This window comes from Dermacentor variabilis, chromosome 8 (genome assembly GCF_050947875.1).
Source record: "Dermacentor variabilis isolate Ectoservices chromosome 8, ASM5094787v1, whole genome shotgun sequence".
Lineage (NCBI taxonomy): Eukaryota > Metazoa > Arthropoda > Arachnida > Ixodida > Ixodidae > Dermacentor > Dermacentor variabilis.
Window position 1 is genome coordinate 85478546 of NC_134575.1, and position 72089 is coordinate 85550634.

The following is a 72089-nucleotide window of genomic DNA, read 5'->3' on the forward strand; positions in this document are numbered from 1 at the left end:
ACAAAACTTGCAATGGCCACAACTGATTAGAAGTTACTAAAAATGCTTAGTAATGATGAGTAATGATTAATAGAACTACTAATGACTTGCAATGAGTACTAATGACTCCGAAATGGCCAATATGTCTAAGGACAGCTTGTAATGACCACAATTGATTAGAAATCACTAGGAATGTATAGAAATGAGTAGTAATGACTAAAGCTATTATTAAAAACTTGTAATGACTACTAAGGCCTACGAAATGTCAAATATGTCTAACGACGGCTTGTAATGACTGCAACTGATTACAAATGGTTAAATATGCTTAGTAATGACGAGTTATTACTAATAATCGCTGAAATGATTTGTAATTGCTATAATGACTACGGAATGACCAATATGTCTAACAACGAATTGTAAAGACTACGCTTGATTGGAAATAACTAAACATGCTTAGTAATGACCAGTAATAACTTTTAATGACTACTAATGACTACGATATGACCGAAATGTCCGACGACGGCTTCTAATGAACAAAATTGGTTACAAATGACGAAAAATGCCTAATAGTTAGCAGTAGTGACTAATAATGACTCAAATAATTTTAGTGATTATTAATGACTACGAAATGACTAAGAATGCTTAGTAATGACCAGTAATGACTAATAATGACTGAAATAATTTGCAATGGTTGCTAAGACTATGATAGTACCAACATGCCTAACGACGCATTGTAATGACCGCGATGGTTTACAAATGAATAAGCTTCTTAGTAGTGAGCAGTAATGACCAAAAAAAACAAGAGAAAGAGAAGAGCTAAAGATAAAGAGTTGAATAATAACAGGACCAAAAGTAGCCTTTCGCCGTTCACCTCTTAAGAGATCATAAGGGACCGAGTAATATTTTTTTATAAACTCATTCAGGAGACATACACGGAAAAGACTGCAGTAATCAGCACCACACGCGTAATACGAAGACGGGATTGTTCCCCGCCTGCAGCGAGTTGTTTTTTTCATCCTCCTTCATTGTCCTTAATTTATTAATTTTGTATTCAAATATTAGGTACTAGTAATATTCCCTATGCTGTATTTGGTGTCTTCGTTTTTTGGCTTCTCGTGATATATATATGATTTCAATTCTTGTTGCCAGGAACTCAAAAAGAAACTCCTCAACCGTAAATATCCAGAAAAGATGATCGATGACGCGATACACCGAGTGGCGGGATATGACCGGATGGGCTTTCTTAAAGGCACAAACAAGCCCAGTGGCTCCCAGTCGGCTAATTTGATACTGACACATTCCGCATCTAACCCTAAGGTCTCAGGCATACTCCGCAAACACTGCAACATTCTCACCCAAAGCGACAGGTTAAAAGCCGTTTTTCCTGAGCCACCTCGTTTCGTGTATACACGTTCGAAAAATATAGGTGACATACTAAAGTCTTCAAAAATCGCCACTTCTAACCTGACCGGTTGCAGCCGCTGCAATAAACCACGTTGCAAAGTCTGCGATCATATAGCACTTACATTGACTGCCACCAGCACAGCCAGCTAATTTATGTTCACAATTAAAGGCAGTTTCAACTGCGATGCACATAACGTAGTGTACTTGCTCGAGTGTGGCACTTGCCACATGCAATACATAGGCCAGACTGAAACACCTTTCAGGATTCGTTTTAACAACCACAGGTCGCATTCCAAGTACCAACCAAATCTACCACTCTCGAAACATGTTAACGTGCCGGGCCACTCATTTAACAATCTCAAAGTAACAATACTCGAATCTGGATTCCGCACCAGCCATGACAGCGAGCTTCGCGAATCTTACCTGATTCATAAATATAACACTGTCTCGTCCAGAATAAATGAAAACAAAGGAAAATTACCCTGTTTACCTTTAGATTGAGCAGAAATATACGCTTCCCACACAGTGTACGTGCTTTTTTTACATATGGCCTTTTTGACGTATGTGGCTGTGGCTTGATGCTGTACGCTTAACACCTCAATTGTTAGATAATTCGAGGTTGCACTTAGAGATTCCATGGGCTAAACATCACGCCTTTGTTTCTCCATGTGTACGTCATTTTGTTTTCACTACACATAATCATGGTAACTGCTGGCACTTACCTGGGAGTCATGTTTGTATATATTGTATCCTGAACACATCTGCATTTCATTTTTTGTATTCTAAAATGCGTGTCATTGATAATCATTAATAAGCGCAAGGATAATGATTTATGATGCGCATGGCATGGTCTAGTCAGTGCAGATAGTGCGCCCTCTTCTCTTGACAGGGTGCCTTTAAAGCTGTGTGTGCGTTGTTCATGCATTAAAGCCGAAAACGTTCAGTAAATAAGTCTTCCTAAAAGTACGTCGTCTCTTTCCTGCGTGTATATATATATATATATATATATATATATATATTTCATTGCGAAGTTCATGCGTTCGCAACCCATTCATATACTGAAAGGCGGCTAAGCTATCACATTGTACCCGTGTAAGCACCAAAATAGACCAAAGAACAAAGGCGCATTGCGAATTGCAGAAAGAGCCTACGTAAGGAAAACTGCGTCATGCTTCTAGCCGTTATGACGTAGTGTATGTGTTTCTTTTTCTGATCTGGCCACATGCAAACCCGCTAGCGTCTATGTCTATTGAACAAATCATAAAAGGCAATGGACAAGTGTGTCAAACTTATGCCAGAACAATTTAAAAAGCAGACTCGGGCATGTAAAATGAATCTCTTCCCAGTTTTTATATAATGTACAAAGGTTTCTGCAACAGAACAGCCCGTCAAGAAAAAGAAAGATCCACAGTATTAGATGTGTGTGTGTGCGTTTTTTTTAGTTTTAACTCGAAAAGGCAGCTCGTGCATTCACTTTCGTGTGCCTAATATTGTAGGCCGCGTTCCTCTCGACTTCAGTTTACCGACACTGCAGGTAAGAACCGTAACTAAAAGTAACACGATCTATTCCAGATAGCAAAAAGGAAAACATCGATTTATTCCTATTTATGTAACTATACACATTGTCACGGATGATTATATTGCTTTATTGCATGCGTATATTGTCACGTGGTAGTGACTGTGAAGAAAGCAGCCAAACTGAGAAAGACGAAACTAGCGTTTTATTGGGCGAAGTTGTGCCCTCAAAAACTGGCTACACTCAAAGACCGGTGACAGCGGTGAACACAGTCGGCGATCGTCGGAAGTCTGATCAACGGGTCAAGCGCGTCGGCTTTTATACATCAATCGGCTAATGTTCCAGACTAATCGCTGGGACCCGCACGCCTTCCACAAAGTTCTACATTATTCGCGCCACGCACACATGCAGTCAGATTACACAAGGTTTGGTCACAGATAGTGGATGGAACCATCGATAACATTCCAGAAATTTCCCACACATGCAAGCGCGTCCTGCGCTGTGCGATAACATTTGTTAGGCGGTGAAACGTGTCGGCCGATGAAGACAAGTACACGTGTCAATATTATACAATATTTAGGAGCTGTGAAATGTTTTGTCGTATTTCTCCCACCGGAAGCCGAGCAGAAGTCTTATAAAAACCACAGGTAATCAAATGCTTGTAGTGGTCATTCTTAATAATATCTTTACCTTCCAGAACAGCTTTTCGCATGCTTGTAAAGAAGGAATGTAAAGTACCATTTCGTAGAATATGGCAAGACTGGTACGTATGATATAGAATATTGAAGCGTTTTTAAATGACTAAGCGGTCCACGTAAGTTCTAGGTATATATAAAACGTAATACATCCATATTTCAAATTGAGTACATATGTTTCTAAAGATATGAGATCAGGCCAATGAGACTGTGCTTGCTGCCTGCAAATTTTCACAGCCACCTGGAATCTTTCAGGACGTCTCGTTATTACTGCGATAATGCTTATAAAGATGCTCGTAACATTTAATCGCTCTTAGCGCCAAGAACGTCATGCTCTCATTATGTCAGCACGTATGCGCGGTCTTCATGTTGACTGTGAGGAGGTCTCTGGAGACGTGGAATATTGATGCCAACTGGATGCGCCGTCACGATCAGTCACCTCTGCTGTGGCCAGGGCAAGGTTCGATGGCGTGAGCGTTTGTGAGCGGTTATTGTGAGCCGCTATGCGCGTACCGTTATCTGGCACAGAACAGCATAGGCGAAACAGTAATTGCGAAGCTAAATCTATCAACTGCTTTCTTCGAGCGGTCACAAGTTGCGTGTAGCCCATGCGCAATGCCTTCAACACGGCTGCCGACGCTTTCCATCATGCCACGTTTCTAAGGCCCTTTATCGAAACGCTAGGACATGATCTCACTTTCAATGCTTTAGGTTCCGGCGATGCTGCGAATTCGTTTGCTCGATTGTACCTCATTTGAAGTTGCGCTAAAATTTGCCGAACGCCAACCCTACTTCTCCCATTCCCACAGAAGAAAATTGATTACGCGAAAATACCGCTAATGTGAACCTCAACTGAAAAAATAATTGTAACCATAATTACTCCTATAGTTCTTTTCAATGATAGCTCTTAGCAATCTCGCTTCAGAACAGGGAACCTTAAGTCTAGATAGTTTTCTTTTATGAAGCCATGTTGGGCAATGCGAAGAACAACTGCATACGTCAAAGTAGCCGATTGCTTACTATGTAAAATATTCAAATAGTTCGAACTGTTAAAGAAAACCAGTCAATCAGTTATCCCTGGATACCTGAATTTGAAGCTGTGAATGCGTGTTCTTCAGGGTTTGAATTCCGAATGTTTAGAAAATATCGCGCGGGCTTTGTTTCTAGTATCTTTCAACCTACCATGTACATGGTACCTTGAATGCACGGTATCTTTTCGGTGCCAAAGTGTAAAATGGTCCATGGGGCGAAAAGGCCGGTTTCTGTCATCTGTGGCATCTAAAGGGCACATAAACTCCCACCGCAATTGGCTGCCACGTCACGTCACGAACCTGTACCTCGATGGAGCAGTGCGATAACGCGGCAGGTGTTGCGTGAGAGGAGAGGACGTCGCCGGCAACGCATGTCAGCCTCGCTCTCGCTCTCGCCACGAGAGCTCCTCAGACAGAGCAGTCGACGGCTCCTAGATAGCGGGTCGGTGCACTCCGCTTTCTGACATCGCGCTACTTGGACCAAAATTTTCAATGTTAAGCCCGGCATTACGAAAGCGGCCACGTCAAAATCACCGCGGCCTACTCGGCAGGATCTCCATTAGGTTCTACGCCAGTCGGGCAAAGTAGCATGGCAACATGGATTGAAATGCACGGGCGTTGTGCTATCAAGGGGCGTTGGTAGAGCGGGCGAAAGGGAACATCTACTGTCGCCTTAGCGCGCCAGGTGTACTGTGAGGAGGGAAGGCATCCAGGCGACGCGTCGCCCAAAGGGGAACGCCGCGTCGGTGGCTTGTGGCGTTTGTACCGCAGGCTTATGATTCTTGTTGGTTCGAGCAGCACATCTATGGTACATTACTCCAGGCGCAAAACTCGAAGGACCGCTAGGGGTCGTTCAATAGCACAATATTTTTTTCCCAATCATAAGTCATACGAACTGCCTAGATTTTCTGGGACTTTTATACAAGTATGCACGTGTATAAAAAATAGGTGGACGTGTACATACGTATATACGTGCGTATATAATACGTGTAATACGTGTATGTAGGCGTATTATAGGCAAGCGGCTACGAGCTGGACCCTTATAGGGCCCATGCCAAGACAAGTAGCAAATTTTGGTTATAGACGGTAAGTTGTTACAAGAGCATTCTACCGCAGGATTTTTTCAGATACGTTCTTCAATAGCCGAGATAGGAATGATTTAGTGTAGCAAACCTATGATTTCAGGAAACGATCTTCACCGCCAAGAAGGACACTTGCGCCACTTGCCCCTTCTAACCTCCGCAAGCAAATTTCCTTCCTTGCGTTCGCCCATACTGGTACTGGAGGATCGCATGACGTATATGTCACGGGGCCCGGCTTATTTCACAGCGAAGCTGTATATGCCTAGGCTAAACGCTCGTGGTTGGACCACAGAAGCCCTCCTGCGGGGTTATGAGCCATTGCATTCGTCTTACGTGACGGACTGATAAGTTTCTCGTTCGGCAGGCATAGAAATGCATACGCATTTAAAGCATATACTTTTACCGACGTATTATTGCAGGAAAGGAACACTAAGGGAAACGGGATTAAGACAATATTGTGATGACATAATTAAAGAAATACTTTTGCAGCGAAGCTGTAGACGCCTAGGTAAAACGCTCCTGGTCTGACCACAGAAACTCTCCAGTGGCACGTGCGGCTACGCACCTTTAGTGACGTCGTTTCTCTCTCGCGGCAGAGCGCACGCGCAGAAGCCTCTCTCCAAGTTCGCATTAGGACGGCCACGCGACGTCCGTTCTCCCGAGGAGCGGCTGGCCTATGACAACAGCGCCGAGACCAGGAGCCGGATAAACATCGTCGACGGCACGCCAATGCAATGGCAGAAGACCGGGCCAGCGATGTGGAGCGCAAGCGGCAATGTCCGGCGGCTCGTGTGGCTGAGCTCATTCGCGAAGCGGCGCTAAAACGGCAACGTTACGCTGCCGACGCTAGGGCAGAGCGAGATCGCCTGAACGGAAGATCTGGGGATCAATAATGTGGCCCTCTCTTTACACGAAATGTGCGGCCCCGGTGTGCCCCTCGGTAACTGCCGTGCATAACCGAGTCATAAATACCATGACACACGCATTACGAAACACAAATGTATAACACTATTCAGAAAGTATTTGATGAAGCGCTCATTGCACCCCTCCGTGATGGTGTTTATGCAAAGCCCATGGTGTGACATTTAAAATAAACGCTATGATAAACCCGACCCAAACATGTGCGTAACCTCATTAAGAAACAGACAGACGTAAACAATATTTGCAAAAGAGTTTAATGACAAGTCAAAAAAACACTGATAAACACCGGGTCCGCACATTTCAGCTTCGCTGATTTACCATCCTTAAGGTGCGCATGGATGGCATTTCTATCCTAGATTTTTTTCCTGAGCCTTTTTCTGTTGATGTTCGCGCGCGCGAGCTGTTGCATTTTTGTCGTTTCGCGCCGCGCACGATTTTTCCCGCCGTGCACCAAAAGACCCGATTTGCGGTTAAGTGAGTGCTACACGAGCACTTAGGCAGACGCAAGCGGATCAGAGCATGTCTGCGTGCTGGAACAGGGTAGAAAATGACGTTGCTTCTCCCTCAGCGCGCCCGTCTGCATGACGTGGGAACAGCCATACGAAATGGAAGTGCATCTGCATTGCTCCAATGCGAAGCAAAACAATAACATGTAGACATTCTCTTTTTCCGTTTTATTATTTCAGTCGACTTCGTGTTTTGAAGCAAGAGATTACACAAATAAAACGTGTTGCTTCGAATAATTCTTGAAGCGTCACTGGTCACTATGTGCGACGTCACAACAAATACAAGTACGTAGGCGCGCTTGCTCATGTACGTCATCATCCTGTCTTGGAGCGCGGCGCCCGCGAGGAGAATGGGAAACGGCGTTTCGTTTGAATTTTCCGCTCTTTCCGCGGCACGTAGCCATGTAATTCCTAGCAGACAAGATCGTGACACGCATTGTATGCACTGCGCTTGTCAGCTAAAAATGAGCAGCCTTGGTCGGGACACCTTTAGGCGACTTTGCATGTGTGCGCAATCATTCCTAAGGCCGATAGAGCAGCGATCACATGATGAAATCATTTTGTATAGTATTTCCTTGGCGCATGTTACCCGCAGGGACGGGCGTGCTTCTTGTGACACGGTGTTGCCGTTTTGCTGTCTTCATTGACAATACTGCAAAGCCTCGATAGGTGAGTGGGAGCGCTGAGCAGAACCTCTCTCTACAGCCTTTCTGAATGTGTGGAAATGCTTATGAAGTTACGGAACCAGAGTGATACATTGGTTAGTCACTTGACGCTGCTGTTTCCTTGTACCTCTGTTTTCTTGTGTGGAAGTGAAAGCAACGATTCAGCGAACTCACTAAAAGCTCCGCCCGGAAACCTCCCTCTCCTGTTTTTACAGTTGAAAGTTGAAGGTAACTTCTGCTTTGTAAAGGAAGAGCCTTCAAAGTGCCACATTCAGAGCTTTTACTGACCTTTTTTTCCAAGGTTTGAATGGACAGGCGTAAACGATAAAAGGCTTTTTTGCAACTGGGAAGAAAAGCGCCAACGAAGCTTGGTGTCAGATATAGGTTATTTGATGGCTAAAATTTTTCAGTTTAAGATTTTCAGGTATTTCTGATAGCAGTTTTAGTCCTACTAGCGGCGCGCAAAAAATATTAAAGCTAGGCAACGAAGTAATGCACGTCATTTTGGTGAGTCCTCAAAAACAACTCAATAATCTGAACAGCAATAACCCACGGTCACTGGCAAGCCAGCAAGTAAATGTTTCAGGTTTCTGCTCTATCTTGCGAAATAAATGTAGTTGAGTACCGATGGAAGAAGGGCCGATCCTTTGTATGTACTTTTGCACTTGATGCACACGTACTCTAGTACGAAATAAATTTTATATGCGTGTAAAAAGAAAACATCGTGAAGACGTGTTTCACGTTGACCACGTCTCGCGGATATAAACAAGGCCTTACAGCCCATGAGACACGCCGTGGCCTAGGCCGACAGCTAGATGACCGTCGAGAGTAGAAACCAAGAAATAACATTTTTTATTCTCCCGAGTACGCGCCCCGAGATGTCTGAGAACTGTTGGAATTTCACTGACATATGTTTGGATATAGATATCCTGGTTTGTCAACCCTTCAGACTACAAGGTGGTGAATACTATAAATACTAGGTAGTGGTTACTTTGAGCACCCTACATGCAGGCATTTGGAAACACTTCAGGCTTCTTAATCCGGCAATGGTCTTCGAAGCAATAACACAAAGACTTCAATTGAAAGTCACTAAACAGTGTCCCACCCAATTCAAAAGCGCTCTTTACTCGCCCCAATTCCGTGTTCGTTGATCAGCTTGTTCAATGAGAGTCTTGGTTCTGTCCAACCTTCAAGAGCAACCGCAATCTCGACAATGCCGAGGGAAATTGGAACTTTCAGTTCCTTTCGAAGAATGGCAGTGTTGCCATACGCATTTACCGGTCTGTCCGGTGTACCTTGCGCTACATATTGTGCCAGTGTCGCACACAACAGCACTCTTCCAGGTCATATCCATTAGTAGTTTTCCTTCGCCTTTTTTCTAGCCATGAATCTGCCCTAACTTGCCCGGTTCGCCATCTTGCTGGTTTGAATTGATTTCCAGAGTTTTACGCGCCAAAACGATTTGATTATGAAGCACGCCGTAGCGGGGGTATTCGGGTTAATCTTGACCATCAGAGGATCTTTAACGTGCCTCCGTTGCACGGGACACGGGCGTTTCTGCATTTAGCCCCCGTGAAAATGGGGCTGCTACGGCCTGGATTTGATCCCGCGGCCTCATGTGTAGTTGCGCAACGCCACAGCCGCTAAGCCACCGCGGCGGCTATTTTGCTGATGTATTGCAGCGTATTTCGCATAGAAGTACCTGTGTCGCCTATAGTTACAAAGCATGCGCAAGTATTTAGAAAGTTATATGACTTAAAAACCATTGTCGCTGATAACTGTCCGAGTACTCATTTTCTTTTTTTCGCAGCCACTGCAAACCACCGAAAAGACCTAAATATGATATTTCGTTCAGTCCTGCTGGTAATATTTACAGCACATTTCATAGCGGAAACATCTGGAAAGAGTCGTATCTGGCCAATGACCATTGTAAACAGTATGTACCGTTTTCTTTATACTCTTTACACTCACAAAATGTTTTTTTGAATGATATAGTAGCACTTGATGCGATATCTGCAGCTAGAGTAGTGGTCCGCAACACACAACGCTTCTGGAACAACTTGTTCCCAGGAGGTTACCGACTGTTTCCAAGTAGTGAACTTCCAGGCAGACATGAGCTACAGGACAGTAACATCCATTGCGTGCTCTAAGTACAGCACTGCGTGATTTGTTTCACTTTCCATAGAACAAGCTGAGGAGCAGCAGACTTATGCGGTCTTGCAAAATTACCACTTCAATGTGCGGCGAACAGGCTTTTCAATAAAGGTGGTTATTCGTCCAGCGGCCACTTTGCATATGAGGGTTCTAACTGCAGGGAAGCGCTCCTCTTGCTGTGTAACTGTTCTCACTGCCCGGGAAAATAATAGCTGTTAGGACTGGAACATGCGCAAAGCAATGCACAACCACTTAGGATACTTCTGTTACTATATTGTTGTGTGGATAATATTTGTACTACCCCAATATAACAAATATTGTTCGGTTCTTCGTACTTTGAACCACAAACATGACAATCAACCTCTCAAATTACAATAAATGATGGCGGACTTGCAGACATCCCATCTCCCTGCCAACATTGAGAGATATACCGTAGTTCTATTACTGACTTCAACCAAACGGGCTCTCGCACACCTACGAGCTACTACATATCATATGATCGCTAATAAAGACAAAGACCGCAGAAAAAACCACAAGACGACGACATGGGCGTTCATCGTTTTGTGTTCTTTTCCCATGTCTTCTTTATTGGCGGTCAGTATGACAAGTAGTATACACCAGCGAGGCCGAACTCAACTTCAACGATATAGGTTGCCGTGTACTATTAGTAATATATTTGCCGCTTTTGAACTGTAGCTTGTATTTACATTGAGCCTGCACAACCCATTTCGTGAGAATTGCTGCAGAAAAGATCAAATGATTCCGTTATGTTTTTGTCTGCAACATTTGTCATTGTAACGACCGCACTGATGAAGCCTCCACCGACGATATTTTAGTTCTCTGGCTTGTAACAAACTATCTTCTCGCAAAGATGACGTGTTTAGTGAGTCAGTATCCTACTGATCACCACGGGCCTTCAGTGGGCATAGTCATCAATATTCTAAAACAGCTTACGCACCGAATTGAGGGCACGGAAGAGACAGTAGAAATTACCGAAAGACAGGCGGAATGATTAGACGGAGCAGGTACTTACATCAACACTGTCGCGAACTTTGTCGCGTGTCACTTATCTCCGGGGCGTGCGGATGTTAGGAGAGATGGAGTCGGGAGACGCAGATCAGCACAGCAAACCGATTTTCATTAAGCCAAACTGAAAGTAAAACTCATGCAAACCAAAACACAATGAAGTACTAGCACTTAGGCTACCGACTTAATAGTCACTGAACACGTCCCAATTGCCTGCTACATCAGTCCTTAGCGCCTCCTACGCGAAAGTACGGCAACCCCAGCCTATGGCTGCACACTTACAGAAAGGATCGTTCTTACAGACTTTTCACGTCATAGGTAACCTCCGAGTTCGGTGCGTGTAAGATCTTCGTGATCGCCGACGCCGTAGAAATTGCTGCCTTGATGTGGGTCAGTCGGTCTTTTGATGCCGTGTCCCGAATTCCTTCGCTGACGTGTCACTCCGGCCTCACTGGCTAGGCCTAACGCCGGGTTCCGCCGCTGCTGCTTCGAGTGCCGACGAGACGCCTCGGAGTAGTCCCCTGGGCATCTGGAGTGCCCGGCACTACCGTCAGAGGCTGCATCAGGTCCAAGGAGCCTCGCTCGAACGTCGCCGAGTTCGACAGCCACACCCTGGATCGCTGGCGTCACGGGCTTGACCGAAGCTCCGTGGCTCCCGTCGCCAGTACGATGCTGACGCTCGAACCTTCTTGGCCCAGAGCGACGTCGATAATCCCAGCTCAGCGCCGCTTATCTCCCAATCATAGCTCGAGTCACGCGCCTCGAGGGCTCGCGCCGTTCGGACCGATCCGTGCACATAGTCCTATTCCTGTCTTTTTGCGCCACATTCCTCTTACAGATGACAATCACGATAGCCACTGAGAAAGCTTCTAAGCAATAATTTCTTAAAAATACAATGTTTGCCGATCCACATTGCGTAAAGTCGGATTTTCGCTCAGGAACTGTCTCTCCCTGATGGCTCTCCTGTCATCACCCTGTTTACATGTCTTCAGTGCTGCGAAAAGTATTTTAGCAGTAAACCAAAGAAATCATGTTTGGCTGCTTCAGAGCTTTAATGCTTGGCTTGTAATCCACTGTCGATAGCCTGGTTTTGCATGCGGGAACTTAGCGCTTGCATGGAAACAAAACGATAATGTGAGAACATCACTTACGCCGCGTATATGAGCCGCACAGAAAGGTGTCCTTCACACAATCGGTTATTACCCGTCTCCCTAAAATCGTGACGCAGAAATCTAGGAAATGCAATTTCAGGAGTGGAGCTTGTAAGCGATGATGATGGTGCGTCGAAGCAGCGTGGCACTTACCCGTTCATGTTAATTTGCCGTTCCCTATTTACTTCATCAATAAAAACGAATATAGCCGACCGTATCCAGGCTGGTGAAGATAAAATTTGTCTTTTTTTTCTACTGGGACTACGATATTAAAACATGCTGCTTCTTTGCAGACACATGTAAATTTGGCAAATATTCTATACCACACAAGGTATGCCTTGACTTATCCACGCCTTGTTTAAGTTTGTGCTGCCGAGCAAGAAAATCTATGCTTCAAGTTATTGGGTAAGTTCACATACGGAACTATTCTTTTTTTCGTTTTTTCCCCAACTGGTGCCTGCAAAGGGTATGCGTCCAGCAACCGAAAAAGATAACTGTGAGCAATGATACTCCAATTTCTGAAGTGCGCACTGGGAGTGTGATATCATTGCGATTAGATAAAGCAACGTATTTTTACGAGCACGTAGAAGCGGGACATCGTGGTAGTTGGCGGTGCAGTGCTATTCTGGTCCTCTTTTTTTTTGGCCCTGTTTCTGTTCTATTCTTCTCACTCATCACGGACAATTTATTAGTCTTTGAAGGTGTGACCTCATTAAGCTTGCAAGTTAATTAGTCTCCGAATTTGTGCGGTAAGAACCCAAAAGGCAAGTGCTGATTTACATGTTAAACGTAAGGTATCTAGGTGGGTTCAAAGAGAACTTTGTTACACGAAAGCTGCGCTAACATATAGAGTAAACTCTGTTTCTTAAGCAGCCCTGCACGGCCGCCAGTCCATAACTCAAGTAACGGCACATGCATAAAAGCTGTAGGTTTAAATGAGGAATGTAGACTGCTTTACGTTATTATATTGAAGTAAAAATCATGAATTTCGCATTGTTGCACATCATCATCTTTATAAATCTGGAGATAAGCAGTGTTTGTCGAACTACAGGCCAATTTCATTGACGTCAAAGTCATGCAAAATGCTGGAACACATCATTCATAAGCACATCACGCTCTTTCTGGAATCAAATAATTTACTGTCCAACATGCAACATGGGTTTAGGCGCGGTTTTAGCACGTTAACGCAGCTAGTTGAGTTCACGCATGACATTTCATTTAACCTTGATGTGTGCAACGAGGTTGATGCCATTTTTATAGATTTCTCGAAGGCATATGCCACCGTTTTACATTCTAAACTTATTGCTAAACTTAATGCTGTACTGAATAATCCTCATTTGGTTAACTGGATTTTAAGCTTTCTCTCATTTCGCTCCCAGTTCGTCTCTTACAGTTCGACTGACTCTGCTACTGTTGATGTGACATTAGGTGTGCCCCAAGGCTCCGTCCTTGGGCCGCTTCTTTCTTTATTGTATATAAACGACTTGCCACTTCACTGCTCTTCTAACATCCGTCTCTATGCTGATGACTGCGTTCGATATGAAGTGATTAACTCTTCTAATGATCATTATGGCCTTCAAGAATCGTTTTCTAGGTTTTGAGATTGGTTTAACACTTGGCAAATGAACATTAGTTTCCATAAAACCGTTCTGATGTCTTTCTGCAACAAATCTTCCGCCTCCCTTTTCAGTTACTCGTTCAATGACCGTGCTGTAGATAAGGTTTCTGAGTGTAAGTATCTTGGTGTCATTTTTACGCGTAACATGTCATGGTCCAAACACATTGATTACATATGCAGTAAAGCACTAAAAAAATTTGGTTACTTGAGGCGAACGCTAACCCGATCTCCTAAAGACACAAAGCTACTAATGTATAAATCTCTAATCTGCCCTGTTCTTGATTATGCATCTGTAGTTTGGAGCCCGCATACGCAGTTAAAGATTAATAGACTAGAAACAATGCAGAAAAAATCTGTGCGATTTACGTGTCATCGTTACGATCGCAACTTTTCGCCCTCTTCAACACTTTCTTACTTGAACCAAAACAGGCTCTCTTCTCGTCGCCGTGTCGAATCATTAAAATTCTTGCATTGCATTGTCAATTCTTCGGTTAGGCTCTCAAATGATAATTACATTAACTTCGCGCCGGGATCATCAACGAGAAGACATCATGACCTGAACTTGATATCCTACTATGCGCGTACTAACGTGTTCAAATTCAGCTTTTTCCTCGCTCAATCGAAGACTGGAATTCATTACCTGGGTCCATTCGCTCATGCTCATCCCAAATTTTTGCAACCGCCATCCTAGAGGCATAGTCAAACTCACCCATGCCCGGCAGCATTTGTATAACTTCTTGTGTATTTTCCTTTCATTGGTGCTCTTTTGTGAAAGTGTTCACTTGTGTTTACCGCTGTATATTGCATTGCATTTGCTGTACCTTTTCTGAACCCACTCCTGCTATAGCGCAAATTGCGCTGCAGTATGTGTAAATAAATAAATAAGTTCAGAAAAAATTCACAAAAGGTTTCTGAAGAGGGACCTACCTTCTGGATAATTTTATCAGCTTCAGTTTCCTGTTTAGTGAGATCATGCTTCTCTTTATCCAACTCTGTAATGTCCTGAAATTTACGAAAGCTCCGCCACGGGAGCCAGTGGGTTACCAGACGCAGTAAATCAACAGTTTCTATGGCAGAAGCATGCTCAGCCAAATGCTTGTACAGGTATTTCGACATGGCGAAGGTAAGAAATGGGCTAAGTCTATCGCAGACCAGAAACAGAGTTTGAGATTCTGCACCTCACAGCAGCTTAGTGAAGTAGTCGCATTTTTACACAATTTTAGTTCTACTACAAAGTACGAACTAGCCCTGTGCACTGAGGCTCAAAGCGAAATGCGCACAGTATACCGACAAGCAGCTTACTTCAGATAACTGCCATATATATATATATATATATATATATATATATATATATATATATATATATATATATATATATATATATATATATATATATATATATATATATATATATATATATATAATAAGAAACCAACAAACACTGACATCAAGGACAACATAGGGGAAATTACTTGTGCCGCATAAATGAAATAAAGAAACGATAAATTACTGGAAATTAAACTGGATGAAAAAACAACTTGCCGCAGGTGGGAAACGAACTCACAACCTTCGCATTTCGCCTGCGATGCGAAGGTTGTGGTTGCGATGCGAAGGTTTTCATCCACCTTAATTTCCATTAATTTATCGCTTCTTTATTTCATTTATTAAGCACAAGTAATTTCCCCCATGTTGTCCTTGGTGTCAGTGTTTGTTGGCTTCTTATGATATGACTAATAAAAATCGGGCTCCTCGGTTAACCCCCTTTCTTCGCGTTGCCATACATATATATATATATATATATATATATATATATATATATATATATATATATATGCAAGTGACAGCGCAGCGGCTGATATTGTCTTCATCCGTTGCGCAGGAGTTGTACAGGCGGACACAGTAGAGCTCGCAGTATAGCCTCTACGCCTTTACTTTACCAGCCGGCCAGCAAAACTCTATTTCATCGTATGCACACATACCTTAGGTAACACAGACCGTATACACGAAAAACAGGTGTCATTTCTTACAAGCTTGGTGCGTTTCACTCAGAAGAATGTGCCGGCACGAAATGAATGCACGCGCACAAAATGTGTCCACACGAAATTACGAAGCGCTTTTTTTCTAAGGTGGCGGGTACATACAGCACACGTGCTTATTATTAAATGTTAGTTTCACATTACGAAATCGTAACTTGTTTACCTTAGGCAGCTAACAGTTAAACTACAATGCCAGACGATTGTCGTTAGATGTATTGCTACATTTATAACCTCAAAGACCCCAGTATTTAATTCACACTTTTCCAAAAACCTTAACTAACGACCGACGTAGGGATACACTCTGAGAGCCAAAGCGCCTAGGTCACAATGAATATAACTTTTGACGCCATACCGGAAAATATTTCACAACATAGGGAGTACCTTGAACCATATGCGCATTCCACAAATTTGAACCTAAACGCCTTTGGTCCCTTGGAAATAAAGAAGAATTTAGATTAAAAGTATTCTGCTCTTTTGCATGGATACAAGCTTGTCAATCTCTTCTGTAGTACACTTCTCACGGCACTTCAGGAGTTCAGCATACGGCATATAAGAAAACAGGATTTCCACGTCTATAGGCATGGCGTCACAATCCCCCGGGTCGTGCTCTTTTAGAAAGTCAAATAACGACATTAAAACAAACAAGAGGAACATATCATCTACATTCATTTTGGTGGAATGCGACTGCAGGAAGGCAGAAGCAAAACGTCGCCAAGTGCCTTTCCGAGACTGTGGTTCAGGATGTCATTCCATTTTTCGGCATCTTAATAGGAAAAAAACATCAGTAGAACACCTAGGAAAAACGAGTTTATATTTATTATTAACTTATATTTATTATTATTATATTTAATTAAACGAGTTAATTAATTTATTATTACCCTCAGAGCCAAAGGCATCAAAAAGGGGAGTGCGTTACCACAACATGAAAAACAATACAAATATAAGCAGTTGGAACGTTTAAGTACAAAAGCTCCTGATTGTGCAGTTTTAGCTAGGGTTCACAAAGTCACGATAAATTGATAGCAGTGTAAGGTAGTGAAAGCGGTGAATACAAAGCACTTAGGTTAGAACCATACAGTAAAAAACAACAAATGCTTCGATTGCACAATGTTAGCTAGAGCTACTCGAAATCTTTGTTTATCGTAAATGGATACGACTTCACCAGAACGATGGCTTCACTCCGTGGATGACCGCAGAAAAAATGACTGCTAGACACGTTTTAGTGTGACATGATTCAAGACAAACTTTATAACTGGGGTTGATTCAAGGCGATACGTATTGTGGCTGAAAAATGAAATCGCTGCGGAGTGTTGAATTTATGAAATTTAGGAAATAATAGATGAAAAAGAACTAAACGTGCGATTTCACGATGAGAAGAAAATTGAGAAGTACAATGTTGGTTTTTATGACAGGCACACTTGCACACAGCACACTTGACTGGCAGCAGTGGCATTGCATGAGCCACATCTTAAAAAAGTTCATCGTTTACGCAGATACCCTGACCGGACACTTTTCACCCATCCCCCTCTGTCTCAAACGGCGATCTTCGTGGTGACACATCAACGTACTGCCCTACCGGGCGCTGAATCATCGCCACGTGGTGAAGCTGCAACTGCGTGGATTCATCGTCGCCTGCTGACATCATCAACAAGACTACCACTGGAGGTCGCTGCCCGGAGCACCTTCCCTTTAAATAGCACGCACCGACGCCCACCCTTCACTGGCAGCAGTGGCATTGCATGAGCCACATCTTTAAAAAAGTTCATCGTTTACGCAGATACCCTGACCGGACACTTTTCACCCATCCCCCTCTGTCTCAAACGGCGATCTTCGTGGTGACACATCAACGTACTGCCCTACCGGACGCTGAATCATCGCCACGTGGTGAAGCTGCAACTGCGTGGATTCATCGTCGCCTGCTGACATCATCAACAAGACTACCACTGGAGGTCGCTGCCCGGAGCACCTTCCCTTTAAATAGCACGCACCGACGCCCACCCTTCACTGGCAGCAGTGGCATTGCATGAGCCACATCTTTAAAAAAGTTCATCGTTTACGCAGGTATTATTACCAACTCTTTTCTTTTTCTTTTCTTTTTCCATACCACTGCCACTGCTGCCACCAACTGTGTTCTCCTCCTGCTTGTGTTCGAGTTTGTATTTTATTTTTATACCATGCCAACTAATGCTGAACTCTCAAAAAAAATCGAGGATCTAGAGGCTAAAATTAACAGTTTAGCTAAAGAAACCTCTGATAAGGTGTTCGGCAGATTCTTGCTAAAAATGAAAGATTCCGGCATTGATGTTGCGGAGTTAAAGAAGGAAGTTGAGTCTCTTCAATCAAGTGCACAACACTTGAATCAACTTGTCGAAGACTTACGTGGACAAAATGCCTCATTGGTAAACGAGAATAAAGAACTAAAATTTCAAAACTCTTCACTTACTCGCAAGGTAGAAGAACTTGAGCAATATTCACGCCTCAGCAATGTTGAGATCAAGGGCGTTCCCTGTTCCCAAGGAGAGGACTGTGTCGCAATCATGGAAATGCTAGGGGAGAAGGCTGGATGTTCCATATCGCCTCATGATCTAGACATTGTTCATCGCGTGCCCACACGGTCTACTGACAAAAAAAACATCATTGCTCGTTTCTGCTCTCGAACTAAAAAATCTGACTTCATCAGTAAAGCACGTAAGGCCAAGCTTTGTGTCAGTGATCTAGGCTTCTCTAGCATTTCTAACGCACCTATCTTCGTAAACGATCATCTGACCCCATGTAACAAGGCCCTGTTTTCCAAAGCTCTAACACTGAAGAAAGAAAAAAAGTGGATGTTTCTTTGGACTGACAACTGTCAAATCAAGGCTAGAAAGACTACTAACAGCAGAGTTCTGCGAATCCGTGATCATTCCGACTTGACTAGAATAGACTAATACTATAGCAACCTGTGTTAATTGTCTCACAGCTTATCATGGCCTCTTTCCTGGAACCTAATCAAGTTAACTCTTTCATAAGTGGATTTCATTCCGTCATTCATTTTAATGCTAGAAGCCTTCGCAAACACTTTGAGGAGATTAATCATTTCCTTTTTTCATCTTCTAGCTCATTCTCATTAATTGCCTTGACTGAAACTTGGTTGTCAGACGTTGACAAAAATCTTTATTGCTTCCTTAACTACAATTCAGAATATTGTAACAGATTAAATAGCAGTCATGGTGGTGCGGCAATATATATCTCTCATGATCTTACTTATCGCAGACGACATGATCTACATTTACCCATCTCTAATTGTGAATCTGTCTGGATTGAAATAGTTAATTGTTCTCCCTCTAATGATAACAGAGATTTCATATTTGGATGCATTTATCGTTCGCCTTCATCATCAGTCGACGACTTTTTTTATAATCTTGACCATACTTTACGTACCCTTTCACTAGAAAATAAAAATGTCATTATAATGGGTGATATCAACATTAACCTACTCAACGACACATCACCAACAGTTATTTCTTACACCAGCCTGCTACAAAGCTACGGATATGAATGCTTAATTGATGTTCCTACACGACAGGTTCCTAGTGGCACAGGGACGCTAATTGATCATGTCCTATCTAACTTAATAACTTCACCAGAGGCAAAAGTTCTTGATATAGACATAACAGATCATTACCCATTGCTTCTACGTTTTAAACATAACTCGAGTCCTTGCCCTCTTCCACACTTCAGATATGTTCTGGACAAAGAGAGCTTCATAACTGCCATTGCTAATATAGACTGGTCTGAAATTAAAACTTTTAATGATCCTCAGAAAGCATTTTCTAAATTTCTTACAGTAATTATATCACTTATTCATAAATTCACATGTAAAAGGAAATGTAAAAAAACCATTGCATTCTCTCACAATCCATGGATGTCTAAAAAGTTATTAGCAGCTTTGCGTAAACGCGACAACATGTACAAAAAAACTAAAAACCAGCCTTTTAATACCAAATTAATTGCCCGATATAAAAGGTTACGTAACTCTATAAACAACCAGTTAAAAGCGCCTAACGATTATATCTTGAACAAAAAATCTTACAAGCCGGCAATAACAGCAAATTGAAATGGAACATCATCAACTCTTTTATAAACAGCAATTCTAAACCAGAACAGCTATCAAAAATTATATACAATAACTCAGAGTATAACTCCCCTAACCAAATAGCCAACGCCTTCAGCTCCTATTTTTTTGATAATGACACACCCTCTCCTTCACAAGTAACTCAACTTAATCGTCTCCCTCACACATTTTTTATTTTCCCCACAACGCCAGAAGAAATATATAACGTTATATGTCACCTAAAACCCACCAGTGCTGGAATAGATGAAGTTCTACCTGCTACCATTAAAATGATTGCCCACCTAATTTCTGATATCTTGTCTCATATTACTAATTTGATATTCAAGACTGGTGTGTTTCCTAACGAGCTTAAGCGCGGTAAAGTAATTCCAGTTCTAAAAAAAGGTGACAGTACATTAATACATAACTACCGCCCCATTTGTATTTTGCCTTTTTTCGGCAAAGTTCTAGAGAAATTAATCGCATTGCGTCTAACCAAATATCTCACTAAATTTAATATTCTCTCTTCATGTCAATTTGGCTTTCGTAATGGATACTCCACAGATTTGGCACTTATACATCTAACTGACCAATTAAAAAAAATAATTGACGATGGTCTATTCGCAGGTTCAGTTTTCATTGATCTAACAAAAGCATTCGACTGCTTAAACCATATTATTCTTTTTGCTAAGCTTGAGGCTATTGGCGTTCGTGGTCCTGCGCTCTCATTATTCAAAAGTTACTTATCAAACAGGGTTCAAATAGTGTCTGTGTCTAACGTCTACTCCAGAGAACAAACCACTAACATTGGCGTCCCTCAAGGATCCATCTTAGGACCACTACTGTTTTTGATTTATATCAATGACCTACCTAACTGTTTGACATCTACTAAGTGCATTCTGTACGCTGACGATACTACCATATTTTCCTCTGATAAACACATGTCACTTCTTATTAACAAGCTAAACACTGATCTACAAAATGTTTTAAGTTGGTGTAATGCCAACCTGTTATCTATTAATGACACCAAGACTAAATTTGTTGTATTTTCCTCACATCAACAACATTCGGCATTCTCCCCTTTAACTTTCGGCTTACACTTCATCTCTCCCAGTCCATGCTCATCTTTTTTTGGTATTTCCCTTGACTGTAGCTTGAAATATAAAGATCACATTTCTCACATCAAAAAGAAAATAGCATACGGTATTCGCGTTCTAATTAAAACTCGTCCCTTCTTCACACATAACACATTAATCTCGCTATACCACTCATTCATTCACTCTCATATTAACTACGGCATACTATGCTGGGGTAACACTTATAACACTCATTTGGCATCTCTCCAGGTAATCCAGAACCAATCCATAAGAATAATCACAAGGAGTTCACGCTTTGCTAATGGAAAATCCCTTTTACATGAAAACAACATCCTAACCATTTCAGAACTCACCAAATATAATCTAGGAATTTTATTCTACAAATATATGACTAAGGAACTACCATAAATCTGCTTCTCACCTTGTGACCTAATAGCTCATAGTCACACTAGATTTGCACTCAATAATAATTTTCTTCTACCTAAAGTACGAACTAACTATGGTAAACAGACTGCGGAATTTTCCGCAATATCGCTTTGGAATACTCTACCACCTATCATCAAAAATGCAAAAAATTTATACCAATTTAAAAGAGAACTAAAATCATTCATAATAAATACTTACTGAAACTCTCCTTGTTTTTTTTTTCGTCTTGTTTTTGAGTTTTTTTTTTAATTTTTTAATTTTATTCCGTTTTTTTTTATACCGTCTTGCTGTTAACAAGTGTTCTTATTACTCATATGATATAAACATGTTTTGATATTACTCTTCGCTCTCATCTGTACTACTCTTGCTTTATACATTGTATAACATCATGAGTGTCTTTAGCAGGAGGTCCCGATACAGTCTTTGACTATGGGACCTCCTTATGTATACTACGCACATGCAATTATCTGTATTTTTACTAATAAATAAACAAATAAAAAAAATAAAAAATTACGTAAGATAAAACGATCTGAATTATTTTGCACGAGTTATAATGAATTTGTTTGTCAATGGTAGCATCCCCAACGGCGCATGTATATTCAAGTTTCGGACGTATAAGGGTAGTATGAAGAAGCATTTTTAGAGATGAAGGAGTCGTTGAGAAGTTACGCCATAGGTAGCCAAGCATGTGGTTAGCATTGCAGATTATGCAGTTAGTATGAACATGCCAAGAAAAATTAGCAGAGGCATGCACAACTACGTATTCATAACAGTGAGCTAATTCTAAGGGAACATTATTTAAGCAATAAGAATTCATGCTGTTAGTTATTTGGGATACACGCATCATTTTACATTTGCGAACGTTTAGTTCAATTAACCAATGTTTCCATCAGTTAGCTGCACTAATTAGATCATATTGCAGTGGTTTGCATGCTCTGCATTAGTTATTTCATCAAAGATAACTATATCATTCGAAAATAAGTTAATTTTAGATGATAGTGAGGTAGGGAGGTTGTTAATATAAATGATAAAGAAAACATGCCGGATTACTGAATCTTGAGGTTCAGCGTAAGTTACGCTTCGAAGTGGAGATATAGGGGCGCTTGCTGTTACAAATTACGCGTGATTAGATAGGAACCGTTCAATCCCCTTCAGGATGTTAGTCTCAAGTTTAAGCTGACTTAGTTTATAAAGTAAAAGTGTATGACAGACCTTATCAAATGCTTTAGCGAAGTCTTAAAAAATGCAATCTACAAATGAGAAATGATCGAAAATACGAAGCACTTTGTGCGTAAAGATTGCAAGCTGAGTGTCACATGAAAATGTGTTTGTCTAAATTAATGCTGAGCTGGTGTGAAAAATGCAGCGGATTCCAGGAAGTTAACAAGATGTTCGGAAATTATATGTTGGAGTTATATAGAGCAAATGCTTGAAAGTGAGTTGGGGCGATAATTAGCTGTTAAATTTTTGTTGCCTTATTTATGCAGTGGAACCACCTTCCCGATTTTCTATTATCTAGGTTGAGTAGTTGTATCCAGAGATTGCTGAAAATTTTAGCTATTACAACGGAACTAACGGCATTGGTATTTTAAAGAAATTTTGGGTAAACAGAATCCTAACCTGGCGATGAGTGTTGGCTCAGCAAATGAATTAGTTTCGCAATGCCAGCCGTATCCACGATCACGGGAGGCATAACTACATAGTCGTGCTGGCGACTATGTAGTCGTGCTGACGAGCTAGGCTGTCATAGCGAGGGACAGAAAATTTTGCACAAATGCATCATTACGGGCGGCAGCGCACTGTTCAATAGGTATAAGGATTCCCAATGGGTCTTCCAGAGTTAGGTGCTCATCATGCATTGGGTTGATTGCAGCCCAAACCTTTTTCACGTTAGTCTTTAACATTGATGGAAGTACGTTAGAGAGAAAGTTATATTTGGCGTTCTTTAGTGGTGTTACGTACGTGCCGAATGCGGACTTGTAAGCGGACTAGCGGGTCAGTTGAAGATTGCTTTGCACAGCGATATAGGCGTTTTTCGCTGTTACATAGGCCCTTAGGATAGGTATTGTACCAAGGAGCATCAGAATTCAATGTATTGATGTAGAACGAAATGTACTTTCAGTTATTTTCTGAAATTTTTCGGTGAACATGTCCCAATTGTGCTGAAGCAAGCGATTTTCAAAATTCGTTAGGAAAGAATCGAGAAATGCAGTTAATTTGTTATCTATGGTGGTAGAGTTAGCGTTTCAGTAAATAAGTATAGTTTTTCTGATGGTATTCGGTATCGGGGTTCAAGTGCTAATTGAAGGCGAAAGTAGGTACTGATCGCTTATAACGCGTAGGTGCGTAATCTCCGAGATTGTATCAGGGTGAGAGGTCAAAACTAGGTCAAAGGTACTTGCGGCATTAGAAGCTACACGTGTAGGCTGTGTTACTAGTTGTGACAACAAATCAACTGAGCACGAATCTACATAATCCATAGCTCCTGCCGAAAAGGAAGACAATGAAGAAAGTTGATCATTCCAAGTTATGTTTAGAAGATTAAAATCGCACTGGAGTAGGATAGGAGATGAAGGAAATCGCGTGCAAATAAGGATTATACTACAGTATCGGTCACAGAAAAACACACGTTGTGCAGAGCGTGAGTGATAGCACACGTCTATGATAAATTGTATAGCAAAGCTCTATACCTCTACCGAGAAAGGAAATGTTCGTGTCATTGGCGGGGTAAGCAAAAAACTCCCCAGATGTGGGCCGATCCCGGAGATAGTACAATGCCGAGCTGACCCGCAGCGGAGACGAAGCAGGCGTTAAGCACTCCCCACACGTGGGCCGATCCCGAAGATAGTGCAATACCGGCCTGACCCGCGGCTTAGGTAATGCAAGCGTTAAGCACTCCCCATAGGTGGGCCAATCCACACAAAGGGCAATGAGGAGTCGACCCGCGGCGGAAGTGAACAGGTGTTAAGCATTCCCTATACGTAGGCCGATTCCGAAGATTATGCAATGCCAGGCCGACCCCCGGCGGAGGGGAAGCAGGCGTTAAGCACTACGGGATCGGCCCCATAGGTGGGCCGATCCCAAGCATAGTGCAAAGCTGGGCCGGCCCGCGGCGGAGGCGAAGCAGGCGTTAAGCACTCCCCATACGTGGGCCGATGCCGAAGATAGTGCAATACCGGCCCCACCCGTGGTGGAGGTGAAGCAGACGCTAAGCACACCTCATACGTGAGCGGATCCCGACAATAGTGCAATGCCGGGCCGACCTGCGGCGGAGGTAAAGCAGGTGTTAAGCACTCCTCACACGTCGGCCGATGCCCAAAATAGTGCAATATCGGGCCGACGCGCCGCGGAGGGGAAGCAGGCGTTAAGCACTCCTCATAATTGGGCGCATCCCGAACATAGTGCAATACCTGCCCGACCCGCGTTGGAGGTGAAGCAGGCGTTAAGCACTTCGCATACGTGGGCCGGTCCACAAGAGAGTGGAAAGCAGGGCCGACTGGCGGCGGAGGTGCAGTTCACCATTTAGAGGCCCACATACACAGCTGTGCTGGACATCCTTCTTCACAGAGTGGAAGGGCACTGAGTTTTCTTGTGGCCGATACTTACGGAAACCCAGACAGCATCTATATCGTCGCTGGTACCCACAATAGAAAATGGAATGCAATTTGAAATTGCCACAAGGACGCCACCTCCTCTGCGCGCAGTCCGATCGCAGCGATAAACCCAAAATTGTACAGCACCGTGAAACACTTCTGTGTCACTGGCATGCGCAGGCAACCATGTTTCAATAAGCGAAATGATTTTTGTAGGACATGTGTCAATTGCACACGACAGAGAATCGTATTTGGTGGAGGTGCTTCGGACGTTAGACTATAAAACTGAAACTTGAGGGTAGAAAGAAATTGAGCCACTGCTCCTCGCGCTTTCCTACAACTGAGGACGAGGCAGAACAGGATATGCACGCGCTACATTATCACCACGTTGCTTGAGTTCAAATTGATCTGAATTGACGTTGTACACATATGATTTTCCGTTATGGATTAACTATCATATCGTAATTTGAAAGGTTCCGAAGAGTCTTGGCTCTTATCGAATGCTATCAGTTTTCTTGGCGCGGTTCGTGTAGCAACGGAAAAATGCTCACATATATTATGGTCTTATGCTTGAATTAGCTGCGCAGAGACAGTAGTTTCTCTGTAGTTTTGAAGTTTACGAAGTGCACAATAACAGGACGGGATTTCTTAACCGTATATGAGCCCAGGTGGTGCGCTTGTTCGATTGCGTCTGCAGCAAGTGGCTCGGTAATACTACCAATTTAGGTGGCTATATTCAATTCTGTTTGTTGCCATGCCTCATTATTATCAGGCAGACCATGGGAAATTACATTCTCACGACGCAACCCATCTTCTCATTCATTTAAACAAGATTGAAAAAGATTATTCCGAGTGCTAACTTGTTTCATTGTTTCCATATTGCTGGAAACTTTCAGGCCGACATCATCAACATTTTGCGACTTTTCCTCTAGTCCGCGTAGCCTTTTTCTAATAACAGAAACTTTTGATTCAATTGATTTTTTTCCACTTCTTATGGTCTTAACATCAGCAGTAATCTCGACATGGAACTTCGACGTTTGTAAAGAGTGCGTAAGCATTTCTTTCATGAGCTTGAAGATTATGCTCATCTACACAGAGGGGTCATGTGGCAAGGACTCAATGTCAAGCAGAGATTCAGAGCGGGTGTTATGGCCAGGATTCAATTCAACGTCCTCCGAGCATAACAAAAGAAACCCCAGAGAACACACAAACGGTTTCACAGAAAACTCTTGGGCACGGGAGCAGACGCAAACATGGGTCATCGCTTTCCATAGCTCACAAAGAAAAGGAAGCACAAAGCTGCAAAGTTAATACATAGTGGTTAAGAGCCACACAAATTGTACTGCTCCCGTGCATGCTGAAAGCGGATGGGATTTTTATATAGCTGACAGCACGCGATGTCACGGATGAGCGTAAAGGGGAGCCAGACGTCATTTGCGCAGATACAGCAATGTCGATGGAGGGTGCTAACGGACAAGACAGGCTGGAAATGCTGAATATCGGAGGCAATGAAGCCGTGCCCTAAGGTATATGACCAAGCAGGCCAGAAGATAAGTAGCGCCTGCGAAGTGAAAACAAAGTGGTTGAGAGCCGTGTCAACGGCACTGCTGCCGTACCAATTGCAATTTTTCGATTTCTAGCTAAAGTTCTTAATAAGAAACATGTGTGCTAGTGTGATAGGATGATGTGGGCCCAAGCCTCACGCACGCAGCGATGGCACCATAAACGCAAAGAAGCTTTAATGACACGGGGACGGGTTTAGGGTAACGTACACGATAACACACACGGTTCACTTCATGAGTGTCCGTCGCTTAGGTAGTCAAGCACAGCGTCAATGTAGGAAGGCGTCTGATCGCATGTCGGTATCACGTACTCACGGCACGAAGAGACGCAACGATGAATCTGGAGCAGCGCGTTGCGCAGGGGCTGTAGGCCGGGGCGGATGCCCGGCATACGACGAGTCACTCGCTTGACAGCTGGGTCGGGACGTCTTCCCACCAGACGGTCAGACGGTAGTCCGTTCGGAAAGCTTAGCTGCACCGTAACACGCCGGCGTCGGATGCTCGCCCAGCAGTGGAGCAGGCCGGTTGAAGCCCAAGGACAGCCCGGCCTGTTCTGCCAGCACACCCAGGCACACCGGCGTTTGGTAAACGAACTGCTCGGCTCGTTCGGCACGGAAGGCCAGCCCGGGCAGCTCAGGCAGTTCGCATGGCTGCCGCCTCAGCCCAGACACTATCCACACTAACGATTAGTACCAAAGTAACCATCCTACGAATGCTTCCATATTGGTCGCAGGAAGTTTGGTAGTTACAATTAATGTTGCTATTGTTTCAAGGCAATGCAGTGGATAAAACAATAGTGGATTCAGAAAAAGAAACGTTGATTTGAAGTATTTTAATAAATTCTGTTTAAACGAACGCCGTAACTTCGACGTCATTCCTAAATTTCGTGTGTTTAGTGCTGTACGTATGAGTAGCGATATGACCTCATTATATTGCGTATTGAGCGCTCGGCGAGGCCATCCATATGAGGATAGTGAGTTATCATATGACGACTAACAGGTGCAGCTAGTCTTCAGCGCCGTCAGTGGTCAATTGTTCTGCACGTTCACTGATACGAACATGTTGAGTGCCATGATGCGTAAATATAGAAGGTAGTGGTCAAGACGAGCTACACGGTGCAGTGGCAGTAGTAGGGGCTTCAATCCGGGTCTGAAATGTAAAGTAAATGCCGCGGTCACAGCTTAAATATCTTGCAGAGATTTTTGGAAGCTGGACAGGCAAGTCCATGCCTCCTTAGTAGTTGTCAGTTAGTTAGTAGCTTAACTAACTTGTAAGTAACCTCAGGGAAGTGGAGGGCGTTGTTGTCTGTTTGGGCCGTTGAGAGACATCGCATCCAGCCACGCACTGCTTGAGCGTTTTCCATAGTTCAGGATGACCAAACCTTGTCGCAGTCGATGCAGCGCAGGCAAGTGATGCAGAGTAGAAACATGACAGGGCGCAAGCTTTCTGTAAACAACAAAGGTTAACAGAAGACCATCAGCGCTGTAATTTTTTTTATAAATGAATATTCAAAGATAATCAACGATGTTTCCGTTGCCACATTCCAGGACTCCGGCGTTGCTAATTCTTCAATGTGTTTATGTATGGACATATTGAATAAATGTACACAAGGCAGTCGTTGAAGTCGTCGTCGTCGAGTTCTCAGTTTGGTCACACAGTCGAGACATGCTGTTGGCGTCTGAGTGGCATTGCGCACTTTTGTATGTCAAACTGTGCTCGTGGAGGCACAGTACCCTGCGTGTCAACCAGCCAGAATGTTCGTGCAGCCAACTTTCGCTGTATAAATTTACTTGCTGTTCAAATGAGGTTGAGAGATCGGAAGGGTGAACACGAGACCACTAGGCACTCCAGCTTCGGGGCGGCATAATTTTCATTCGCTCTTCTTATTCTTCGAGTCCTTGGTCCCTTTCTGTTCAACTTGTGCATTAACGACATGATTAGGATAAGCGCGAAGCCAACATTTGTTATTTATGCGGATGACACGACACTATTATTCAGAAACTCTAACAGTACTACACTTCTCCTCGATATAAACAATTGCCTTGACAAATTACATTCCTGGAGCAAGCTAAACTCATTGGAGATAAATGTTGACAAAAGAAAGGCAATTCTCTTTTCACCCGAACACTCACGTGTTGTGCTAGAAGGTAATATTCTCCTCGGTAATGACATTATAGAAGTTGTGGACTCCGTTAAAGATCTTGGTGTCCATTTTTACAATCACATGTCCTGGTATCTGAATATCTATCCCGTTATTACCCCTATTGCAAAGTCTGTTGCTTCTTTAGCAAGGTTTGTATTCATTTTACCACAAGAGGTTAAACTAAAAATTTACAACGCTGTTATCCTTTGTCATCTTAACTACTCCGTCCTTGTCTTGGGAAAACCACAACAACGAACTTAAGTCGCATACTCGTACTCTAAAAGAAAGCTATTTGACATATAGCCAATTCACATTACCAGGCTCAAACTATACGATTTTTTCATCGTTCTAATTTAGTTTCTACTCGCAATATTTACTCATATCATCTGGCGATAAGATATAAACAAAGCATCGACAATCCTGGAAATTTATTAGCTTCCCTTGCAGATGCGCATGCGTGAAGAAAAGAGCGCTACAAAGACGCGGACAAAAAGAGGAACATGTACGATGGACAAGACGCTTGAAGTGCGTGGCAGTGTACAGCGCCGTGGCTGGTCCACGCCGGAGACTTGTGGCGAGTGTCTGTAACCTATCGCCCAGGGGCAAGGCGTTGATCATTTCACTCCCGAATGAAGTCGGCCGTTTACGAGTACAACCGACTTACAATCAAGGGCGTTTCACTAGGGCAAAATTCACCAGGGCATTCTCAAGGCGGTGTACTCAGGCCATAGTCTGAAGTGAGCGGGGGTTGTAGCGGACCCTTGTAATCCAGCCATGGAGGCCTCACCATGGAATGGCGTCCCTGAACTCAGACTATAGTCGTGAAACGGCCGGGAGTCGTGGCGGACCCTTGTAATCCTGCTTCAGGGAGGCCTTAGCACGGAATGAGTGAAATTGAACCAGACTGCAGCCTGCAGTTACCGGGGGTCTTGGCGTACCCTTGTAATCCAGCTTCATGGAGGCCTCAGCATGGAATGGCGTCCTTCAGAGAGTTCATAACCGTACTGTTAGGGCCGGGGGTAGGTTGTGTGCCCCTGTAATCCAGCTTACTGCAGGCCACAGTGGGAAGTCGGTTCAAGTTGTAAGTCGGTCAAGGGAAAGTACGACGACCATTCACGGTCCAGAGGTGCCTGAACGATGCGGATAGTAGCGTGTCCGAGTAATCCAGCCTGGGGGGAGTCGCGGCCTCTGGATCTGAGCTCTCCCCACCTCCTAGGGGTGCGTCACCGGCAACGTGCGAGTGGAGTCGCATGCTCGCACGGCTAAGCGGAAGAGCTCTTGCCGCAGCCTGGAATCGGTGGGCTGCGGTCGCAGAGAGAGGGAGAAGTACGGAGCCCTTTCAGTTTCGACACCCGGCAAAACGCGCGGGATGTCTACCCCCTCCTGCTATCCCGGTGCAGGGAATGTGCCCAGGTAAGCAGAACTGGCCTCAGCTGCGGCAAGGCTCGTCAGCTTAGCAAGCGAAACGGCAGCTGAAGCCGCACACCCCTTGTTAGCGTGGGTCGCTTGTATGCGATCCATGCGGCTCAACTGGTCCCTGTTATTTGCAGCCTGAAAAGGGTGAAGCCTGGGCCGGATCAGCCGTGGGGCTACCGGAGTACTGACAAGGAAGTGTTTTGTTCGTTGTGGTCTGGAAAACTCTGCGCCCAACTGTTGATGCCGGGACAATTCCTGGCACAACTCTTGCTACAGGTGAACCCTGTAGCTAAACATGTCGCCGGTAGCGCCTTGTCCGTCGTACATGTTCCTCTTTTAGGCCGCGTCTTCGTAGCTTTGTTTTCTTCAAGTATGCAAAACCAATAGGCCCACATCAAGCTTCTGCTACTTGCAGATCTGACAAATCGGATGCCGCTATATCACATTCCTTGCACGGAACCTTGGCAAATGCCATTTTCGAGAACATCTTATGGGGAGCAAATGCATCGCTGTTCACTTCCTAAGCTAATAAGTTATCTCGACAAACAGACACTAACGATAGAAAATAGTAGTAGAACAAGACTCCGCACGTTTTTGTACATACTGAATAATATCTTCAAAAGAAATTTCAAATTTGCTTATGTGTTAATAACATTGTGTTTCTTCTCATTTGTACGCCTTTGTTATTGTGCACTAGTTATTATCTGGTTCTCTATACTTGATTCTGTTGTTTGCTCGTCTATTTGTCACCTTCGCTGTGCCTTGTAAAAGCGGGCCCAAACCCTCGTCAAGTGTACTGGCTTACGCTTCTTGTTCAGGCCTCCTTCCAAATGTTCTTTGGAAAAATAAACACTATTGATTTGATTTGATAGCACCGGAAATAATATGCTGGCAGTCGTCACACAGTTGACCGAGAACAGCGCTCATGCCTACACTACTGACATCAGCGCCTAATTTTAGTCGAACCCTCCGGATCAAGATGCCTCGAAACTGGTACTGGTACTTAGAGGACCATGTATTGAAGCTTTCCTTGAAAAGTAGAGAGGAGCGGATGATGTAGCTGCAAATATTCATGATGAATGTGTGGATGTACGAAGTAGCAACGACGATGAAGAGCTGTATAAGGTCTTTCAATGCCTTCGACTGAATGACTTCGCGAATCCTAGCAGTCTTTTGCTAACCTGGCCATAAGACGTCCTCATTCACAAAGAAGCCGACCGCGATTGCTTGATGCTCGCCAATATGTAATTTCCTGGAACTTAAAATAATGATGGGTGGCCTAATTCAGTCTAGTAGCAACGAAAGTCGCCAATTATTCTTGTTGAATGTCTTGCCGTAAATAACGACATCGTCTGTATAACACACGAATATATTCTATTTTAGTACATGCAATCCTACGTCCATATATATTTGCATGTCGCTGGAGCACTTCACAAGCTAAACGGCTTGTTGTTAAGCCAAAACAAACCATCAGGCAACATGTTATTTTGCTTGTGTCACGAGTGCATAGGTATTTGACAATACCCGAACCGTGGGCAGAATGAGGATAAGTATCATGCCCTGTAAGGACAGTCAATGGAGTCGTCTGTTCGCGCGAGTGCACTGAATGTTTTTTGGTAGACCTTTAAGTTGCGATAAACCATACCGAATATTCCTGAATTGTCTTGGCTGTTAATGCGACGGGCTGCTTGCGCTCTATAGTCATCATCATCATCATCAGCAGCAGCAGCAGCAGCCTGGTTGCGCCCACTGCAGGGCAAAGGCCTGACCACTACTTTTCCAACTACCCCGGTCATGTGCTAATTGTGGCAATGTTGTCCACAGTATTCGTGTATTATTCCTTTTTGTGTCATTTCATCGTCCGGCTCGACTCTCACTATCATATTCGACGACAAAACATGCTGATTTGCTTTTGCTTTTCATAACGCGGTGAACGTTGGCGTTTGCATTTTCAGAGACAGAACACCATAAAGCGTTGAAAAGAAACCTTTTTTATCTACACGCGTTGTAAACATAAAACTAAATCTAAAATTATTTTGTAGATCAGAATTTAAAACTAGGCGTTCGGACGCTGACATTGTTTTTTCCTTTATTTTCAGGTGCCCGCTTCCAAACGGGCTTAACGTAACAGCAAAACCAGAGGATCCGTTTTGGCCCTCTTGTTGCAACACAAAGGACGCCCCACGACGTTCTAACCTCCTGGAACGGTCTCAAAGTAGTTCAACTGCTACACAGACAGGTTCCAGACTGCGTAATGACATGTCTTAAATTTTGTAAACCTGACTTTCGCATCCTGATAAACAAAGGTGTTCCTTCGTTAACTTTCACATAAAGAAATGACAGTAGATAAATAAAGCAAGGAGTGATAATAGCACTATAACCTACGCTACATGAGAACGTGTTGGAAAGCAATATTCTCAGTAGTTCTGTTGCTTCTTGTAATGCGAACTGTTTTGTCGTGTACCAACAAAAGTCATGATAATAATCACAAATTTGTTGTAAGAAAAGAAATTGAGCGAGTGGTGAATTAAATTTTATGCATCAAAAAGAAGCAATCCCGGGCCCCTCTTGAATCTCTCATGGTACCTCGCAGTGCTAAGGTATGTATTGCAGATAGTGTCCTTATTTTTTCAACCGACCATTTTTTTTATTTTCCCAGCCTAGAATGGTTTGCCAAATACGTCGCTATAGATGTGTTATTGCCTCAGAAATCAATAATTTGCAAAAATACCGTTAAAAAACATCAATCCATTAACTCATCAACTACTGCCATTTTATATTTCATAGCTACCAACCTTACGGCCGGAGTTTATATCGGAAAGTTGAAGTAAATCTGCCCGTATACAGAAATACATGGTGCCACTCTAATGTTTCTGTTTGCCTGATTAAGTACGCGCCACTATGACACGCGTCTCTGTGCCAAACACCTGTAGGGCCTATAAGAGTGGCGTGTAGTAAAGCTGCCGTCACCCTTTTCTGAGTCTACGAATTTATTCCGACCAGCATAGCGCGGGACTCCTTTCTCGTTGCATTGTTATTTAATCAGAGGGGTCAACACGGAGCGCTTTAACACGTCGTATAGCCAAACTATATCTTACACTGCCCTAATACGACACAGGGGTTTGCACTATTAGCCGCACTCCGCAGTGAAGATTGCCTGATCAGTTACAGTGGCAAACAATGAAAATGCGATTATCGCACCGCCGATAAGGTAGCCTCCCCGCCTGCGGGGTTAACTTATTGAACTATGGCAAATGCCCGGTTGCCATAGTCGGAAGTTCGAATCTTCGAATCCCTCTATATATATAGATATATATATATACATATATATATATATATATATATATATATATATATATATATATATATATGAAGTTGAGCTTCAAATTGGCCTCCTCTAGTGCGCAACTTCTGCAGGCTTGGCGTGATGCCTGTCACCGGCAGAAGCTGCCGTACGCGAGTGGGGCTATACTAATCCAGCTACAACCAATAAACGAAGGCCCACAAAGCTTCAACAAGACACTTCCTCACCAGATCTGGAATTGGCCTCCCTGGTGCAGTATTTGGCCACCCCCTCTGAGATGCCAAGCTTAATTACCCAATGGCCCTCAGTCCCCTGCAGCTGCGGAGCACCTGACCAATGTGGTGGTCATACCTGTAACGCAGTAGAGTGTGCGGAGAATCTCTGGATCCGGACACGCCACCAATGGAAACTGACCCATGTAACGCTTAACAGCCGAACGATTTCGAGTGAGGCTAGCTTAATAGGATTATGAGGAATTATCAGACATTGCTTGGGATATCATCGGTCTTAGTGAGATTAGAAGAACTGGTGAGGCTTATACATTGATGAATAACGGACATGTCCTCTGCTAAAGAGGTCTTGTAGATGTAACCAATACGGGGTAGGATTCCTAATCCATAAGGACATAGCGGGCAACATTGACGAATTGTACAGCATTAATAAGAGGGTAGCTGTAGTCGTAATCAAACTTAATAAGAGGTATAGAATAAAGGCAGTACAAGCCTACTCTTCAACATCCAGTCGCGATGATGAGGAAGTAGATCAGTTATACGAGAGATGTTTAATTAGCGATGCGAAATGTGCAAGCTCAATATACTGTAGTAATCGGCGACTTCATTGCAAAAGTGGGGAAAACGCAAGCTGGTGAAAATGCATGGCCTGTCGACGAAATGAAAGAGATCACTATACGATTCAAGTAGAGGGAACTTCGATGGGATGGAGCCGTCCGACAGGTGTCAGAGGAGGCTTCTTCCGGCGCTGAAACAATTCGCAAGTTGCGACATAACGACGCACAAAGCAGTAGAGACCCTACCAGAAGAACCGGCGTTGCACGCGGGCGTGTGTACGCAAAACTCCACGGTGTCACGCCGTTGGTGCATCGTGAAGTAGTTCAAGAACGACGGGTCGCATGTGACGAGGAACGACAAGCAGCAACTCAAGGCAGTCAAGGTTGATATTGCGGTGGTAGAGGATGCCGTCATGCAGCACGACCATGCCGCATGTGCCGTCGGTGCTGCCAGATTGCACTGCAGCGATGATGGACTGTAAGGATGCGTCACGTTGTTGTTCAGCGCGCATGTCGGTCATGTCAGTCAAAGTCATCACGTAGGTCACCGAATCATGCGCAATAGGATCGGGAGAATCCACGGGGTGACGCGAGAGGGAGTCGGCGTCCTTTTGGAGGCGTCCAGTCTTGTAATGGACACTAAATGAAAATTCCTCAAGCCGCAAAGCCCAGCGACCAAGCCTTTCAGTCGGGTCCCAGGGAAGAAAGCCAGCTGAGTGCGTGGTGGTCTGTGACAACCGAAAACGTGCGGCCCTTCAAGTATGGCCGGAACTTGGAGACAGCCCAAACTAAAGCCAAGCACACCCGCTCCGTGATGGAGTAATTTCTCTCTGCAGGTGACAGCAGGCGGCTGGCGTAAGCTATCACGCACTCGGTACCATTCTGATGTCGGGCGAGAACTGCGCCGATGCCATAACCACTTGCGTTAGTGTGGACTTCGGTCGGTGCCGACGGATCAAAGTGGGCACGTATGGTAGGGGAGAAACCGAATGAGAGCGGCGAACGCGTGAGCCTGCTCTGGGCCCCATGAGAGTTGCGTGTTCTTTAAGTCTGTCAAAGGTCGAGCAACGTCGGCGAAGTTTTTTGCGAATTGGCGAAAGTAAGGGCACAAGCCGACTAAGCACCGCACGTAGGAGGCAGAACGCAACTCAGGGAAACTGCGTACTGCGCGGACTTTTTCCGGGTCTGGTTGGACACCGGATGCGTCAACGACACTTCGTGTAGACACAATTGACACTTCGTGCAGTTCAGTTCAAGGCCGGCTTTTCGGAAGACTGCAAGAATTGCAGCGAGTCGGGTTAGGTGGCTGCCGAACGTGGGAAAAAAAACAATAACGTCGTCAAAGTAACAACGACAGGTGGTCAATTTGTAGCCCCGCGGAAGAGTTCATCATACGTTCAAGTGTCGCAGTAGCATTGCCTAGGCCAAAGGGCATGCCTTTGAGCTGATATAAGCCATGCGACGCGAAGGCCGTATTCTCGCGGTCGATTTCATCAACTGAAATGTGCCAGTAACCGGATCGAAGATAGATGAACCAAATCTTTTTAGCTCCGTGCAAGCAGTCAAAGGCGTCATCGATGCGTTGTAGTGGGTGGACGTATTTTCGCGTGATCTTTCTTCAGTGGAGATAATCGACGCAGAAACGCCAGGCACCATCTTTTCTTTTCACAAGGACGACAGGCGAAGCCGAAGGGCTGGCTGATGGCTCGATGAGCCCTTTGCGGAGCATTTTGTCCACTCCTAATTGGATGACTCGACGTTCAGCATACGATACACGATAGGGACGCCGACGAATATGACTCGTCCCTCCGGTGTTTATACGGTTGTGAACAACAGATGTTTGGACTTAAGGCCTGTCGACGAAATCAAAGATGTCACTACACGATTCAAGCAGGAGTCGTATGTCCGTGGCCTATGTAGAGTTGAGGTCAGGTGCAATCATACTCGCGAAGTAACCCGTTAAGGAACCAGAGCTGTCAGCTGCAATTGGCGCTAATATGCCAGTCTCGGCATTCAGACTGTCAATGTCAAATTCTCAAACTCTAGAAACGCTGGCCAAGAACATGCCGGCTGGAAACACTTGAGGGCACATGCTGAAATTAAGAAGCAGTAGAACGACGTCGTTATTAGTAATCGTGACCAACGTATGCGGAACAGGAACGTTCTGGTTCAAAATCACGTCGATGGTGGGGTGATGCACATATTCACCGTCACGAACCTGTGGCTGAGTGGTCAAAGTGACGTAAGTAACTGCCTCGGGTGACAGACTCACATTTTGAAGCGAGAACAAGCGCGGTGGGGCGGTACTCGGAGCATCGGCGACTTGAGGCGGTTATAACTGAAGAACACCGGTCGCGCAGTCGATGAGAGCAGAATTAGTGGATAAAAAGTCCAATCCAAGAATAACGTCCCGAGGGCACTTGTCGATCACAGCAAAGAGAACAAAGGTAGGGCGGCCAGCTATAATTAAACGCGCAGTACGCATTCCAAGAACAACCAGCACGCCGCCGTTGGCCGCACGAAGCACTCGGGCAGCTGTTGGGGTGAGGACCTTCTTTAAACATCTACGTAGGCTCTCACTCATCACAGAGACGTGGGCTCCAGTGTCGACGAGTGCTTGGACAGGTACGCCGTCTATTTTAACGTCAATTACACTTCTCCTTGTGGGCACAGACAGATGATTTGCTGCAGTAGTCGGCAATGCACCTCCGAGGGCTGGATTTCTTAGTTTTCCGAAAGGCTGCGGCCAAAAGCCACAGGGGACGAAAGGCGACGTGGCTGGGGTGAACGGGAACATGGGCGACTTGTTTGCGGTGAACGAGAGTGGAATCCGCCCAGTCATGGTGAGCGATTTCTACCACGTGTTTCTAGCAGAGTTGGCGGCCCTGTTAGACTCGGTGGTGGGCGAAACATTGCGGATATTTCCATCAAAACGGCTCAGGTTGTTCGGCGTTCAAGGTGTTGAGGGCCAAGAGTTGCGACAGTATCGGGCGATATGACCAATTCGGTGACAGGTGAAACATATCGGCTGGTCGTCCGTAGTTCTCCACTCAGTGGGGTCACGATAACATGGAGAGAAGCGTCAGGGTGGAGCGAAAGTAGTAGAAGGGCGTTCATTGCCTCTGGGATTGGCGACAGCACAAACAGAGTGTAAACCAATGCTTTCAAGTTCCTGGCGAACGATGGCTTGTACGTGGGGACCTGTAAATGTGCTAGCATCAGGGCTACACGAACAGAAAGCTGCGAGCGCCATCGCATCCAGTTCACGTCTAACGATTCGCATCGCGTCTTCTGATGGCGACACATGCTGCTGTGCGGGTCGATCTTCACACGTCGATGTTGCGGCAGTATTGGGAAGTCTGGCGAATGGTTGCAAGACACATCGGCTTTTGGCCTGCTCCAATGGTTGGCACTCTTTAATGACTGCGTCAACTGTAGAGCAGCTTTTGCACATGAGAAGATTAAACGCGTCGTCAGCAATGCCCTTGAGCACGTGCCCGAGCTTCTCAGGTTCTGTCATGTCGTGATCAGCTTTATGACAAAGTGCCAGCACGTCCTGGATGTACGAGACATAGGACTCCGTGGGGGTTTGGGCACAGGAGGCCAGTTCCTGTTTTGCGGCAATTTTGCAGCTTGCTAGCTTGCCAAACGACTGTCAATTTCTCTTTGCTTTGGTCCCAGCTGGTTAGCTCCTCTTCGTTGTTTTACCACATCTTTGCCGTACCTCTTTGGTAGAACAACAGGTTAGCAAGCATAAGCGCAGGGTCCCATATGTTGATTCCGCTCACGCGTTCCTACATGGCCATCCACTCTTCAACGTCGGCGCCATCGTTCCCGCAAGAGTTCCAGGATTGTTGGGTGGCACAACGACCACCGCAGGTGGCAGCGACGTAGCTTGCGACGGTGACGTTGGTCCAGCGTGCTCACCGTCATTCATGTTGCGGACGGTGATGCGACGTCAACTTACAGGAATGTTGCGAGTATATCAAAACTATACTTACAATATATATTCAGGATGAGTCAGAATAGTTAAGATAGCTGACCACCAACAACATGCAGCCTTCCTCTTCTTCAGTCGACCCTCTTCAGCCGACCCTCTTCTTCCTCTGTCTTCTTTCATGCTTCCGTAACAATGTTTTCCAAGGCGTTTACGTAAGCGTTCTGTACTCCTTGATTACTTAATGCCGCCATGACTGTTTCAATCTGTACTGAGTCAAATGCCTTTTCGTAATCTATGAAAGCAATATAGAAAGGCTTGTTGTACTCTGCGGATTTCTCAATAACCTGATTGATAACATGGATGTGATCCATTGTAGAATATTCCTTCGTGAAGCTAGCCTCTTCCCTTGGTTGACTAAAGTCTAGTGTTGCCGTTATTGTATTGGAGGGTATTTTGGTAAATATTTCATATAATATTAGGAGTAACCTAATGGCGCTACAGTTTTTCAATTCTTTAACGTCTCATTTTTTGTGGATTAGTATAATATTTGCATTCTTCCAGTTGTCTGGGGCCCTTGCAGCAGGTGCACTTCGTATGAAGAGCCGTCAGTTTTTCAAGCATTATATCTCTTCAATCTTTGATTAAATCCACTGTTATTCTAACTTCTCCTGCGGCTCTTCCTCGTTTCATGTCTTTCAAGGCCTTTCTGACTTCATCCTAGCTATAGGAGGAGTTCCTGCGTCCTGTTCATTACTGTTTCGAATTGAGGTATCCTGACTCTCTGGGTACTGTACAGGGCAGTATACAATCCTTCCGCTATTTTTACTATATGTTAGAGATTGCTGATGATATTACCCAGCTTATCTTTCAGTGCATACATCTTGGTTTGACCTATGCAAAGTTTCTTTCTCACCGATTTCAGGCTGCGTCCATATTTTACGGCTTCGACAGTCTATCTGGCGTTATAGTTTCGAATATCCCTTAATATCATTAGCTCTTTGTCCTCATCATCTCTCTGTTCTAAGGCAGAATATTTATTTGCAAGTACCAGCCTGAATTTGTTTACTTTTACCCTCACTGCTTCTATGTTGACCTGTTTCTTCTTGGCCAATTTAGCTCTTTCTCTCTTCAAATTGTGCTGAATCCTAGCCCTCGCTAACCTATGAGCACTGCACTTCAGCCTACCTATAACTTCTACATCCTGCACTATGCTGCGATCAGCAGAAAGTATAAAGTCAGTTTCGTTTCGCGTTTCACCATTACGGCTTTTCAAGGTCCACTTTCAGTTGCTACGCTTCCTGCAAATGGTGTTCATTATACCAAGCTTATTCCTTTCTGGGAATTCTACCAGCATGTCTCCTCTAGCGTTCCTAGAATCGACACCATAGTTGACAATTGCTTTTTCACCAGCCTGCGTTTTCCCCACTTTCGCATTGAATTCGACGATTACTACAGAATATTGAGCTTGCACTTTTCTCATCGCTAATCAAACATCTCTCATTAAACTGATCTACTTCCTCATCATCGCTACTGGAAGTTGAAGCGTAGGCTTTTACGGCCTTTTTTCTATACCCCTTATTAAGTTTGATTACGACTACAGCTACCCTCTTATTAATGCTGAATAATTCGTCAATGTTGCCCGCTATGTCCTTATGGATTAGGAATCCTACCCCGTATTGCTTCTTATCTAGAAGACCTCTTTAGCAGAGGACATGTCCTTTATTCAGCAATGTATAAGCCTCACCAGTTCTTCTAATCTCACTAAGACCGATGATATCCCAAGCAATGTCCAGTAATTCCTTAGAGTCCTATTAAGCTAGCCTCACTCGAAATCGTTCGGCTGTTAAACATTACATGGGTAAGTTTCCATTGGTGACGTGTCCGGATCCAGAGATTCTCAGCACACTCTGCTGCGTTACAGGTATGACCAGCACATTGGTCAGGTGCTCCGCAGCTGCTGGGGACTGAGGGCCATTGGGTACTTGAGCTTGCCATCTCAGAGTGGGTGGCCAAATACTGCACCAGGGAGGCCAATTCCTGATCTGGTGAGGAAGTATCTTGTTGAAGCTTTGAGGGTCTTCGTTTTTTGGTTGTAGCTGGATTAGTATAGCCCCACTCGCTTACGGCATCTTTTGCCGGTGACAGGCCTCCAAGCCTGCAAAAGTTGGGCACTAGAGGAGGCGCATTTCAAGCTCACCTTCATATATATATATATATATATATATATATATATATATATATATATATATATATATATATATATATATATATATATATATATATATATAGTAGTATAAGGAAACAGGTGTTAAGCATTCCCCATACGTAGGCCGATTCCGAAGATTATGCAATGCCAGGCCGATCCCCGGCGGAGGGGGGGAAGCAGGCGTTAAGCACTACGGGACCGGCCCCATAGGTGGGCCGATCCCAAGCATAGTGCAAAGCTGGGCCGGCCCGCGGCGGAGGCGAAGCAGGCGTTAAGCACTCCCCATACGTGGGCCGATGCCGAAGATAGTGCAATACCGGCCCCACCCGTGGTGGAGGTGAAGCAGACGCTAAGCACACCTCATACGTGAGCGGATCCCGACAATAGTGCAATGCCGGGCCGACCTGCGGCGGAGGTAAAGCAGGTGTTAAGCACTCCTCACACGTCGGCCGATGCCCAAAATAGTGCAATATCGGGCCGACGCGCCGCGGAGGGGAAGCAGGCGTTAAGCACTCCTCATAATTGGGCGCATCCCGAACATAGTGCAATACCTGCCCGACCCGCGTTGGAGGTGAAGCAGGCGTTAAGCACTTCGCATACGTGGGCCGGTCCACAAGAGAGTGGAAAGCAGGGCCGACTGGCGGCGGAGGTGCAGTTCACCATTTAGAGGCCCACATACACAGCTGTGCTGGACATCCTTCTTCACAGAGTGGAAGGGCACTGAGTTTTCTTGTGGCCGATACTTACAGAAACCCAGACAGCATCTATATCGTCGCTGGTACCCACAATAGAAAATGGAATGCAATTTGAAATTGCCACAAGGACGCCACCTCCTCTGCGCGCAGTCCGATCGCAGCGATAAACCCAAAATTGTACAGCACCGTGAAACACTTCTGTGTCAGTGGCAGCGCCAGCTTATGAATTTGAGGTCACACAGAAATTTGTGCCAGTCTTTTTTGACATAGGTTCAACATGTTAACCTTGGCAGCAGTTTCCGTAGCACCAATTGCTGCTACGGAAACTTCTGTTAAAAATTGCATTTTTATGCAATATATGAAAACACATCCCACAGAGCACTTTCGTTCTTGTATTTACTCAACGTACTCTTCCGAATGCTTTCCTTGAACAAGGTCAGAATCTACCTAATGCTGCCATTATGCTCGCTGCTGCAGACTTAAATTTTGAAGATCAATAAACGTTGATGTCTGTATTCGACAATGGAGCTAGGAACGACAAACGGGAGCTCAACAGTTTCAAGAGAGACTGAGGAAATGCCCGCATATAAATATCGGTGTCCCGAGATTTTAAACTGTTGCAATTTATCAATTTTTTGAAGTTTGCCTTCTTGGATGGCAGTTTCTTTTTTCACTGACTTTTCTAGATTTGAAATTGGTGCAAAGTTTTGGGTTATTCACTGCCACCACGGATAGAGTGTTTAATTTTCCAAATTCACACACCAATTGTGCCAAAGTTTAATAATATGCGAGGGCATGTAGCTGTAAGGGACCAAGCTACTGTTCTTGTGCCGTCGCGTGGGGCAATTCAGACTACTTTTGTGTTTTGCCTAATTGCATAGTTGGTTATTAATAAATATATATCTTCCAGAAAATTTTACTCTAAGCAATAAGGTCAATGAGTAAATTGTAGGCCGCCATTACAAGTTCCTACCCACCTTTCTGAATATTACATAGCTTTTTTTTTTTTCAAGCGTTAAGTGATGGCCACAAAAAGCATTCCGCACGACTAGTCGCGCGGCTTTGTTTGCATGCTTTTGTAGGCTGCTTTCAAGCACGAAAAAAGAGAAGCTTGGACATAGTATCGAGAGATATTGATCGAAGAACTTTTATGATGGCCTACAGTGTTGTCATTGACGATATTGTATTGAGCTTAATATGCGGAACCTAACTGATTTGCAATACCTTTTTAAATATTTTGGCGAAATACAAGAAATAGTCTGACTTCCTCGAACCAATGGCAAACAACATTACTTTGGTTCTCGTCAGCTACGTTGAACTCTCATATATTTCAATTTAGGCATGTGTTACGTCGGATGACCTGCATATACGAAGGATTGTAATCATGAAAGGAAATTCCCTGAAGAATAAAAATGGATTGGGCGACATGCTGCTGGCATCAACAAGTTATGACCCTGAACTTACCGCTAACCTTGACGAGAAATGTTTAGAATCATTTGTTTCTGCCACCGTTCAAGAACAGGGCAACAAATTGGTGTTTAAAAAACAAGCTGTATAACAAGCTGAGGTTCGCGCATCAAGCGATGGAACGAAGCATGTGAGCAATGACTTTAGGAGACAGAAGACGTGTGATCTGTATTGAGAAAAAACAGTGGTAGCTGATGTTGGAGTTCAGACTAACAGGCAATAATCAAGCTGGCCAAGCCGTGTAATGCCCAGGGGAAATAAGCGGTTGTCAATTAGAGTCACAAAACGGGTGCCAAGGGAAGTGCAACGGAAGACGACAGAAAAGTGGTAGGGTAAAATTTCGAAAAATATATTGACACGTGAACTCGTTTGTCTTTCACGGGCGAGCGCTTTTACCGTCTAAGAAATGCTATCGCTCAACGCAGGACGCGTCTACATGTATCGGACGTTCCTAGAATGTTATCGATGCTTCTATACGCTGGCTGTTGTCGCCGAACCTTGTGTAATCTGATTGCATGCATGAGAGAAGCGAATAGCGTAGAACTTTGTGGAAGGCAAGCGGGTCCCAGCGATTACTCTGGAACATTCGACGACTGATCTATAAAAGCCGACGCGCTTGACTCGCTGATCAGATGTTCGACGATCGCCGACTCTGCTCGCCGCTGTCGCCGTTCTTTGAGAGTAGCCTCTTCTTGAGGGCACAAGTTCGCCCAATGAAACGCTAGTTTCGTCTTCCTCAGTTTGGCTACTTCCTTCGCAGTCACTCACAGAAATCGTTAGGACACGAAAGTGAGACGTGTCTCCTAAGAAGCTATTGCATGTCTGCGTTGTGAACGCAGAGTCCGCTGCAAGAAAGGCACCTGTTTTGCGGGTCGGCGGCCGTGTTGCGGGTTCCCGGGTTGTCCTGTTGGCGAGTGGCGTTCTGCTGCTGAGTGGCTTCTGCGAAGGTGCGAGCATTTTGGTCCGGCTGCGTAGTATACTGGGAAGCCAGTTGAGTTGCGACGCGCTCAACTTGAGGAATGCGAGCAGCAGAGTTCGCAGCGTGCGCCACCAACGCGCGAAGGCTTCCTGCTCCCCGCTGGCGCGTCTCTCACCGGACCAAAACGAGATTTGCCCATTGACGTCTTTGCCTTTCTGCGCTGCTTAGCACAGCAGTTTCCTCAATTGGTGCCACCATCATAAGCGAAGGAGTAGGTGGCATGTAAGAACCACTGATGCATTTTGAAGCTACACTCCGTAGGCGACAAGGCGCCATAGGTACACGGGCGCGAAATACAAATGTGTGGAAAATGCCTCTTCACCTCAGTAGAAAGCCTACATCCCCTACACCGCCTACACCAGGCTACACGGGTTTAGAGCATCTGCGGCGCAGAGACGACTGAAGCGCTCACTGTCGGCACCCAACAGAGTCATGATGCAGTGCTTCGCTTCATCTTCCCTAGATCACCGCATGATTCCTGTCAAGAGAGAGAGAACATTTTAGGCGTTTACGTCGACATCACATCCGTTACAGGATGTTGATGGTGGACCGCGGCATAAACAATTTTCGTGTTAAAACTGCAGCCAGAATTATGAATCAGTTAGTGCATAATATGGATATTTGCAGATCGCTTGGGGAAACACCTGTCCTGCAATGGGCATAAAAATAGTCTGAATATAATTATAATACAAAGTGTATATGGAAGTACTCCCGAGGTACCTTGTTTTGAAAGTCGTTGTGTTTTGAGCAGCTAAGCGCACCTATGCTCTGCATAACAAAAATACGTTCGTGCAGAAAACGACAGCATGTAAGTCAACTCACAGGCCTCTCTAAGTCACAGTGACCTGTCAATACGGTGGCACATTATATTCAAAGATTATTTGAGTTTTATTATTTATAATTTGGCCACGTAGTAATTCTACCACAAAGACGTAGAGATAGGGAGGCAGGGGAAGAGATGCTGTTTAAGAATCCTGCTGAGGTTTGCCTGGTGGTACGTCTGGCCTGCTACGGCCGTACAAGCAGTATATGCTCATGTGTTTGGCCCAATTCTTGGCCATTCCTCTAAAATATACATGTGCCCCCCTGAAATTCCTACATAAAATCTACACGTACATGTCTGGTCACCTACATATTAAAGCACACCGGTGTAATAATAAAATGTAAAGTCATATTTAACGGAGTGTTTGACCTATTTGTTTTGTTTTATTTATACACTGAGTATTTGGAAGTAGGCATCGCGGTAGCTCAAATAGCTCAAGTGGCAAGAGAATCGCACGCGTAATTTGAAGATGTTGGTTCGTATCCCACTTGTGGCCAGTTGTCTTTTTATTCACTTTCATTTCCAATAAATTAGAATTTCCTTAATTCTGTCGGAAAACTCAACGCTATCTTTGGTTTCATTATTTGCTGGATTCTCACGATATGGCTATATATGAGCGAGTGAAAATAATGCTCAGGCACCATCTGACAAGTCCAGTTAGGGAGCTTCTGCAGTAATGTTTTTTCTACCCGTCATGCTCATTCATTTGCTGCCGTTCACATCCGCTCAACTAACGAGGTCGACAAGCTGCTTAGAAATACCTACAAAGAGAAGTAAAGCCTTCCTTTTATTGATTCCACTCCTCAGTAATAATCTCTTGGCGACTACACTACAGAAATATAGGTCATTACTTAACCAATACGAACGCCAAGTCCTCATCTTTGCTTTCCGCGCCATCTTTCGCCGCCTGGTGTACCCAGCTCCAAGTTCTGGCGTCGCCCATTCCCAAACACTGTCGCCTGAAATCCGGCAATAGACAAACGTGGCCACCATAGCTCGAAACATGCACTTATGCCAAACATCAGTGTGCCCGTACAAGAACCCCAAAACAGCGATATGGCGTTTACCACAGTAGCATCGGCGTAGGCACGGCTCAAGCACCTGCCAAGAAGTCCACACTGTCAACACTAAAAAACGTAACGAATGCCTCGTTTACACTTTTAGCGCTGTCCATTCGTTGGTAGAGGAGGCACAAATATTTGTCGACGTTAGAAGGCACAGAAGAGGGGATCGCCCACAACGCCCTGCCTTCTAAGTGTCACCGCGGTGCCCTGTTCAAACTCGGTTTTGGATGAACGATGACGCCACTAGCGATTTTGTCCCCTACGACGCGCCAAAGGGAAGACAAACGCGGTTGTCCTCAGCGAGCCGCAGTGGCCTTAGCCGTTGGACTCGTCATGACACCCCGAAGGCGATCGTGGTATATAGGCTACATTGCAGACTGCAGCTACGTTCAACCGTATTGCGTGTGCGCAGCATTTGCTTTGCTACAAGGCTTCAGTTTGTGCTCGCCCTCATATGCAGAAGTTTGACCAGGTCACGTGGTGCGGACCGGCCTTGTCCTTCCCAAGATTGACTGACAGATAGCAGCCACGTCCGACTTGCGCATTTTTTGAAGCGCTATCGATTAGTTTGTCAAGGGTCTACCCAGAGCTGCCACGAGTGAGAGCACGCTAGCAAGCGTGAGTATGGTGGGACCTTTACTTTCGCGTGGATAGAGGCAAGTTGAGCGTTCAACACCAGTCGAAATTGGCGAGACCCTACGGCTACGACACCGATAAGCAGGGTGGCCAACGTTACTTTCCTACGCGGGCTGTTGTGGCCTAGCGGGAGCAGACGATAGTCGCCTTATTCTGGCAGTACGTAGTTGTTATTGAAGGTTCAAAGCACACTTTCCCTTACTTGATGATGATGTATAGGGTTTCGTGGCGCAAGGGCCAGTCATGGCCAAAGAGCGCCAAACAATGGTGTTATGTACTCGGTGAGAAAAGTAACAACAAAGGGTATGGTGGCTGTCTATGACGAGATAGTGTGGCTGTATAGAGGCATAAGACAAGAAGCAGGGTATAAACATGTTAACATAATGACAATGGCTTGTGAGGTGATGATGATGATGATGTGTTGTGTTTTGTGGCGCAAGGGCCAGTTCCCTTACTTCAGGCTGTTTATTGAATTTCATAAGACACAGCGTAACAATGGGAAAAGCGCGTTCGTCCAATCGCCTTTTTTTTCGCTTTATGCCAGCTATTGGCTAAAATATTGGAGCCGCGTGTGGGACTCCGCTATATGACTAAATAAAGCGTCCAGAATACAGCGAGGAGCAGGTTTGCGTTGAAATCGAAGCGTTTCAGAGAAAGATAACTTGCCGCTTCGCTTGCGAGCTCCACGCACCGCTCTTGACTGCAAAATTTGATTGAGATATTCACACCAGCGATTGCCATCCGCGTACTATATTATTCCCCAAGCCCGAGGGGTGGTTCAGGGCGCGTTGAAGCGATGACAATCTCGCAGAAGAAAATGCGTTTCTTCTAGACATTCCCTATTGGACCTAATTCTACACTCACTCTGAAATCTTCATACACGACTCTTGACACTTGCATATATTAAAGCTGCTTGTTAAAGAGTAACATATTAACCCTCTATAAGCCAGATTTATTTTAACCCAAATACATATGTCCACCTCCGCAAGACTATGAGCTTACCCACAGAGACGCAGAAGATTTCTGGCCCGGATGCTGCAGTAAGGAACATGAAACTGACGCAACCATACGTAACGGCGAACTACGGGGGACACCTAAAATTCTGTATGAGTTATCAAAAGAATTTACCAAGTCCAAGTAAATAAATTATGCGGCCTTAACAGATCAAGGCAAGCATGAATTCACGCAATGTTCTTATCACGAACTATGTTACCTATTTCTTTTTTTTTGAGAAAGATTGTTTCCTTCTTAGGCTACGAACGCTGATGATATGTAGCCGAAGACATTTTTTTTAGTTTGATAAGTGCCATACATAATATCGTGCCTTTTTATCACCACATTTTACCGATTTTATCATCCGCATGACGCAATCGCCAAAAATCGCCAGCCTGAAATAAGTAACTCATTGTGCGCACCATCCCTGGTTCGCACACTAATTAATGACTGTTGAGGAAGTAAAGAGGCCAAGAAACTTGGCATGGTTGCAAGAATGTAATATGTGCTAATACACAACTTCTTTGTGGAGTTTCCCATGCCACGAAGTGGTTACGGGCGTTGGGCCCAGATTAGCAACGTTCTTTTCTTTTTCACTCAGGTGGCAGCTAAGAAACATCGCTCTGAGGTTTCAGTGCTTGTCGTATTGCCGTTAGTCGAAAATTTTAGGGGTTCTCTTGTATTTTGCTTTGCTGTGGAACGTTGAGTACATTATGAAGGTTAATTACAACGAAAACAGTCTTGTTTAAGAGGCAGGCCTTGTATTTACTAGTGTTTACGAATATAAACTGGGGTGAAAGCCTGAGCGAAGAGAAAACTCAGTAGAAAGCCATGCCTCACGTTTCCATTTGCAGCACTCTCTTCCAACGGCGCCGTCCATCGTTCTGAAAGCCGACCAGGACCAGTTAGTACCTATTGCCACATTCTATAGAGTCGCTGCGGTTTTGTGCAAGGCCATGAAGACGACGCTGAAGTAGTGCGCAGGTGGAAAAACAGAGGATGACAACTACCGTAGGTTGACTGCTCTTATAAAGTGCTTTTATACGACCTCTACACTGGCTCTCCCGATTCCTACTAGGTCGTGACACTGGCGGACGTCGGAGTATAATTGCCTCATGCTCGGCACCCCTTCGCGGAACCATACATCGAACGCGGAAACTCCTTCGTTCGTCGAAACACCTGTTCACCAGTACAGTCGCCGCCTGCTAGGCCTGAGGCCCGAGTTCAACCCTTTGTAAGACCCTGCAGGAACGCGTGTGCCTGCTTCCGCCATGGCCACTGTAACTTCATCGCAGGAGACGCTGTAGAATCCTAAGATCGCAGAAAGTTTCTATGGTCACGCTTTTGAATATGTCCAAGATTGGCTGGACCAATTTGAGCGTGTCGCCAGATATAATGAATGGATCTCCCAACAAAAGCTCGCTTTTGTCTATTTTGCTGTTCAAGACACTGCGCGGACGTGCTTTGTGAACCGGGAAAAAAATTTTACCACCTGGGGATGCCTTCTGCACGCAACTGCTAGACACATTTGCTAGTAGCGACAGAAGAGACAACGCGCAGGGCCTTGTCGAATCCCGTATACAAAAACTAAATGAGAGCGTTGCCATGTTTGCAGAAGATATCGTCCGCCTTTTCCGAAGAGCAGACCGTAACATAGCCGAAGGAGTTGCGCTATCTCTTGCATGGAGTGAAAGAGGAACTCTTTGCCAGACTCGTGAGGAATCCGCCAACGACAGTGGCCGAATTCACCAAGTAGGCTACAGCAGCGGTATTGCCAAAATGATTGCTGAAACTCACCGGTAAATGCTTCAATTCTACCTGAGAGCTGCGGTGCGTTCTGCGTGAAGTCATGCGAGAGGTTGTGCAAGAGGAGATCCGGCAGCTCGGGATTCTTCCTATGGCACCAGCGGTGGCTTCTGTCGCTGATATCGTCCGAGAGGAAGTTCGACCGGCCTTTTTTTCGCCCGACTGGCAGGTTAAGTATTAACCTACGCTGAAGATGATTGTTGTACACCTCCCGCCACCCCGATGCCTTATTTTAGACAGTCACTGCCACCACAGGCTATGCCGTATTGCACACAGCGATCGCTGGGCCTCGGTCTCACGGCGAATTCCTTGCCGGTTACCCTCTTCGAAAGACCGATTTGTGGCGGACCGCTAAGCGCTAAGCTTTCATAATGGCGAAGCAGGATATGTTTACCGGGCGTGACACTACCGCGCAGCTAGGTATCCGAGATTTCCCAGCTGATATTACACTCTAGCGGCACGTACTACAAGCGATGGCAATTCTACAAACTTCCGGCGAGAAGATTCAACGGCGCCTCGATCACGTTCACCATTTCCGGTTTCTTACACCCCACCGACCCGTCGCGATATTGCAGACGCTTCTAGGGGCAGGTCCCCTAGCCCACGCCGGGAAAATTAGAGGCAGCGACCTCCGCGGCTGAGGTGAGAAACCCTCTAATCACGGATGATCGAAGACTCTAAGACTCCGACGACTCCAAACACATCCCCTGCAACCGACGCCATCAGCGCCGATCTTTGTCGTTCACATTGGCGGCCATCGAGTGGCCGCTGTCGTCGATACGGGTTCGCATTTTTCAATAATAAGTCTTAAGCTTGCCGACAGACTGAGAAAAGTCAAGGTGCCGTGGAGCGGGCCCAATATCGGAACTGCCGGCAACCATTTGATGCCGCTGATTGAAAAACGCAAACCCAGAATAGTATGCACCGGATCAGCCTTCGTCGCCACTCTCGTGATACTCTTTCAGTGCGGTAAAGAACTCATATTTGAGATGGATTTTTTGAAAGAGTATGGTGGAGTGATTAATGTCCGTGACCTGGTCGTTACATTTTCTACGAGCTCAGACGACGTCGATCCTACGGAACCCCAGTGACCCCGCTTACGTATCGCCGACAACGAAGTGATGCTTCCGCCGCGAAGTGGTTCACTCGTGCCTGTAATTTTAATAATGCTAATATTTGTGGTTTTACGTGCCAAAACCACTTTCTGATTATGAGGCACGCCGTAGTGGAGGACTGCGGAAATTTTGACCACCTGGGGTTCTTTAACGTGCACCTAAATCTAAGGACCCGGGTGTTTTCGCATTTGGCCCCCATCGAAATGCGGCCGCCGTGGCCGGGATTCAATCCCACGACCTCGTGCTCAGCAGCCCAACACCATAGCCACTGAGCAACCACGGCGGGTTGCCTGCAATTTTCGACAATTTGCACATCGGGACTGGATTCGCTGAACACATCGACGCACTGGTACTGGGTCAAGGCGTTTCCATCGCCAGGGCCATAATAATGTACTAGACAGACATGATGAGCTCCTACTAACAAATTTTAGCAAGGAACGTCGACACATCGTTAAAGACACGGCTGTTGCTGACGTTGACGAATTTACCCCAATACAAGACTGCCTCTCAGTGCAGGACGCGGCGTCCACCATGCAAGTGCTTGCCCCTGTGGTAGATGTTAGTCTCACCTTATTGACCGTCGAACGCAATGTCCTTCTTGGTATCATCGAGGAGTTGAAGAGCTGCTCTCACCTACATGACGAGTTAGCCAAACGCCGCTCGCCAAGCACCGTATTGTCACCGAAGCCGACGCCAGACCAATTCGGCAGAATCCTTATCGTGTAGCACCGAAAGAGCTGAGCGGAGTGTAGCACCTTGTAGCACCGAAGAGCAGAGCCAACGCCTCCTAGATGGCAAGCCGGTGCACTCCGCTTATGATGTCATGTCATTTGGACCAAAATTTTCAACGTTACGTCGAGCATGACGAAAGCGGCCACGTCAGAAAAACCACGACTTACTCGAGAGTATCCCCATTAGGTTCTATCGCAATCGGGCAAGGTAGCATGAAGTCATGGATCAAAATGCACAGGCATTGCGCTATGAAGAGATGTTGGCAGAGTGGCCGAAAGGGAGCATCTGCTGGGCATTAGCACGCCAGGTGTACCTTGAGGGGAGTAAAGTCGAGGTGGGAGGGCATCTGCGCCACGCGTCGGTGGCTTCAGGCGTTGGTACCGCAGGCTTACACAGCTTGCTGGATCGGTCAGCACGTAAAGCTATGTTACATTAGCCTTAGCGCAAAACTCGAAGGACTGCTGGCGCCGTTCAACTGTACATTTATTCTTTCGCAATCACAAGCATAGCGTTGGCCGCAAGCGTTACCCAGTAAATATTACGGTTGCATAAGCTGCAGTTGCCAGGAAATAGCAGCTGTAGCATATGAAGCAGGGAGTGACGTAACTACGCTTTCATATTTAACGGAACAAGCCCACTAGCAATTCATTTTCTTTGCTTTCTGATAGGTCTATGGAAAGGCCACGCATAGATAGATCTACCAAAGAGCATTATGAACGAGATTAGAGGAAACGGCAACAGGAACGTCAGTACGGACTATGGTGTCGTACTAAGGCTGGGTCGGACGCTGCCGTTCCAGCCCAAAGCAAACCACGCATCATTAGAATGTCTGTAGAGCAACGCGAATACGATGAGCGACGAAAACAGAAGCAACGTAAAGATGCACAAAGTCGTCGTGCTCAGGCTCGGCAGGACGCAGTTCAAGGCTACGTCACATTGGTGTGCTTCGTTGACCAGTGCTTCGTTGGCCAACAAGCTTCATAGCGTGGATAGCCTGGATTTTCTTTTTTAGTTTTTACGGTAGCATATTGGCAGTAGACAGGAATCATTTGAAAGATATTGCTGAGAAATCAGGAACGCCGTATACCACCGACATGCTGCGCGACAGGCGACCGAGCTAGCACCTGCGGCCACCAAGGTCGGCCGGCGCGCACCGCAACCGACCGCAGCTGAGCCCTTGGGGGTGAGATAGATACGGACCGCGCGGCGGCTTCCAAGAACTAGTGTTCCTGTATATGCTCCCGCAGGGAGCAGAGTTGCGCATAGGTGTTCCGGCGCCCCTCGCACCGCTATTCGCCGAGCGCTATGGCGCATTACGAAAATGACGTCAAATGTTTAACTGCGCCGCTGCGAAGCCAACTGTACGGGCGCGACACCGACTCCTTTCTGTCAGTGTCATCGAAATTGCAATCAGCGGACCATCGAGCGTGCGCCGCACCGATCGGCTCCGTGCTGCAGGTACGGTGTTCGATGATATTGAGGTATTAACTTTGGTGAAGTGGTACGAAACACATCATTTTGAAACTTGTACTCGAGTATGACGGGGTGCAGCGCACCATACTGCAGAAATTGCATGGGAGGTGGCAAAGCTTTTTACGTAGTGCCGTGCGGACGGACCAGACCGGCCAGCTCCGAAAGGGACCACGATATGCGACTTCCGTTCGCCTTGTTTACAGTGGTGAGTTCAGTTTGTTTACACTAAAGCAGCATTTATATTGAGTAACACTCCTGTAGACGCTGAAATGCGTACGTCTGGCATGAGAGGTTGTTCACTTATGCAATTTTTGCTGCATATGTGCAGCGCGACACACCCGCGTGACAAAGAATGGACGACACGTCTGTGTCGCGCTGCACATATACGCCAAGAATGTGGTTACCAACTCGCCCAATCCGCTGAGTCGCTTGTACGATTGTTCTTACTATGCGTCTCTATAACAGTATGTACAAAACAGAGCAAATACTAGCAGATATGATTTCCCGCTGCATCCTGGATTTTCTATACTGTTTCTTTTTTTTTTGTCGGCGTTCTGATTTGTCATGTAAGGTAGAATAATGTACTCATGTTCATTGTTTTGTGATATGCCAAAACATCGTGCGCTCCCGCGGGTGAGACAGCTGTAATAGCTTCAGCATTTACCGCCCTCAATATGTTGCTTGTCCGATCAGCCTTAGTCGATGAGAGGAATGTGGAAATATTTTTGTACGTTTAATAAGCGCTGTACTATAGTAAATTAACCTGAGTAGTATGAAGAGATAAAGAAAAATGCGTTGTCATATTACACTCTGCAATGTGTGAATAATTACTTTGCAAGTTTGCATCTTATGTGATTAGTGCAATAAGAATCACCTGTTGTCACTCTTAATAACTTGTTGCCTTTCCAGTGGCTCGGAATTCTGGCCGAAAGGCTCCAAGAACCAGCACTCATCGCCTGCTGGCACCTGACATTGCTCATCCGTTCCCTTGTACGGAATAAATTCGATCTAGAAGCTCATGCATCTTCAATCTTTTAAATCGAAAGCTTTACTGGCCGCGAACTTGCGATTTCGCGGTGGCAGTGCTCCGAGGAGGCACGTGACGTCCCAATGCGCGCCTCGCCGCGGATATTTCTCTCTCTCTCTCTCTCGCTTCCTAGCCACTACTGCGCATGCGCCACTATAGCGCCGAGTCACAGGTGTTCCGCCGCTGCGCAGCGCCGCGCCTTTCCTCAGCCGCGTTTCCTATGACGTCACATCGCGTTCCTCGTCGGTGCGCTCGCCTCCGCTCGCTTCGCCAGGTGCGTCTCATGTCTGATAACATGTCGGAGGACTGAAAAGGAGAGCTCGCGTGCGCCGCAACTATTGAGGCGACAGTATGGACATACCGCATAGATGCGTAGCGAAAGCTAAGGCATAGCATGGTTAGCCTTGGTTAATATTGATTGCAAGTCCAGGTTAGTCTGGTTGTCTAGCTATGTACCGGCGTTTAGCCAGTCGTTCCGCGTGCTGTTCGCCTGTTTCCTGGACGATTCGTTTCCTCTTCAGCTCGTTCCAATATCGATTTCAGGCCTCCTCCTGCTTATCAGAATTGTCGCCGTCCATACTGCCGCCTCAACTATAGTGGCGGCGCACGCGAGCTCTCCTTTTCAATCCTCTGGCATGTTATCAGGCGTGCGACGCAGCTGCGGAGCGAGCGGAGGGGAGCGCATCGACGAGGAACGTGCTGTGACGTCTTAGCAAACCGCAGAAGCGCAAAGGCGCGGCGCTGCGCAGCGGCGGAACATAGCGGAACACCGGTGGCTCGGTGCCGCGAGTGGCGCATGCGCAGTAGTGACTAGGAATCGAAAGAGAGAGAGAGAAATATCCGCGGCGACGCACGCGTTGTGGTGACATGTGCCTCCTCGGAGCACCGCCATGGCGAAATCGCAAGTTCGCGACCTGTATAGCTTTCGCTTTAAAAGCAATTGAAACACCGCGCGTCATTTGCCTCCTGCGCGCTCGAGGAGTCGCTTCACTGCAGAGCTGATACACAACGGTGGACTTATGCGCAACTCTGCTCCCTGCAGGAGCATATACAGAGACACTACCAAGAGCTACCAAGAGCGAGACCGCAGCGCCAGCACGCGGGCATCACGCGACTGTCTTACCGACGACAACCCGTCTCGCCCCGCAGTGTTGCTGTATCCTCCGTCGAGGCGCGCTGGCGACAGTGCGACACCGCCTCTCCTCACGCAACACCTGATGTGCTATCGGCCGGCAGCAAGTGTGCCTATTCGCCTGCTCTGCTCCGCCGAGGCGCAGCCTATAATAATTCAGGCGCAGTTTCGCTGCTACACATGCCGGCTTTTTCGCTCTAAGAAAAAGTGATGCTTTCGCATCAAAAACTTGCAAAAGTGGATGAGGATGAGGGAACATGAACATTCTCATAGTCTCAAAAACGTGGCTGATCGGTATGACGCGTATGTTGCATTTTCCGCATGTGTGAGGTTGGGCTGGTTGTGCTCTGCAATATAGCAGAATTAAGAAAAAGATGTGGTTCACTGAGCGGCTGTGAGGTGAGGCTTTTGCAGCCTGTTGTCAAGTCTCTGAGGAGGCTCGTTTATTTCTCAATTTTTTTTTCATGTGGGAAGACACATATAAGACAGACGGGCAGATGACTGAAGAAACTAATGGCAGAGCATGCATCTGCAATAAAACTAAGTGATTTAGCTAATCTGGCCGCGCGCTGGCGCCTCCTTCCAGTGCAATCATAAATTACGGCAAACTATGAAGCTGGTCCAGTTTTGTTATACGAGTAGTTAGGTACATAATAGGCGGATTTAATGAATAATGTAAGATCACTGTCATGTGGGTTACGGTGACACAAATGATCGGTTGTTACTCTGAAAACGTCATCCAGGCTGTAGTTCGTGGATATGTCTGAGCTGTCGCAGACACCTGCGGCGACAGCTTAGAGATCGGCGCGAGCACCGTGACAGCCAGGAAAATGTCGCGCCGATTCCGCACCTGCAGAATGTAACTGCTACAGAATGCGGCTGCTACAGATAATTATTAGTACGGGCGCCACGACTGGCAACTGAAACAGCATGACCAATGGGCTAATGCATGCGATCTAGTGGCAATGTTTATAATGTGGGACCAACGAGACTGTAAAGTAGTAGTGAAATAGAGTCAGGGCACAATTACAGGGGAGTAGAGCAAAGCTTTTTAATTATGATTCAGCGTTGAGGGCTGTTGCACTTGCGTGATATGCATGAGAAGAATTAGTGAGTCAAACAGCACTATTATGAGCAGATTCAAGGGATCTACATAGATATATCGGTTATACCGGTTCCATGCTGCAGACGGGTACTCTAGCTTTCATCTGATTGGTGTTCTCTAATTAAACAACCGAAACATGTGTGGAAGTGAAATAAGCATTTCCTCACTGAGCCCTTTCATATTTTCAAAGCAGGGGTGCTATGTAGGATGCGCCGAGTTTGGCGAAGCTCTATATCTTCACTAGCTATGGCGACATGCCATGATGAAACAATGGTGCCAAGACAAAGACTGTCCCTCGACAGGCCTCCAGTTTCATTGTTTTATCTAGATTCACACTAAGTGGCTATCGTCCCTTGGGTGTTGCCGTATCTGTGGCCGACAAACTGGAGCTTCGTAACCATACCATCGGGGCACGGCCTGTACCTTCTTTGACTACAGATAACATTACACGCACATGCAAGCTATAAAATTAATGCATTTAGCACAATAATATTCGTCCCTTTAATGGTGTTGGTAAGCATTTTAACTTTTACAAGCTGTATACTGAATGCATGTTAGACCGATTTGTAATGTATTATCCTTCCCGTTATGACACGAGGGAACGCTCCGCCACGTCTAGCCTTTCGATGAGATTGGCTCCGCTCGCTACGTGTTTGTGCTCGCATTTCCGAGCACAGATTGGTGAGCGCCTGGCTTTCACGCAGTGCTTTTAACAGATGACTTGTTGCTGGCGTTAACGTTAGGCGGTGAGAGGAAGTGAGCGTCGGCTAGCGCAGCAGCGGCTTGCCGCGCGCTTAGCGTGTAAGCACGCATGAATGCTGGAAAACAATCATGCAGGCAAAGGGTCAGAAAAACATGCTTTATTTTCTTTTGATTTGGGTTGCACTTTCATAGTGGGTAGAGCCGAGTGATGGTTTCCAACAACCGCAGGAAAGGTCTTTATACTGTGTTGTCCTGAGCCATCGATCGCTTTTAACAAACGCAGGAAAGGGTCCTTGCAGCGCACTTGGACGTTAATTAACTGCCACCTCTTCCATGTGAGGTGAGACTCCAGCTGCGGTCCAGTTTCCCTGTAACCGCTGCTGACGCGGTACCGCTTCACTTCTTGACAATACCTTTCTATTTTTTACGTGTGAGTGCCCGTGATGGGGTGGACATTTGCAACACATTTCTCCACTCGAATTGGCATTTCAGAGTTGCACAAAAGAGCCCTGACCGGCCAAAATGCGATTGCTGCCGCGTCATTACGATATCCATGTGCGATCGCTGCAAGCTGCAAGCACCTTGGAGTCAAAAACACGCACAAATACTGTGCACATGTGCACAGATGCACCTTGATTCGGGAAGCGATGTCAAGCGATGCCAAGCGATGAGTTGTGTCCAGGGCAGCTCGCTCTTCTTCGCAATGCATCGCAGGGGCTTTGCGCACACCGATAAACTGGCAAATTTTTCACATTTCTGCATAACTACGGACCTTGTAATAATGTACCGTCATTTTGCACTGACAGCCATTGCTCCTGTCTCTATGGCTAGAGCGTCGTTTTTAGTTGCTGAAGCAGCCATCCTTAAACAGCCATGACGCGGTGCTCCGTTGCCATTACCATAATCGACGGGAAAGGTCAGATCATTGTCGTCACTGCCTTTGTCTAGAATATTCCTGCAGCTCCCCTGGCGACTACTGACCGTATGAACTCCATCGTACGTGCTACTCTTTAGAACGTATCCGCTGTAAGCTTTTGCCTCACTGTCGCTACTTAGCGTAAAAAATTGCTTAATTTAATAACTTGCCCAAAATCTATGGGTATGACCATTCACAAAAAAAAAACTCAGGTAGTTCAAGAAAGAAAATGTTTTCTTAGTTTATCTGTTGCATCTTAACTTATCGATTTCAGGGAAAGTGCAGGGGACAGAATGGGGTGCATGCGCCCTGTTCGTATTCGACGGAGGATGTACAGAACGGTCATGCCCGAAAGAGGAGGCACGCCCTTGACTCGCCCGAGAATGACGTGGCAAGCGGCTCACGGCACGCTTCCAGATGGATAAACGAGCAGTCATGCTACTGCTAAAATACGATAACACGTTGATAACAATACGCGGCGCTAGCGAGTGTCTTTGAGCAGCCTTCTGCGATTGAAACGCGGATGCCGCGCGCCACATAGGCTCCACTCATGTTTTCATATGTAGCTTTTTGTCGATATTCTTTTTCCCCTGCTGTTCTCGCTCGTTCCATGCTGTCACCGGTCACTGACTGCCATACAGCAAAACTTGGCTAAAACTCATGCGAACGAGAAACACGGAGAATCCTGCATAGCACGGCAGGCTTCGATCAAGTTGTCGCTGGAAGAGGTGGCTTTCTTATACACTTAGTTTTATTTTCTTTCTGCTTAATTTCTGTCGTTCTGTGCTATAATGGCGTTGTTTTGCCTAGTTAGTCGTGCACTCGTCAATAAGTTGTATTCCAATGTCAGCTCCTTGATTTGTTGCATCTTTCGATTTTATGTGTTTTTTGAGTTGTTTAGCCTCAATGAATTCGCCTCGACTAGCTCAACTGTTACTGCTTCGAAAGAGTGCGAGCTTGCGGTATGTTGCGGTGCGTAGCTTGGCAGGTCCAGGGTGCCATAGGTATTTACCGGGGGGTCTGGCATCTCCACAAGCTGCACGCAGAGTCTAGGTGACATAGGTTCTGCAGGTCACTCATCATTGGTATGTAAATAGAACACGGGTTCTACTCGGTTCAAGCTGGTAAATTTCCCCACCTCCATAAGTCTGCAGTAGTCTATGAAGACGATGTAGATATTGATTCAGGCTCCTTGATCTCCATAACTGAAAGCTCAATTGTGCAATTAAGGTTCCCAGCACATACGCACAAACACACACTTGCGAAATCGGCAACTCTGGGCTGCACACTTACAAATACAACAAAGCAACACCTCGTGCCAAGTTTTCTCTCATAATTGCTAGCACATCAGTTTGATTTATTTTTTTACGTATCCCCTGCGTTTGTAGCTATGATTGTCATTGAGGCGTTGCCGCGACGTACTGTAGTAGAAGACGCTCGGGCGGGCTCGCTAAGCTAGTAAGGGTTTGCATGACAGTGAATTTGAATTTTTAAAGCGCCTAATAGTGTATCATTCTACTACAGGGTTTTGCTGTTGCCTGGGCACTGATAATGACGCCATCCCTGGGAAAGCACGTGGGAGTAGGTTGTACGACATACGTTTGTGATGTTAAATAACAATAAAGTTATTTGTGAGTTCAGCGCGCTCCTGTGTGTTTCCTGCTATCTGTCCTTGTCGTCTGGTGTTTCTCCTTGAAGACGTTCAAGGGTTACTGCACTTTACGGTGCGAGACGGCTGCGCGATGTGCCTTCCCAGCCTGCATTGCTGATAAATTCTCGATGGAAAGTCCGAAAGAAATTTAATCTATCTCTTGAATCACCTCTTGTTTGTTTGGGGCCGTCAAGCCTAACCATCTTTGAAAAAATATAATCAGATTCGCTTTTCATAATTTACCGTTATTTAGTAATGTTTGCCATTTTAATGATTCGTCGCTATATTTTGTGCCTGTTCTGTCTCATTAGGGCAATTTTTTTTTCAGTTAAACAATCACCCACCTTTTTTACTGACTTTTTGACCAAACAGTGTTATTTTACCGACTTCTAAATTATAAAGATTGGCTGAATATGGCATCTAGAACGCTGTTTATTATTGAAAAGGTACATTTAAGTGGTCGAAACTCGCTGTAATATGCATAGGCTCTATGCCGAAGACAAACCAACGATTTCATTCACATTGGTAACCTTCACATTGCGATTGGGCTTCACAGCACAGTGTTCATCATATCCTTCACATTTTGCTAAAAAATTGAAGTTTCTTTATATTTACAAGACCTATTTGAATGTGTTTAAGTTCGGCGGGTTTAGCGGTGTCACAAATTCCTTCGATTGGTAGACGAGCATAGACGTGTCAGATAGCTAACTCAGCAAATCGAAATGAAATAAATGGCTTATTCATATTTAGAACACAGTATATCGGTTGTCTAAAAGAGAAGTTAATATAAGAACGGCTCAGCTCGTTCAGGCGAAATTGAGCAAATCGCTTTTCTTTTTTCTGACGGCTTTCACACAAATCAGTACTTCTCGGCAGCTTTCAGCTAGATCCAAGGCAAAAGATGTCGTATTTGACCTGTACGAAGCTCGGGTAAATGTCATCGCCGTGTTAACATGCGGCAAAGTTGTTCCGCACAATTTAGTTCGGCTACCACGAATGTCGGGAAGCGCAAAAAATTAGGGATAATGTCAAAAATAATTGCATTGCAATGCTATAAAGACTACGTTGCATTGTTCTTTTGAATCGTGCTGTATTTCGAACCTACGAATGCGGAGGTAATTAAATGATAACGAGGAAAGCTTAGAACTTTCTGAAAATGTGACGGCGAAAGTCTATTTGGACCTTCGCTTGATCCACTGTTGAACTTTCTTTTGAAGTTACTGATGAGGTGCTGTGTAAGTTCCTGTTGAACCTTCTACATTCTAAATTTTGCATTCCAAGAACACCTGCGTTACATTAAGGCCGAACGTTGCCCTCGTCGGCCCCTTCGACAGCTTCATGTATAGCCGCTTCCTTCCGACGGCGGTAATGGCAAGCGGCATTTCGAGCTGTTCTAGCCTCGTCTGCATTGGCATATTTTCTCGGTCATGTCCGCCCGCGACTCGGGCCTGCTGCGTCGTCACCCCATAGCGATGTCGAAGGAAGGTCTGCGCACTCGCGCCGACTTATACAAGGCGCGCAAGCATGCTGCTGCCGTTTACAGAGCGTTCTGGGGGCGCCGCCGCTGACATTTCACTCCTCCTTCGAATCGCCTCTGTTAATAAATGCATTAGAGTTTCTGTACATACCTAAGGAGAAATTTGTCCGTCAAGCAGGACGATAAAAGGCTCATACCTCCTTAAGCAATGCCTCACACCTCCACTAATTTCTGCACCTGAACATGCCACCTTGAATCATAGAGACCTAAGCCGCTCACGCTAAAATTTAAGATGTCATAATAAGCCTTGTAAAGTGTAGGGTTAGGCGATCGAGTATGGACATTTTCCAATACGAATCAAATATGAAGCGTAAGTATCGGTTATCGCATCGAATATGGAACAGAGAAACGCAGAGTCACTTATTTATAGCAGGGATATTTATTTAGATTTAGTTAGGTACACAATTCTATGAATAGACAGTCAACTATGAGGGACAATTACGATCGTTTTAAACACAAGAACGCAACAACTGCCATGAACCGAACGGCACGAATTGCCGCTTACAGCTTTAGTGCCTGACGGCAAGCACGCTTTCCAAGAATGACAAGCTGCTGTGTGACCAACCTTCCAAAAACTAAAAATACACAGTCGTTGAAAAAATACTAGAAGTTGTGTAAAAGGAAAAGAATAGTTTAACGATGTATTTATGTGCCCTAGAGACGTTAAGGGGTCTCTATCACATGTTTTAACGTTAAGTGTAAAACAGTAACACGACTACGCCACAAGATAGACTAATTGGCAGGCCAGAAACAAAAATAGCCGGTTGTAGTGTATTGGACGAAAAGAAGTGGAACCAATGAGAGTAGCTTTCTAAGAGCATCATTTTTCTTAGAACTCTCGTGCATATTTGTTACTCAGAACCACACAAAACCAAAAGATAATAAAAAACAAAAGCGTAGGGTGAGATTGTTTGTAGTTTTTATTGCAAGTGTGAAAATGAGAAGCACAAGGAAACTTGAGCAAGAAGCAACTTGCTGACGGTGTCAGCTAAACTCTCAACCTGCACATAACGTGCGCGTTGTACTAGCAGCAGCCCTACGGCGATGGGAGTTCCCAGGTCCACGCATTCTTAGGTATTTAGGTATGCTTAGAACATCCAAGGAGGGCTAACCAGTGCCACACTTTCATCACAAAAGCAAAAAGAGCTTGCATTTCTGATTTTCAACGCGATAGCGTTAAAGACCGCATGTCGCAGAAAATCCGCCATCGGCTTCCCGCGCCACAATCCTTTCTGCAAAAATCATTTTGAAGGATGCAAACCCACCCTCGCATACACAAGGACACAGAACCTCCATGTAGCGCAAGGAAGCTACTGAAGTGATTGAATTTCTCAAAGCAAAATAGGTCAGGAAATTTGCAAAGTGCGACTTACAACCTACAGACATGAAAGCGTCGGATTGTAATCTTAATATACAAGAAAACTTAATTCTGTTACGCGAGAACTCCAACGAACCCATTTTAGAGTACTTTTACCATGCACACACGAGCCACGGCGTCTTCGATTTGCACGCGGCTGCACGCGCAAATCATGGAGCCCACGGAGGCACCCGGTTCTTTACAACACCTCCAAATGGCTCTCGCCTCTGACGCATCGCGTCAAACGCAAGAGGCCGCGTTTGCAGCAGAAATTTTGCATTCGTGCATAGCGTCCAGCGCAAGCGTTACGCAGTAAATATTACGGTTGAATAAGCTGCAGTTGCCGGGAAGCTGCAACTGTAGCACATGAAGTAGGGAGTGACGTAACTAAATTTCATATTTAAAACAACAGCCAGAGTAGCAGCTGATTTCCCTTGTATTCTGAGAGGTCTATGGAAATGTCACGCATAGTTAGATCTCCCTAAGAGCAGCCTCAACACGATTAGCGGAAATGGCCACCGGAACGTCAATATGCACAACGTCGTCCTTCTAAGGCTAGGTTGGACGCTGCGGTTCCCTCCCAAAGAAAGACGCGCACCATTAGAACGTCTCTAGAGCAGCGCGAATGCACTGAGCGAGAAACGAAAATCAACGTGAATATGTACCAAGTCCTCGTGCTCTCAGGATCGGCAGGCCCCAGTTCAAGGCTACATCAGGTTGTTCTGTACGATCAGGTGATACCATAGCTTAGCTGGCCAACAAACTTCCTAGCATCGATAGCAGCCCGTCTTGATTAGCTTTTACGGTAGCATATTCGCCGTAGACTGGAATCATGTGAAATATATTGCTGAGAAACCAGGAATGCCGCATACCACCGACGTGCTGCGCGACAAGAGACCGAGCTACCAGCTGCCGCCACCAAGGTCGTATGGCGCGCGCCGCCGCTAAGCCTACTGGGGGCGAGATAGATACGGACCGCGCGTCCACTTCCTAGAGCGATATGGCGGCGCCTCCAGGCATTTATTTCTCACATTCTTTTTCCATGTGGGAAGACACATATAAGACAGACGGACAGATGCCTGAAGAAACTAATGGCAGATCATGCATCTGCAATAAAACTAAGTGATTTAGCTAATCTGGCCGCGCGTTGACGCCTCGTTCCAGTTCCATCACAAATTACAGGAAGCTATGCAGCTGGTTCAGTTTAGTTACATGGTTAGTTTAGGAACATAATAGGTGGGTTTACTGAATAATGTGAGATCACGGTCATGTGGCTTAGGATGACAAGTGATTGGGTATTGCTCTCAAAATGTCATCCAGGCAGTAGTTCGTGCATATGTCTGAGCTGTCGCCAACATCTGCCGCGACAGCTTAGACATCGGCGCGAGCCCCGTGACAGCCAGGCAAATGTCACGCCGATTCCGCAGGTGCAAAATGTAACTGCTACAGAATGCAGTTGCTGCAGAAAATGTGCTAGTATAGGCACCAGCTCTGGCAACTTAAACAGCATGACCAGTGGGATAATGCATACGACGCAGTGGCAATATGTATTACCTAGGATCGACGAGGCTGTAAAATAGTTGCGAAGCAGAGTTAGGGGACAATTACGCTCTAAGAAAAAAGATAGTAAAAAGTGAGTCACGGCAGCTTGACTCTCTTTGTTCTCTCAAAGACCCACTTTTACGCGAGCAGAGTCACAAAACAAGAGTCAGCATTTGTGCATGGGTCATTTGGCTCTCCATAGCACGCGAAGAGTCTTCGTGGAAGATCGCGACTCATCTAATAATCGAGATCAGTCTGGCGAAAGAAAGATTGAAATGCAAGAGAAGAAATAGCGGATAACGTCTTATGTTTTAGGCAGGCCCTCGGGTTCCTGTTCTGGTTGTAATGCAGTGTGTATCATTCTTTCATCCTTGTCATGTTCTGCAATTACTTAGAACTGTATATATTGATTTTCCTTGACCATGTTCGTTAATACATCACACGCTTAAGCGATAGCTGCTTTCCTATGCTAAGGAAGACCTGGATTTGTCACACTGGATTCTGACCATAAGTGAATAAAAAAAAGTGTATTGGCTACTAAAGAGAGCACAGGATCGAGATAACAAGTTCAGTAGGCGCACTCAACAGTGTCGATTGTAAATGTAATTCCCCGACCTACAATTAAATTTCGAAGATTTAGGTTCCAAAATCAAGATCTTGTTATGAGGCGCACGGTAATGGAAAACTGCAGATTTATTTTCAGCAGCTCGGGTTACTTAACCCGTATAAAAATGACTGTTGATTAACCATTGATATATTTTTGGGGAATTGTTGAAACAACGGACTTCAACAAATTTTCAAAAGCAATTGAGTTCGCTCAACACTTGCACAACAATAATACCGTTGAGTGTTCTTAATAAACAATTGTTTCGCTAATTTGTGTTGATTTTTCTAGTTGTTTTTTGTTTTGTAGCAGTTGTGTCCAGTATACATTAATTAGGACTCGCATATGAAGACATTCCAAAAATTTAATGCGAATCGTTCCAACCTCATTCCCTTCACTCTGCGGCACGTAGTTTCTTCTTTCGCGTCTTTTTCATAAAAAGAAAATAATGTGTTACCGACGAGGTGGCACTGAATGTCGGCCGTCGAGCCCAGTGCTCTAACCATTAGGCCACGAACGCGCGCATGCTCTTCTCGTTCGAAGGCCAGTAAGTTATGAAATGCTTGGCGCGTGCGCAGCGTGCCCCTTCCTCGCGCTGTCGCTACAGCTGGCGCTTTCAAGCGCCTATCTCCGGGACCGCCCCACTTTCGTAGCCGTTTTCGCTCTGTAAAAACTCGAGCGTTAGACTAGCTTCGTGATCGCCTAAGTTCATAACGATTTATTTCTTCGCCGGTGTACAAATGCCAGCGTCGTTTTAACATACACTAGATGACATAGCAATCGGTACGATCCAAAATGAGCACGTTTCGGGGAGTAGAAGAACGCGAAGTTCACTCGCAAACACGGTGACTACGCGCATGTGGAGTTCCCCAAACGTAGACACAGCGGCAGCGCGGCCGGCGATAAGACAGGCGCCGACACGCGACGACGCAACCTTCGAGCATCCGACGCGCTGTGGAAACCATAGGATGCAAGCGGCACACACGCTGCAAACATACACGTGAGAGATCTTCGAATTCCCTACTACGCACCCTCTGTCTGGAAAGTAAATATAGCTTTTTTTATCCAACAGCCGTGGTACTAGAGATCAAACAACGAACACGCTTTGAGATAGCAGCGCGCAGCCGCTATAACCATTGACTTCAAAGCGCCTCTGGTTCAGAAACAGCCGCAACAGTATCGCAGCTAATCGCTGTATCTGCGGCTGCTCCCGACTCTCGCCTTGCAAGAAGCATGCGATTTATTTGAGCCTCGCCGAACTGTCGTCCTCTCGTCTCCCAAGCCTGCAGGACAAGTCCCGTATGTTCAGCTATATAGAAGAACACCAAAGGGACATGAAAGAAATACAGGTAACTAACTGTTATCATACCTTACTTGTCACCTCGTCATCTGCGAAGGTGCCATAAACTATTCTAGTAGCATTACTTTTGTAAAAATAATAAAATTAGTAGTAATTTTTAATTCTAGGTGGCGCTACCAACGTCAAGGTAGCGTGTGTGTGTGTGTGTGTGTGTGTGTGTGTGTGTGTGTGTGTGTGTGTGTGTGTGTGTGTGTGTGTGTGCAAGCGGTTGCAACCGTTGTAGCTTCGTTTTGTGTACACTTTTGCAACAGTACACATCGTTACCGCTAGTTTCGTAGTCACATTTTTTGGTCGTACTACTTATTGTTTACGCTGCAAATTAGGTTGTTCTTAAAACTTTATGAAGGTTAGTGGATGAAAAATTATTACTAAATAATTGGTGGTTTTTCCGTGCGGTTATTTTGTGTTTGAAAGGTTTTTATAACTCCATACGAAAGTGAAGCTTTGAACGGCTGTCGGACTCAGTTAGTTGGTTGCCGTTGTGTGGTGGTTCACGGCTCGTGCTTTTTAATGAAAATATTGTTTTCGTTTCGGACATCATGACGCACATTTTAGTGAAATGTTTTAACGACGATAAGTGGGACATTTATCCGTTGAAGTCGTTCGCTGACCCAGCTACTAGTCTTCGGCTGATGCGCGAGCCTGGCTCTTTTGATGAGTTACGCGGCAGAGGTCATGATGCCTGTTGGAGAGAAGGCACCCCGAAACAGTCGCAGGCGAACTTCTGCAGATAGGTTTCTTGTTTTCTTGGGCTACGTGCCCAAGAAGCGAGAAAGGAATCTTGTTTCTTGGGCATGTAGCCTTTTTTGTATTTTGACATTTACAAGCATGAGATGTTAAGCACACCGTTCACTTTCTTCAAGCAAACCGTATGCCCCGGAGCGAAAGCGCGCGATACTAACGCTCGCTGCCGCCATCGCTTCGTTTGAAACAATAGTAGGCGAAGACGCGCGGCACCCCACATGCGTAAAATTGCATTGCTTCATTTGTTCCGGTCTAATGAGGTTTTCTTAATTTGTATGAGAGAACACAATTCGAACATAAGGATCAGCTTCCCTGAGCAGTAATAATGTTGTACAGTGGCCACGCCATCTTTCATAGGGGCACACGTGGGCGTCTAAGCGCTTGTTATCGCGTTCCGATACGTGAGAGGCGCGCTGCCTTTCAAGGTATTGAAGCAGACACTACGAGCTTAGGAGAACCGCGACAAATAATTGTGCAGCAGGTGTGCAGCTGTACTACTTTTGTGCCACACTCGTACCGGAAGGCGGTGTTAATATTGAAGGCGGTAAATTATTGAAGTATAGTCAATAATTATTCTTTCACAATAAAAAAAATAAATTATGGGGTTTTACGTGCCAAAACCACTTTCTGATTATGAGGCACGCCCTAGTGGAGGACTCCGGAGTCCTCCACTACGAGGACTCCAGAAATTTCGACCACTGGGGTTCTTTAACGTGCACCTAAATCTAAGCACACGGGTGTTTTCGCCCCCATCGAAATACGGCCGCCGTGGCCGGGATTCGATCCCGCGACCTCGTGCTGAGCAGCCCAACACCACAGCCACTGAGCTACCACGGCGGGTTTTTCGCAATGGCATCAGAAGTATGCAAGATTAGTAGGCAGGCCTGCCTGCCTGTCTGCCTACTAATCTTGCATACTTCTAGTAACTTTACATGTTGTTTGAATAGATATCGGCAATTTGTAGTCTACTAAGAGCTGAGTTAGCTACAGCGCACTGCTTTTTGTCAAAATTTAATACACAAGAAATTGCCCGCAAAGATCACTGTATTTACCCGTAGCGTAGGACATAACTCAAGAAGCAGCTAAACGAAAACTAAGGACATATATGAAATCTACATGAAGAACAATTGGCTCTCACTGGAAACATCTAGTACAAATAATAAAAATATTTCGAGTAATATTCAATCAGCAAAACATGCCCCTTGCTATAGTCACCTACAACATAACGACGCAAGGTTGAAGGCAAGTCCTCTTGTCGAAGCGACTTTGGCCTGTCTTCTGAGGGGCTGCTGTTAAACACTGAATTTTCCTGCATTTGCCAGAAGTGCAGTACTAAAACGTTTGTGAATGTTCAATTGGTATTGGCACACTTACAGAAAAAGAAACACTTCTGTGAAATACAGAATCGACTATAACTTTGTTCGACATTTACATTTTGACTCCATCTTTGTTTTGTGCATTGTACTGAGTGTTTCAGGAGTGACTGCCGCTAATTATTGAACATAACTGCTGCATGACAATGCGACCATTTTCGCTAACAGAAATGTATAGCAGTGGCAGGAATTAGAATTACAGTACTCAATAATCTCTACTTTGTAAGAACTTGGACTAGCATCAGTTCTCAGATACACAACCCAAAAAGCAATGATCAAATAGGTTTCTCTTCCACACAGAATTGTCCCACAAGGCTTACAAAAGGCTTTGTGGCAAAGTATTATCTGAAACAGCAAAGCATGTTCCATCAAGTATGGTGACAAATGTTTCAGAGCTGTCAGTCTGAGGACTCCTACAAACTAACAATACAGTCAGCACTGACTAGCTTCTATAAGGGGATGTCAGCCATCTTGTTGAAATTAATAAAACTTCAATTATTGTGATCTTGTTTAGGAAGACATTTGCAATTATGATGCAGTTCTAATCTCTGTCACTTTTGCAAATATTTTCCATTTATTTTTTCAGGCTACAATTTTTGGTAATAGTGGTATTCATTGAAGAAAAGGTAGTACATGGCATTTAATAATAAAGGTACTGGTCATTGTAGATTTTCTGTCTTCAGCATTTGTTCTGTTGCACAGCTGTATTTTGTAATCTGAAATGATGTACCCGCCTCCTTATGTTAGCAATAAACAGGGAAATCTATCAGTATATTTTGTTTAAAATACAGCTGATCAACCCGATAGTTAGGCTATTTGCTAATTATAAATCCTAACGATAATACTTCAGGACCATAAAAACAGATTGGTGCTGACTCACAACTGTGCCCAGCTACATCCACGCAGCTATGCCATACAAGGTACATGTTTTCAGAAGAGCCAAACGCCCCAGAGAGAAAGCAACAGTAACTCATTGTTAGCCAGCCTATACAAGCAGATTATGCAACAGATGTAATTCATGCTGAGTAAATAGATAAATCAGTCATGTGAGGTGTCTTACTTTACGTTGCAAGTTCGAAGTTCTTGTAATCTTGCTTGTTTTTATCTTCTTTCCTTTGTGAGCATGAGCGACTTGGTTGTCTTGGCGCAAAAGTGTTTCTTCATCACTAGGAGTCACGAAAGTTCGTTTACACATAAAATTCCCAGTTACTAAAATGGTAGGGTTCAAGCTTAGTTATCTTTTATATGTTTAGCTACGAATTAGTTTTATCGTTCATTGAGACATTTCTACGCAATGCACAGTGGGCACCCAAATTATAAATATCTGTTCTTGCTTTCTACCCTGCTCTGGAGTTTTCTTACCCTAGCATTGGTGCAATGGCCTGTGTACACCTGCACAAAAATAGGAAAGTGGCTGAAGTTAAAGGTCAACAACATAATAAAAATATAAAGCCAAAATATCAGTTTGCAATTGTCCTCTATAACCAGAGTTTCGCTTAGAATTTTAAAAAGAAAATTGACATCTCGCTATGGTTTGAGAGTTGCTTTGGGCACCAAGTGAACTGCGTAGCACCTGTGCTAGAGTACACAACAAAGCAAAATATCACTCCAGATTGGAGCGGCAGTGGAAAGTTAAGTACAGATATTTTATTTCACGCACCATTAATGTGGCTTATCATCTGCTCCTGTTATGTGGGAACGCATACATTGGGAAGACAATCCTTTGCGCCAATGTTACCTTAGCACGACACCAAAGAAAGGTAGAAATCAAGAACAGGTATTCACACTTGGTTGCCCACAGTGTATTATCTGGATGTGCTTCACTGTACAAAAGACTACTGTGGCAGATAATCATAAAGACAAAGACAAAAGAATTAAAAGAGGAATGTGTCAGTCATCCGTTCGTGACCTCCAGTGTTTATAGAAACACTGCTCTCGGCATGTGTGCCAAGCCATAGGGAGGCTTTCCTTAGCTCAGCCATGCTTGTTAAGTTGAAAATTGGAATAAGGAAAATCACAAGAACATTGCATGAGTGATTTCTTAATGTAGCACCTAATGTAACTTATTCATGTATGTGCTGAGGGTAGATTACAGCCAGTGCATAATGTGCTCTTACAGGATGACTTGTCATGAGTGAAGGAAGCCTTCCTCACATCTTCCTCTTTGCTTCTTTTGGATATCTGTGCACCATGGTGTACTGTTACAGCTGCGTGCATGCAGCTGGGTATAGTTTGTTGATGTGTTCTGCTTCCTCTCCTGTCCTTATCATTCGTGCGCTATCTTTGCTGTAACAAAATACAGCTACCTGTGCTACTTATTTTGTCAGCGTGTTTGCATTACGGCAAGTTTTGTATTAGTGGTTATTTCAATCTGTGAAATTGTCTGTGTCAGATACTATACATAGTCTTGCAAAAGTATATGTTACCATAAAGAAATGATCAGTATAAATCTTGCTGATTTATATTTGTAATATTGTCAGTTATGAAGTTCTTATACACTGTTGCATGTTGTATGGCAGAATAAAATTGATGCACAACTTTTTAATGTGTGTTTTTCAGATCAATTTTCAACTCGTGCAAACACGCACAAGTTGTGTGGGAAAAGTACCAACAAGAGTGCCATAAGACAGCTGTTCTTACTGTTAGATTGGATTATCAATTGCCAATCAGTTGTTTTCAGCAAGCATAGTATAATGCATGGATTATGTTCTCTAAGTTGTAATATTGTTTTTATTACCCTTTATTATCTGGGTCTCCTTTGTACATAAATGCAGCCTTTTTTATTTATTATGTGTAGCTTACTTGCTAAGGATGTTAAATCATAAGTTCTAAATAAAAATACGTGTCTAAGAACACTGAAATAGGTCTAACTTAAAAATCTTTTGACATATAAGAGACCTGTGGGCATATGCAGCTGCAGGCTACATATTGGATGTTTATTTAAGACTGTTTTGCTTGGTTGGCCATTGATTCCAGTTTAATAGTAATGAGAACTGTCTTGCTTTCATAGTGATTCTGTGCTGACTGATACATTTGAATTTTCCAGAAGGCAATAACAAGGAGTGATGAAATGTTAACTTTTTCTTGGTAATCTGCCATGTGCTTTCAGGCAAGTTTGCTATAGATTCTTTATTATCCTATGTTCTCTTTTCACAGTAGTCATCTTGAGAACTAGCCGTAGTCGTGTGTACTTACAGCAGAAGTTGTTGACATATATTGAAAAGCGGCTAGACACTCTCATCCAAGAGTCAAACCGCTTACATAAATGAGGTATTTTGCTCTATTTGCAAAAAACCTGCACCACGCACTAAGGGTAACATGACACACAGTGCTAGAGTCATCAGACTCATCAAGAATAGTTACCCGAATCCTTCTGCAGTGGTCATGTGACCATTTACCTTGAGTCAGATGACTCATCTATAATAGTTAACGGACTCCCTCAGCACTAGTCTTGTAACCCTTTTGAGAGGGTTTTGAAGACTACTGCAACAGAGTGCGTATGACTATTGTGTGCGGAGTCACGTAGCCACCTTGTATCGAGCACAGATTGTGTCGGGACTCCCTGTCGAGAGTTCGGGTGTATCCCACAAAGTGTGTCGTATACGTGACGAGTCCAGACTCGCCGAAAAAAGTAAGCTATACTCTTTTTTTTTCTTAGTGTGTACAGTGGAGTAGACCAAGGGTTTTTAAATCTGATTTAGCGTTGAGGGTCATTGCATTGCGTGATATAAATGAGGATGATTAGTGAGTCAAACCGCACTATTATGAGCAGATTCAAGGGATCTATGTATATGTATATATATATTGGTTATATGGGTTCAGACGGGTACTCTAGCTTTCGTCTGATTAGTATTTTGGGATTAAACCACTGAAAACCTTAGTTGAGGTAAGATAAGCATTTCCTCGCTCAGACATTTCATATATTCAAAGAAGGGGTGCCATGCAGGATGCGTCGACTTTGGGAAAGCTCGTTATCTTCATGAGCTATGGCGACATCCCATGATGAAATAACTACTCGTGCCAAGACAAAGTTTGTCCCTCGACATGTCTCCAGTTTCAGCGGCGATTGTTTCTTGGGCGTTGCCTTGTGTGTGGTCAACAAACAGGGGATCACGTAGTCATACCTTCGGTACACAGTCGGTGCCTTCTATGATTTATTTATCGTTCAACAGTTAACATTACCAACACATGCAACATATAATTTAAATGCATTTAGTACTGTAATATTCGTCACTTTAATGGTGTTGATAAGCATCTTAACGTTTACAAGGTGTACACTGAATGCGTATTAGACCGATTTGTTATTTATTATGCTTCGTGTTATGACACGAGGGAACGCGCCCGCACCGCTTGCCTTTTGATGAGATTGGCGCCGCTCGCTGCGTTTTTGCGCTCGCGTTTCTGAGCACAGATTGGTGTGCGCCTGGTTTTCACGCAGGGCTTTCAACAGATGGGTCGTTGCTGGCGTTAAAGTTAGGCTGCGAGACGAAGTGAGCGTCGGCAAGCGCAGAAGCGATTTGACGCGCGCTTAGCGCGTAAGCACGCATGAATGCCGACAAACACTCATACAGGCAAAGGGTCGGAAAAACACGCTTTACTTCTTTTCACTTTGTGATGCACCTTCATACTGAGTAGAGCCGAGTGATGGTTTCTAACAACCGCAAGAAAGGGTCATTATACTGCGTAGTACCCAGCCATCCATGGCTTTTAACAAACGCAGGAAAGGCTCTTTGCAACACACCTGGACGTTAATTAACTGCCACCTCATCCACGTGAGGTGGGACCCCAGCTGCGGTCCAGTTACCCTGTACCCGTAGCTCACGAGGTAGCCGTTTACTTTTAGAAACAACTTTTTAGTTTTTTCCTTTCAGCGCCCGCGATGAGGTGGACAAAGTTCACGCTGTG

The 72089-nt window shown here is 45.0% G+C and overlaps 1 long non-coding RNA gene across 1 annotated transcript; it reads left to right on the forward strand.

Moving 5' to 3' along the window:
• The first annotated feature begins 2814 nt into the window (after nucleotides 1-2814).
• LOC142590385 (uncharacterized) lies at nucleotides 2815-32674 on the forward strand. The gene is made up of 4 exons (XR_012830091.1): nucleotides 2815-2917; nucleotides 9610-9735; nucleotides 12424-12535; nucleotides 32214-32674. It is a non-coding gene; the product is annotated as an uncharacterized LOC142590385 (long non-coding RNA).
• The last annotated feature ends 39415 nt before the right edge of the window (nucleotides 32675-72089 follow it).